At 39.3% G+C, this 72,089-nt stretch overlaps 1 long non-coding RNA gene across 1 annotated transcript; it reads left to right on the top strand.

The window, feature by feature from the left end:
* The first annotated feature begins 51,911 nt into the window (after positions 1-51,911).
* On the top strand, positions 51,912-67,361 carry LOC110484406 (uncharacterized). Its single transcript, XR_014957885.1, has 3 exons — positions 51,912-53,589; positions 58,785-58,874; positions 66,411-67,361. It is a non-coding gene; the product is annotated as an uncharacterized LOC110484406 (long non-coding RNA).
* The last annotated feature ends 4,728 nt before the right edge of the window (positions 67,362-72,089 follow it).

Below are 72,089 nucleotides of genomic sequence, written 5' to 3'. Positions count from 1 at the left end.
GGTGGTTTAAGTGTGGTGCTCTGGTTTAGATTCCAGAGCAAATAGGTTACCTATGATATTATCATTCCCAGGAATATATTGCAAACCAGTGCCTTTCTCAAGAAATGTGGGTAAAGGGTTCACTCTGTCCCCTTTGGTCCTCTGCTTGAATGCTTTTCCCAAGCTCCAGATCAATCTTTAACTCCTCACTTTTAAATTGAGATGAAATACCATGGAGAAGAAAGGGAACATAAATACTTCCAAAATTCTAGGAAATAGGTTTTCTCACTCTTCCCTCTCCTAAGCAAGATGCTTAAAATGATGAAGCTCATGAGGTTTTCTCTCTGCTGAACCAGGTATTTCCAAATTTTTGGAACCAAACTCGATTTTTTTTTATCAGAATATATTTTTTTTCAAGAAATCCCCTAATTTTGTTGCAGAGTCTTCATCTGAGTACCAGAAACATTTTGCTATGGGCCTGAGAAGTCTGCCAAAGCAGAACATTTAAAAAAAACAAATCAGTACCATCAGAGGAATGTTCCTTTTATAGGTGCCTGCCCTGCTCTTTGTATGGTGTCTTGCACAAACAAGGCTCTGAATCTGAGCTGGGCCCTCTGTGCCTCGAACCACCCAGCCCTGCAGAGCTGCTGTCCTGCTCTTCTCTCTCTGCTGTTCTCTGTCAGAGGCTGTTCCTGTAGCACAGATAGAAGGTGACTTTATATCCAAAAGTTACAAGGTGGAAAGAGTTTGGCTTTTGGGGGGACTTGAACTTATTTACATCTTCAGCATATTTGAAATTGCTGTTGAAATATCTACCAGTGTGTTCATGAAACACCAAAGTTGAAAGAATGCATTTCAAGCAAATGCCCTCTCCCAGGTTAAAGATTAACACTGTGAGAATTCAGTTGGTATTTACTGTATCATGACACAAGTAAATTGAACTTCAAGCAATTATATATATATTTTTAAGTATGCAATGCCAAATTATTAACTTTTGTGGTAGAGGGGTAGTAAAAACAAGGGTCAGGCAGTACCCACAGAGTCTTGTGAGACTCATTTGTTCACACGCACTGTAGTATATGAAAAATAATGTTCTTATAGAGGGCTTCCTGTTTCCAATGCAATATCTTTTTTAAATACATTTTTATCTTCATTATTGCATTAAAAAAATAATCCTTGCATTCTCAATGTATTTCTCACTCTTCATCATAGCAAACTGTACCTTCTGTTCATGTTTCAATGGACCAATCAATTAATCTATTTTCCTGCCAGATTTCAGTGTGATCACAAACAAGACAAGCTCTGTGCCTATTACAAAATCAGAATTTTTAGTCTTCTTAATTCTGTAGGAATGGGACTTTACTGTAAAAGTACTTATTTTTCTTGAATTGTAATTATTACTTTTCAGGAAAGATGTTGCCTGGAATATTTTGTCTGAAACATGAATGCTTCATAAAATTAAAACCATCTAAAATTTTGGGGAATTTTATTTAGGAGAAATATATTTGGACATTATCAACTATTCCATTGTTAAGCCTGAATCTAGACCTCCCAGTCTGCAAAGACTTTATGGTTCTAATCACATTTTGCAATTCCCAATTTTTTTCATGGTAAGCTAGCACTGTTGAAAGGCTCAAAGGTGCTTCACCTAATTTTCCTTGTATCTCCAGACAGTATATGGCCAAGTTATTTAGATATAAATAAGCCTTGAGAATATCACCAAATCCATTCTAATTTCATTCATGCCTTGGAGATAATAATTTAAAGAGCTAGTCACTGCTTGCAATTAGGCATGGAGAAAATAGATCTGTCCCATAATTTATGTCTGCAAAGGTTGGGCTGGATTTGTAATTAATGTTTGCTCCTTTTAATGAAATACTCCAAAGGTCTGCACTTCTGTCATTCATGGAGGTAATTTTTCAATTGATTAGTAAAATAATACTTGAAAAGTAAATGCACCTGCTTTAGCACAGAAATGTCTTAGTCAAGTAGAGACAATGATTGGAGTGCTAAAAAAATATCATTTCAATACAGTAGAGACTGGAGTTTTACTCCTCCAGAATTCAGAACTCCCACTAAAGAGAAAAAAAAAGAAAAGGTAATTAAACCTCCAACAACTTCCTCAGCATGCTTTCATCTAGTTTAATTCCTGGGTGGCTTTCAGCATAGCTAAATACTTTTAGCAGCACATGCCTGAGCTGCAAGTGAAATATGTCTGGAAAGCATATGGTACAAGATATAATTTTTATATTTGTATGCCTTAGTATTTTTGGAGGGCATGATCAAATAATTTCATTTTGGAAATTTGTTTTAATTTTGGATAAGCACTTAAAAGTTGACAGTTCAGTTGGATTCTATTCTTATTTTCTTTTCAGGATCAAAAATCTTCAAACTATAAAGTGGCAAGACTTAAGAGTTAAATTCCAGCAGCCACTGGTTTAAAATGATTGGAAATGTCCTTTCTACAGAGCACCTGCTATCAAACCAAATAAAATAAAATTATAAATAAGCCATTTCTGCCTGTTTTCAGGAAATTGATAAGGGTTTTCTTTGAATTAATCACTCCAAAAAGCATGTTTGATGACTTCTGCTGCTTTATTAATTTAGTCATTGTGACACAAAGGTTTACTAATCCTCTGCTCCAGATCTCTCATTTTGTAGGAGTGATATTAAGGGAATGGACTGTAAGTTGACCAGACAGGATGCAGAGCAGAAGCCACAGTCTGTGCCAGACTCCTTGAGGGCCACAAACAGGGTGACCCGAGAGGTTTTGGACCTTGTGTCATCTGGGAGAAGGATTTTGCTTTCAGAGAAAGAAGCAGGAGAAGGAATAGGTGTGCTGAAAGAAACCCTCCAGAGCTCAGCCTAGTGCAGCAGAGGCATCCAGACAGCGGAGCCAGGCGATGAGAGCCATTAGAACACTTCACTTTAAAGATAAAACTTTATCGTTTTAATGCTGCACTCTCAAGTGTTTGGGTCATCTGAAGGATCCAGCTCTTATGAAAGCATGAGCAAAGCAGCACCCAAGGACTTATAAAAACCTGCACCTTGAACTTAGTATAACTCCCATTAAAGTCGATGGATGCTGAGTCAGACCTTAATTCTTTTTGCATCTTAGAGATTCAAAAGGTGAAAATCCTGACACTACTGATGTTTTGCCGTTGACCTCACAGGGTCAGGATTTCATGCTAAAAGCCATAAAATGGCACTGACATTTCATCATTGCTGTCTTGGATCAGATTCATAACAGTGACCCAGGAGACAAAAATCTCCATAATCCATTACTACTGTGCATCTACCCAACACTGTCTCACCACCTTCTACCTTTTTTTAAAAGAGAGAATAATCTATAATTTGAGCTGCCTTTATTTTAACTCAAATGAAGAGAAATGGAAAAATCTTACCGTTTATTTTTCAATCACACGATTTTAACCTTCTAAGTAAATTCTTCATTATTTTATATTAATTTAATTGGGAAATTCTCTTCTGGAAATGAAGGAGGTTTTGTTGGATGATTTGTTTTTAATTTTGTTTTCAAAAAGGCTTTGTAGTAAAACTGGAAGGCAAATTTCAGATTTATAACACGGTTGAATGAAATGGTTATTATTAACAGTGAGAACTATGAGGAGTTTATTTAATTCCTTAATGATCCTTAACAAAATATTTAATTAAAGACCAGCTGGAAAGATAATCTTGATAAATAAAAGGAAATCAGGAATGAACTGATTTCTGTAATGTAAGACTACTTGCAATGTGTGATAGCTGCCGCATATCGTTAGCAGTTAGATACAACAAACTGATAAAATACAAAATTATTCTGCCCCCCCCATTAAATTTTCAAGATTGCAATTGCAAAATATTGGCTGTGCATTACAGATGATAAAAGTAATAGATCCCAAGTTCACAGATACAAATGTACTGAAAAATAAAATTTAAATTTGTGTAGAAATAATATATGTAACATGGCTGCTTTGGCATAGGTCATTGCATTACTTTTTGGCAGTCCCTTTGTCCAATGCTTTAAATTATAATTCTGGTTCTTCCCTTTGGAAAAGCTTGGTCCCTTGTTAGCTTTGTTTTTATAACTTTCATTTAGTAATAGTAGTGCTACTCAACTGGAATCAACGGGTTTGATGTCTTTAAGTACAGACATAGCTTGAACTGGGGGTTATCTACTTATTAAAGCAGTAGATGTTTACATTTGGAAATAAAAAAAAAGCCTGCTTGTGAGTTTTGTGCAAAATTTCCTTCCTTCAAACTTCCTTTGGTTAAATAACTGCAGATCTTGAGACACTTAGGGGTGCTCCCATTACTTAACTTGGCTTCTCTGACATCTTTCTGGGGAAGTCTATGGAGACCGAGGTAAAAATCTGCCCTGTATTCCTAGAGGAAAGTGGTGTGATCATTCCTGCACTCTGATCATATTCTGATTTTACTGGAGTAGTTTGGGCTCTCCACCCTCAGTGAGGCCTTGGTGTCTCTGAGTTTTATGCAGTTGAAGGTCCAAGTCAGGAGTGGTATATTATTTCTAAGAAATGCGTATTTAAACACAGGTTAATAATAAGATTTTAACTGTTTGCTTTCCGGTTAACATTAATGAAAGCATATATGCTGTGCCTTTGAAAATTAATTTCCTGGACTTCTCTAGGGATATAGGGGTTGTGTACAATGCATAGTTTTTCCTTGTTATTTATTAATTGGGGGGGGGGGGGGTTTAATTTAGCAGCAACTCCCTTTGTGCACAATAATTTAAGCCTTTTAAGTCACTTTATTTGTGCTGAACTTTGAGATGAGAATGAAACCCTCTTTGTTGGGGGTTTTTCTTAGAGTGTGAAATATGTTTACTTCCAGAACACCATGTAAATATCTCTTAAAGAGGTGCTTTGCAAATAAGCTATTGTGGTACTAAAGAAAACATTGATTAGTTTCAAATGGCAGTAACAATTCAAGTGTATGTAAAGACAAGTGCATTTTCTTTTGAGGTTAAGCCTCTGAATTTAATAATTGAAGGAAAAAATACAATAAAATGCAATAGAAGAAGCTTCTGTGAAGTGCATTATGCAATTATGACTGGCATAACTACAATTGCCTTACCAGAGCATAGCATGTTTTCTCCTCAAAGAAAACAAAACTATTTTTAGTACTTTTTAATTTTTTTTATTTTATTTAATGTACTGTTTGGAAAAGGTTGTATGCTCTGTGATGATTCTGTTGATTCAGAAAACTGGTCTGTTAGTTCAGGAGACCTGAAAATTCAGGACACCATTCAAGTGAATTTATTTTTAACTTTGTCAAACTTTCACGTATGAAAATTGTTTTTAGGGGATATTTTTGCGAGTTCCCTCAATTAAGTCATGTTACATTTTACTTAGGATACACAAGACCAGAATTATTAGAAGAGAGATTTTGGCTGTGTGTTGTGCAGTTTAACTTGGTGAATTGCATAAGTCATTCACTGTCTAGATCAGAGCCTGACTGCACTGCTCACAGAACCCATGTGCTGGAAAGATACTGTGTGATGATTGTGCCTACATAGTCAAATTTCTTATAAAAGAGAATACTATAACCTCTTCTTCATCACATAAAATAGACCAAGAAGTAGGATCACAATTATAGTAGCAGAGACTCAGATTAGACTCAAAATAGTAGGCATATTAACTAAGAGGTTGTGCTGTATTGGACTCAAAACTGTGATGAGGAAGTGTGGTGGGAAGGTGTTTGGCTTATGGAACAATTTGTCTGTTGGTGAAACCACAGTCTGATCCATGGTTCAGAGAGCTGGGTGTGGTTCCAATCAGAGTCACATTGTAGTTGTGGTGGAGTAAAAATTTCCTCATACGAAATAAATGTCATGGTTAAAGTATAAATATGAAGTGTAAGGGTTAAGAATGACTTTCCACAAAGAAAGAATTCCAAGAGTCCCTTGTTCCTTGTGGGATGTAGGTTAGGAAAGAGTGCTACAGTTGGATACAACCATTTAATTAATGTGCATCTTGTTTGCTCAAATCATGGCTATAACTCCTCTGTGTGTTGCAACTCTTTGTATTTCATATCAAATTTTCTGGTTGCTCTGTTTTCCATGGATGCTGGTGTGTTCACACACACGTGTACTTTCATTTGCAGTGATTTCTGATCTAGCATAGTTTTGTAAAGATCCCCAGCTCAGTATTATTAAAGATGATAAATTAATATATAAATCTAAGGGGAAAGTACTAAAGTTAATAGTGAGGAGTGGTTTTTTGCATGAAATAACCATGGTTTCCAACATTTGACAAAGTTCCTTCTCAGCTTAATATGTGTTGATAAAGATCCATTCTATACAACAATTTCCTCTCATTTTGTGACCCCATATCTGCAGTTTTTCCTTATGTCTATTCCTCTTAAAATCCAATTTTCTAGTTATACTAGTATTTATTAAAAGCTTGACTGTAAGGTCTTTGTTTACCCAAAGATCTATTTCTATCATAACTGTTTATAATGATTAAACCTCAACAACTTAAACACTTTACACAAAATAATGTATTTTCAATAAATTGAAATATTAACCAATCATATGTAATGGTTCAGTTCTAGCAAATGGATTGCTAGAAATCCTTAGGGTTTCATATAAATTGAAAACTGTATTGACTGACCAGGCTGCACTCGAATTGCATTGCATTTGGATCAAAAAGCATAGAAAAAGTTCTCATTATAGTTCCCTGACATTAATTTGAGCATTTTTATATGTGTGTCCTATTAAGTACCTTAAGTGCTTTTTGATAATTGTGCTTTGTAGTTTTTACAGCACTTCAGCCTATTCCCAGTTCAATTTCCTCTTTTATCCGATGTTTGAAATATTGATTTCTGACAGATAAAAGCAAACCTTATAATCTCAGCAGCATGCAATAAGTGAGTAAGAGGGGGCTACAGAATGCATCAGGGAATGGTCATATTTGAAACCGTCTTTGTTTTATTACATTTCGTCAACAGAATTTACTTACCGCTTGCTGATATTTATGTAAAAGCAGGACTCCTGATAGTCCAGTGATATTAGCAGCTCCTGGTACACTTTTGCATTTAGTAAGATAAAAGAAGAAACTCCCTTGGTGGTTGATGATTGCAGCTGCTTAAACTGCTGTCAACTGGCTTGGAGTAACTGTGATTTATCTTCCTCAGATTGTGCAGCGTTGTGTCCGTGAACTTCCAGAGTTTGCATTAAAAAGTGACAGAACATCAGAGTGCCAGAAGCTTCTCATATTGTGGTCCTGAAGGTAAAATCAAAAGAAAATATCTTGGTCTGTGTTTGGGAACACTGTCCAGAATCTCTGCAAAGCTCTTGTGACATGAAAGAGTTCTTTAAGAAATGGGTTGGGATTTTGAGCATGGACTAAACACGATTAAGAGATGCTAAGGAGTAGCACTGCATGTTTTGCATGTTCTCAGGATGTTTCTCCTGCAATTTCTAAAAATTAGAAAGAGGAATCCAGTCCAATGCCATTGGAATAGTTAATGATATGCTAAGAGTTCAGTTTGCATTTATTTCCTTTTCACTAGCCAGTGTAATCCAGTGTCGCACAAGTAACATTGCATTAAACATCTCTACTCAGCTCCATCAGCACCCACAGCAAATGATCAGAAACACAGGGAATTAGCTGCAGCGTTTTGTCTAAAGTTGTGAAAATTCAGAATGCTGTTTTGGAATGTGAGGGAAGTTCCTCAGGTTACACAGTATCTTTGGCAATTAATAGTAAATTCTATCAAAGTGACAATGGAAGAGTCTCCATCCTGAGCACCAGGTTAGGAGGAAGCTGAACATCTTTGTCTCGAGGAATACATTTATGTACCTGACAACACAAACACGTGAAATAAAGGAAGGAGAAATATGATTTTGAATAACTTAGACCTTTTTAAGATGAACACAGAGATTTTATTCAACCCCAAATTAGCAATTGTTAACTCAGAAACATTTTTTTGGGCTCAATCCTAGAAACACTTAAAATTACTATCTTGCATAGAGATCTTCACACACCTGGGTATAGAATGGTTTTCAAACAAAAGACAACAAAAGACATTTAAAAATGCTATTTTAGTGAATTTTGATTATTATGGACTGGAACTGGAATTCTGCCAGGTACTTAGCAGAAGTTTACTCTCCAATCAATTCAAGTTTTCATTACTAAGCAATTAGTGTTTAAAGTTTTAAGTGATAAGCACTTAACTGTGTTCTGGAAATAGTGGGTTGGTGGTAGCAAAGCCTGACAGAGTTCTGAAGAATGGCAAGCCTGGAAAAGTGATTTGCTTTAGGCTGTCAGAGAGAAAAGATCTTCTGAGCTCCACAGGCGCTGACCGTAGGGCTGGTGGAGCAGAGATTGCTTGGAGGCAGAATGTGCCAGGGATGGTGCCTGTAGGGGAGAGAGAACAGAGGAGTAATTAGGAAGGTTTGGTAGCCCAGGGCTTGGGTTTCATATGGTCAGAACCAGAGCTCCAAACAAGGATTAAGGATTATGGTGCACAGCCCAGCCAGTCCTCGCTCCACCCTGATCCTGACATCAAGGTGTGCCACAACATCCACATGCCAGTGTGGAAGCACAGGCAGAAAATGCTGTTACTGACAGAAAAGGAGGGCTGTCTGGATTTAAGCTTTGCAGAAAGGTTTCTTCAGTGATGATTTGACAGTTGGGAAGCTTGGGCCAGCTGAAACACAGAACTGAAATAATTAAAGAAAAAGGACAGAAAATGTTGGTTGAATTGTAGCTAGCAGCAATGTTATGCCATTGAATATTCTGTAAGACACAAATGCAGCAAAAAAATCTCTCTATCTGTTTTGGAATATGCTAGCTACACCCTGTCCAAAATTTGTGTCTCAAGAGACCCACACAGAAATGTGTATATGTGCAGGTTACACTCCTGTATGTTCCTATACATGCAGGTAAAGTATTAATACAAGGATTCTGTAGTGGGTGATGTAACTGAAGACAATGACCATTAGAATTTCAATGGAGCCTACTTAGCATTTTTCATATTGGTAAGTTATTTACAGTTCACTATTTAAAGGAAAAAGCATTGGAAAAGGTTTATCTTCTAATAAATCAAGACCATTACAGTGTCAAGTCACAAAGCCTGAAGGTATAAAGGCACTTGCAGAAGCTGTGTCTTGCAAAATATTATGTATACTCTATTATATTGTGTGGCTGAATTGATAGGGCTTCTATGAAGAATTAGAAACAATTAGAAATGGAAAAGTACAATGTGGAAAAAATAGCACTGATAATTTTTGGTTGGGGTTCTTGTGGGACTCAGGTTGGGAAACAAGCCATTGAATACATCAACAATATTTTCTAGTGGCCTCTTTGAATCTGACACTGTAAATAATGCTGCAGGCATGCACATTCCAGTATTATAACTGATAGAACTATCTTATTGATTTTATCTCTGAAATTTCATTTTAAAATTTGAAACTCAGTGTTGCAACTGATGGCACTGAACACACCAAACTAATGCTGCTAAAACTCTGAGGTGTTGAACAGCTTCAGAAGACTAAACTGTATCCCTAATCTTGTATACAGGAAGGATTGTGTTGGCCTCAAACATCTATTTAGTTGCTTTGTTTGATGGGAGACAATGTCTTTGTGTAAAACAAAGAAAATTAATCAGAGATAATTCATCAGACAAGCTCAGAGCTAGTTCAAGTGTGCAAGTGCAGTGCCTGTGATTAAATAGACATGCAGATATCTATTTAACCTAAAATATCTGTAAAGGAAATCTGTCTAGATTTTCTAGGACTTTTTAAAAAATAAAGTTGTTTCCAGTAATGAACAGGAGTGACAGTGCTTCACCAGGTTCTGTTTTGTTGCGAAATAAATTTTTAAAAAGTGATCTCCCCTGCTGAAATAAAAAAGGATTTAGTTAAAAGCAATGAGATCAAAAGTCTGAGTTCAGCTAGTTTTGTTGTTCCCACCTTTTTGTTTCTGAAATTTTTTGAAGTGCTGCTGAAAATTTTGGAATGACATTTTGGAGAGTTTCAACACAAATTATTGGAATTTCTTGGTGTGATGCATACAGTCCGTTCAAGAGACCAGTTTTGGCCTTTTGCACATATGTTTGAAAGTGTAATGATACAAACCATTTTTCATTGCTTACCCATTTTTTGACCATTTGAAACAGAATTCCAACATAAATCACCGTAGTCATTAAATCTGTCCATAAAAGCGCTTATTACAAAATTACTAATAACTTGTGTTCTCTGTTACACAGTCAAAAGAAAGTACTGCATTTTGTGCCCCTCTGAAACATACACAGTGTGTACACGGCAGGCATTTACTGCAATCTTTATCACTGTGTTTTCTATTTTGGCTCAGTCCTGTAAAGCGTCACAGATAAAAATTAAGTTACCTCCATAGGTGTCTTCTCTCACCTTGGGCACTCTGACCAGCTGTGATTTATATTTTCATGTACATTTTCATATAAGTAAATGAAGACATTTTAATTACAGTAAATATTATTTAGGGTAAGTTTACTTGCTCTGATGATTTTTACTTACCCGAGGAAGACAGCTTTAAAATTTTACCTGAGATTTTTGGAACATTTTTTCAGTACATCTAATGTATTTTAGTAGGACTGGTTTTAACAGTACTAAGCCTCTGGACCTCCAGTGGGGTGCTTGAGGAATCAGTGCTCTATGTGCTTATTTGCAAGGATTTTTAATATTTCTTTGTAAAAGGCAAACCAATAATATTAGTACGTGTTTAGATAATTAAGAAAATAATTTATCTACTTCACAAAAGCCCTGCAGCATGGGGACACACAGCCTGCAGCCCAGCTCTCACTCTGCCAGACCCTGAGCTCCTCTGCAGCTCCCCTGTTCCGGCTGATTTCTGTGTTAAAGTTTAACAGAAGGATGACATCACTACACTGCATAACCAAATGACAATGTTTCTCTCATTTTAGCTCCTTAATACCATCTTTAGCTGAGTGGGAAAGAATACAGATTGCATGACCTTGGGGATACTTGTTTCTGCATTTATTATTGGAAAAATATGGCTTTTGAAAGATGAAATGTATTTCAAATATCAATCTCCCCCTATTCTGAACTAAATGCTGCTTTTATGCATGCCCTGTATGCTCTAAGTTGACAGATGTGAAGTACAAGTAAGAGCAGAATTTAACATAATAGGATTATGAATACTACAAGGGCAAAGGATTTTCTAAGCACTGAATGCTACAGCATGCCTGAATTCTGCTGTCAGATTTAGTCCTACATAGTCTGGCTGTAGGGCTAGGCAGTAACATACAGGCAAAGGAAGATCTTTATTCTGTGGTAGGGATCTTAAATGTACAGTGTTTAGGGAACTACTCAATGATGTACTGGGAGGATTCTATATAAGTTTGCCCTTCTATTTTAACCTTATTTTCCCCTTCCTTTCTCAAATATTTAGAAAACATTGTTATCTCTGGATACATCCAGGAAAGGGTTCAATTTGCTTAAATTATTTAAAGTTATAATGGGAGTTTTCTGTCATATTTTGGGGAGGTTTATTGACATTAGTGAAACCTGTTTTTAACAGCGTTTGCAAGTGCAGAGCACACTGTTCTGCTGAAATATTTGCCAGCAACTGTGGCAAAGGCTTTTCATAGTGACCACTGCCATGGCCTGCTCTTTATTGCTCTTTACTGTAGGACAGTCACAGAAGCAATTGCCACACGAGATTTTGTACACCCACATTTTTCAGCAGCTGCATGTAAAAAAAAATTCTTTTATTTTTTTTGTTTTGCAAAACAGCCAGAAGCAGATAGGGAATCTTCCAGTGAAACAGCTCTTAACAAGCTTTTCTCAGTTTCACCAGTGGTGGGATTTCCAGCAAAAAGTGATAGCAAAAGACTTCCTTTGCAACAAAATAGATGTAACTTGGTATTAGTGCTTATATGAAAATGTTATTAGTGCTTATTAATTAGTGAAATCTGAGGATCCAATGAGATAACAGTTTTTCTTAGAAAGGTTCAGTGTTTTTTGGCTGTCAGCACTGATTAACAGAGTACATCTCAGATCATGCATCTTTCATTCTTAACTTTTGGATTTTCCTTCTCATGCAAATGATTTATGAGGAAAAATGGATATTTTCATCACATATTTTGTGAAAGGTCTAAAAAAGAACATTGGCACTGATATGCCCAAAGTCAGCAGCTCTTAGGTGGTCCAGGCAGTCACCTGGAATATGAGCAATGCAGACTCTGAGATTGTTTTACCAGAGTAAGAAATGTTACTCTGGTTTCTTTCATTACCAGTCAAATGAGAAAATTATTCAGTTCGTGGATCCTCTGAGAAGTTAGACAGTCATCTGCCATAGTCTTTTCCAAGCATTCCATTTTCATTTAAATCAAAACCTTTTGCTTTCCAAAAGCCATCTTTCCCAGTGACTCTTCCTCCAGCCCTAGAGTCCTAATCTCTTGGGAAAATTTCTTTAGGGCAATTTTGGCTAAAAGTGTCTAGGTCTTTATTTATATATTTTTGTTGTAGATGAGCATGTTTCTGGATTTTTCCCTTTGTCTCTTTAGGAATGGATGGATATTGGAATCATGCTAGTCATCCCTTACCATCAGGTTTCTTGGCTGGGAACTTAGAAAAGCCTATTTATGCAACCCAAGTCAGTCAGAAATGTATTCCCTGAGCCCCAAAGAAGATTATTGTCAAAATCAAAAGGCTTCACAAAATCAGTTACCTTCCCTAGAGCACTTTCTTCATACAGAAGAAAAAACTGCTTTTTTCAATATATGCAGAATAAAATGTTTTCAGTTTTCCTTCTTAGATGGCTTCTTTTTAGAAGCACTGTTTCCCACGATATAGCTGTCTAAGATAAGCTCACCCTGCCTTTTCAGGGGGGTCCATTATCTGTGCTTTAGGCCTCTGTTACGTTAGTATTTGGATTTTTGCACAGATAGCATAAAAAATACCCGTGTGGTAAAGGATTGTACAGTCCTGGCTTGTGCTTTGTGGTGATACTGAAATATGAGTAAGAATCACTGGTGCAACTCATATAAAAATATGAGTCTTGTTGGAGGACAGGTATTCCTGACAACAAAAAATATATTTGGTTATTAATGATCCTAATTTGAAGAGGAAAAAAAAAAATAATTAGAGATATGGAGAAAATAAAATTCTAAAATAAGGTTGTCCATGTAGTAAAAGCAGACATTCAGCTGTTACAAATTGGCAATGATCCACTGGTTTCCACAGAGCTCTGCTGATCATGCCAGCTGAAGAGCTGACCCTGAATATTATCAAAGTTTTCTTGGAGGTGGCAGGAAAATAAATCCTTTACAATTTCCTCTTTAAGAACTCAGGATTTCCGTTTTTATAACTGCAAACTCTCAGAATGAAATGTGGAGCACAGAGACAGGCAACACCACACTGACTGTGTTTGATTAGGGTAATCCTTTTTTTCCTTCTATGTGGTTACTACAGCCAAGCAATTATTTATCATACTTTCAATTGCTTGAAGCATTGTAGACTACAGGTTAAATATTCTTATGTCATTGTGAGACTTCTGCTCCAAGTTCTCATTGAAATCTAATTACTTTCATCTTCAAAAGAAATTTTAATGAGCTCAAAGTATCTACCCTTCTGTTTTAATTGTTACACTTCACATTCTGCAGATCAAAACCTCCTATTTTTCTTTTTTTTTTTTCACCTTAAAATGCTGTTGACAAGTTCTTTCCGGAGCTCTTAACTTCTGTCCACCTTTTATTGGTCATATTCATGTAAGATATAAATCCAGAAATATGCAACACATGCAGATTCAAACCTGTAACAGATCTACTCTTTACCCCTGAAGAATGGAACATGTGCCAGGCACTGTTACTTTGATTGGCCTGGTATCAGGGATGTCTCATATGTGGGTGCCTGTAGCAGTCGAATAAATCCATTAAATCAGTGGTAATAAATGTATTTAGTACGAGTACCAAGACTTATCCTGGATTACTTGTGGAAACAAAGCACAGAAAAAAGTTTTTATGTGCTTATGTGTGTAGGCAGCTACACATATACTGTTGTCCTCTCCTTTTCTCACTTCATGCCTTGCTGCATGTGTCTTGGGTGCCATTTGTCCAGTCCCATCGTTATCCTCATACATTCTTGTGTTTTCATAATCCCCTTTTGCTTTGAGCATCCTTCTTTCACTCATCCTCATAAATATTAATTACTGTGGTGTGGTTGAGATAAATACAGTTAGACAGATTTTCAAGTGGAAAGTTCTTGGCTTGTTTCTATAAAGCTGCAGTCTTGAATTCCAAGTTGTGGTCAATATTTAGTGTCAACAAAGTGGGTGTGACCTGGGACTGCCTGCCAGCATTTGTAGGGATTGGAGTGCTCTGAAGTATCTGGCCTTAATAGTTGAGTTTCCAGTATTCTCAGCAAGCATTTGATTTGTTCTGATCCTCCAACCCTTTAGAGAGAATTATTTCCCCTTTGGTTTCTTATAAAATTCTATAATCTACAGCATTTTGGCCCCTTGTATCAAAGTGTGAAACATTGCTGTGCCAGAGAGTGACACTGGCACTGCATGTACTGAATGGAGAGAGACTGAGGATTCTCTGGTCAGGTCTACAGATCTGGAATTTATTTTCTGCTGTGCCCTTCTGGTTGTGCAGTAGATGAGACTCTGAAGAGCTGTGCAGTGCTGTTCCAATGTCAATGACTAGCAGGCTGCTAAAATGTTGGTCTCTGCTAATTACTAAAGATGGGCCGCTGTTAAATTTAGATAAAAACTGTTAATATATATATTACTGTATATGTCTATATGTTAGTGTAATATATATATTATATATATATATTATATATATATATTATATATATATTAACAAAACGTTCAACATTAATGTTCTCACTCAGATTTTGTTACTGCATGAAACCTTCTTGGGAGAATGCAGGGGAAGAGTTTTGTGCTTGATTACGGGAAATGAGGAATGCAGAACAAAAATGTTCTACCTGCGTTTTAAAGAGGTATAAAGTGCATCCATGCTGCAAGATTCAATTGGATGTATATTGCACTCAGACCCCTGAAAATCTGCAAAATCTCTGAGGTGTTTAGAATAAGTGTTAAATCAGTTTTCAAGAATCCTGAAGTAAAGCAGTGAGACACAGACCTAGGTCAGATCTGAGTCTTAGAGTAATTCTTAAAATTATTTTTTAGAAAAGAAATTACAAGCTGATACTTGTGCTCATCTCCCTATATGATGCTATAGGTTTAGAACTCACTTATTAGTTATTAGGGAATTTTCAAAATTGTTCTTTTTTAGCTACTTAATTTACCATCAGCTATTCAAAGACAGATTGGTAGGATAGAAATGAAATGCTATAATTATACAAGGGAGTGGGTCACTGACCTTTGGATTGCAATATCTTGTCTCTTTTGTCCTTTCCTTATACCACCCAGTCTACAGGATGAAATTGCATCTTTTTCTTTGGTTGTCTCAAGAATGAGGTGGTATTGGAAACTAGTGAGGCATGGCACAATGTAGGTGTTCATAGCTTGCAATAATTTACCCATTTTCATTTTGTTTGATTTTATTAACACCTGTGTCTCCAGGGAGCACAGGGAGCAGGAGAGGAAAGGAGAGAATACTTCAACAATAATCTAATGATCAGCACTTACACTCCCCCCAGCCCTGCTGTTATGTCAAATGTCAAGATGCATCACAGCCGAGCAATTTATAATACAAAATGCGTGGATATATAAAGGAAGAAGTGCAGATGGTGGGAAGCTGTGTGTCATGACATACACACAGACATGGAGGACAGCAAGGGAGTCATTAAAAATATGGATTTTTTTTGTAATGCAGTGGCTGTTTGTCAGCTGGTGTAATTGGCATACATCAATGGAACCACTCAGAAATACACCTTCTGAGGAATTAGGCACTTAATGGAACTTAATCAAAATTCCTTACAGAATACTAAAAAAACATTTTGAACAGAATTTGGGCACAAAGGAAAAAGCACATAAGGAAATATGGGACTGGAGTCTGCTGAAGTTTCATCTGGGTATTAGTTTCTGGAGTATTTCTGTAGATATTGACATTCTAGGCAGTAGAATGCAAAGATTTGCTATCAAGTTAACCAAAGTATTCTAAAATTTGAGAAATTATAGTACTGTTTAGAGAGATGATTTCAACATAATTAAATAAATTCATCAGCAAACTTTTAAAGTCGGAATCAGAAGAGTTTTATTAGTGTCATTTCCTTTTCTTTTCCTTTTAAGTTGTTAGATGACTTTTTCAGTACTGTGTAAATTTAGCATTACTAAGACTGGCATAGAAAACAACCTGAAAAATGTCTGCAAGATTATAAATAAAATTTTAAAAAGGCATAAAATAGCTCAGTTGTCTAGTCACTTTTCACAAGGACTTAACATCTTCAATATCTGACTGAAGTAATATCATTTTTGTGGTCATATGCTCTAATCTTTCAGACATGAATTCTTTGTTCACAGTCTCGGTGGGAGGGTTTGTTCTTTACTTTGTTTTCTTGTGATTCATAAATATGGGAATCTGGTGAGAAGGAGGGATTGAGAGAAAAGGGAAGGGTGAAGTCCAAAAAAACCACATAGGCAGTTAGTTCTTCCTTATCACCTGTTTTGTCCTAGGAAATATTGAAAGTAACACAATTTTTAAGACAACGATTACATGAGTTTAAAATGGGGAGGGAACAGTTCAAGCCTACTGCCTAGTTCTCCTGTCTGACTATGAACATCCTCATTGATTTTTTTCTTTTCTCTTTAGGTACTAGAGTAGAACAGGTGACAGTGACAAGTTTGATATTTAGCAAAACATAAAGTTGCTGTAGTGCCTTATTGTGCAGGTACCATTTCCTAATAAAAGCCCTCGAGACATGAATTACAACATCAATAAAAGCATATTGAAATGGGAGGTACAGAGTGGGTTATACACTAAGAGAGAGCTGAATTTAAAAGATAGGTAAATTAAAAATCCAGTATTATCTTTTTAATTACTTGGGGTTTGAAGTCTTAGGACTTTGAGTCTTCAGCAAAGCACATAAGGAAGTGTTGCACTGCAAAGGACAATGAAGTCTGGGCTAATGTTAATGATAACCCAGCTCTGCATTCAGGACCAGGGCAGCAAGGTGGTATTGAATTTTTATTGCATCCACTTGGAGGAGTTTGTGTTCCTGAGCTGCTGTTTGTGCTCACACACCTGCACCATAGAGGTGGCAGCTCATTTAGAGTTACCACAAGCATTTATACCCATGGCAATACATCAGAGTAATCAACCTTATCGGATCTGTGATTTAACATGCCTGTAAATCATTGGTTTCGCTTAGTTGATTTTTTTTAATAATTGGGCTTTTTAGTTATAATTGAACATGACTAAGGTTTCAAACAAAACATTATTTAAAATTTTAAAGATCAAATGGGTTTCCCCTTGAAAATATTGCCTGGTCAAAAGCAACAACAAAAAAATAAAACCAGCTGCAGTTATTTGTGGTATTGAATTCGAAGTTGTGAATTTTCTCATTTGAGTGAGGGAGAACATGAGTAGAGAGAGGACAAAAGGTTGTGCAGCAGCAAAAAGAAAGCCAGAGAACAGCAGAGAGTGCAAATTGAAGGCACCTGAGATGGCTGCAGGACCTGCCATGAATGTCAGTGCTCCTAAGCACAGGTTTGTTTGTAGGTTACTGCTTTTGTAGATCACTGGTTTTGTAGCAGGCAGTGAGAACTAAAGGCTTTGACAGTCCTGAACTGCTTTAGTGCTGTAGGGCCAAACTTGGGGAAGAATGAAAGGTGGCCAGCAGCTGGGCAAACTCTGACGTTATCTTCCTCTGCTTGATCTCAGCCCATCATCTGTCACATGCTGCTGCTCTGTGGATGTGTGAGAGTGAAACGAAGCCAGGGGAGGGAGCACAGCCCCTGCTCCCCAGAGAGCCACATGGTGTGCAGGTGGGCAGAGAGCTGGCCTGGCAGCATGGGAGGGAGAGCAGTGCATTAACAGAGGCAAGAATTTTCATCCTCGTGTGCATGTGCCCATGCTGTTAACTTTCTGCACGTTGAGAACTCTGGTTTTCCTAATTCCATCACCTCTACAGAGGGGGAAGCTGTCACCTCTTGCTGCAGGTGAAATGAGTAACACCACAGGTTGTGACTGTCCAGGGATACTCATTTCAAAAGTGTTTCATACACAGTATTTCAGCCATCTGAGTGCTGAAATTTGGTTGCAGGGCAGTTTAAACTCTCATGCTAATTCCAATTGAACAGTTAACTTCTTGCAAGACTTTAGGCCTGGTTCTCATTGGTATGTTACAAGACACATCACTAAAATGTTGTAGATAAACTGTACAATTTCAGCTCCAGAAAGAACAGGTGTCTTGTTAACCTGTTTCTCAGAAACTGATAGAGAACATATTCCAAGGAGTTTAATTGGGTGTTGTTTATAAACTAACTGCACTGAATCTGGACTGATTCCAAGATTGCAATTATTATGCTGAACTGAACAATGAGAACTCAGATTCAGAGGCAATTATGATGCTAATGTATGTGATGCATAGATAGTTCTCATGTCTAAATTTCTGATCTGATGCACCCCATGAGAGCCACAGCAGTGAGGATACCCTAAGTCACTCCTTGTTCTACTCTAGTGCTGTAGAAATGTTCTTTGGTAGCTGATTATAATATATAATATATATATAATATATTGCTCTGCAATACCAGTGAGAACCCCTGCTTCACTCACTCTGGTTAACTTACCCTCTTGCTGCCCTAGGAGTGCTGTGAGCTCTGTGCTGCCCATAAAACTGCTACAGTGGCAGCTGCTCATAGGGATGAGCAGAAAGTTTCTCTGTCCTCTCTCCAGCAGGAGCAAGACTCAGGTGACTCTGAATATCCTGAACATGGTGTTCATCCAGCACCCTTCATCAGAGGCATTCCATGCACCATGTGCTTTATTCAGAGGCTGTAAAAAAGGTTATCTTTTGAATTCCCTTTAGAAAATGTCTCCAGGTGCTTCTTTGCCTTTCTTACCACCTTGTTGTCTAGATTTTCAGTCTGGCTTGGCCACTCTCATGGGTAACTATTGCTCTGCTTCTTTCAATATGCACTAACAATCCATTCTATCCAATTTTTTCCCCACCATCTTGGAAATGCAGAAAAATCTGTTTGAAAACCTGAAACATACCTTTTGAACTTCCAAGTCTGAAAGCTGACATTCAAATTAGTTTTAATTTTGAGTTAATAAAATACATAAATGGTTTCTCCAGTACATACTGTAAATGTTCTCATATGACAGACATTTGATTTATGAAAATTAGTAGTGGTCTGCTAGGTTAAAATGTATCTTCTTACTACAAAATAATCTCTTAAATGTCTTTCTCCTTAAATAGGCCTTCACATAAAGCTACAGGTTTCTGCTCTAAAGGGACTGTGTAATAAAACTTCTTGATTTTCCCTTTCCATTAGAATGTTACCAAAAAACTGTTCAAGTGTATACATGGTAACAAAGAGTAAAGAAACTCATTACTGATGGAAAGTGAGCTTTCTTTGTGTAATCTTAAATCGTAAGCACCAGAAATAAAAACATTGAGGATATTAACAGCATAACTTGATTTTTCAGTCAGATTTCAGAAGCCCTTTGTCCTGAATCTCAACAAATTGACAAGCACAGATAAGTATCAAAGTCTTCTTGAGAAATTATTAGTGGTTTTTTGAAAATGTAGGTCATATCTGTGTAGCAAATTTAAATAATCTTCCCAAAAATAGGCTTATCATAAAAATCCATTTATTCTGTGATTCTATCTGAATACATAAACCTACACAAATCCAAATTCTTTCAATAATTTCTTCTGAAGGAGATTTAACAAACAATTTTATTTTTCAATCCATACAGAGTCAAGGAAAGAGACTTGAAAGGCCTTGAAGGTTCCAATATGAGTGATGGTCTCATGACTGGACAAAATTCTGAAGAGACAAACCAAGAATACATTAGCTCCTGTCACTTACTCTGAGGGCCTAGGGCTGATAACTGTTTCATAATGATCACTATATTATATTTTTTAAAGTTTCTTTTCTTAACTTTGCTTACCAGAAGTAAATGCAAAAACACATAAACTTCCTCACACCTTTTAGCATATTTGCTAATTTGGAGACAACAAAGGAACCTTCTAAATCTCACAGAGTGAATCAATGAGCTGGCAAGGGTGTAAAGGGTGAATATAGACATGCTTGAGACTTCAATATGTGAAGCTGGTTTTTTCTGTAGTTGTAGGAACTTATGCCCCTCTATTACCTACTTGCATGTAATAGCTGAATATGTTTGAGATGCCCTCAGCAGCTTTTTTTGAAGGTTTGGGCTTTGAAAGGATGGGGGAAAAACAACCAAAAAAAAAATTGTTATGAGCTGAATAATGCTTAAAGAACATCTTCCATGCCAAGAGCAGCCTTTAAACAGATGAAGTTAGTTGTCCTCTTCTCTCTTTCAAGGAGAAAGTTCAACAAAATATTTATAGCAATATCATCTCCAGATGATATTAACAAAAAAAAAATATCCTAAACTGTCATTCATCTGTCTGCTGAGGTACTAAGATTCCCTGGAATCAGATTTGTTCTGATTGCAACGTTGGCTTTTTATTGTGGTAGAAACCTTTCAGAGCATGAAAATAAAAGAGTCAGAAAAAAAGACAACATCATAGTCAACTCTGGGAGTCTATTTGCAGAAAAGTGCTTTCTGCCAGATTAAACATTGTAATTTTCAATGCTTCATGTAGTGATAAACCTTCCTTCTCCTGGAAACATCTCTTTCTAGGCACAATGACAGTACATCAGTGTTAGCATGTTCTAATGAAGTGTGGTGCTCACCCTGAGCCTCCCAGTGCAGAGCTGAGGCACAGAGTGAGGCTCACTTGCCTGGGAAGCACCTGCATTGGTGTGCCAGGTACGCAGAGAACTGGCAAATGTATAGAAAGTTTGAGAAAAAAATCTCCCAAGTGTAGCTTCCCAACACTGTGTGCCAGACTTCCTCCTCGAGGGGAGCCTCTTGGGATGTGCAGAAAAGCAAACGAGTTCTAGTTACCTGAATGAACTGTGAGTGTCATCAGCATGACTGATAGCACTGGGGCTGGATTTTCAAATGAGCTAGCAAAGGAGGTATTTTCACATGAGGTGCTGCATCCCAATCTTTTAAGAGCTCAGTGGCAGAGCCACGAAATCCTCCCCAGCGGGCCCTGACCCGCTGCCGTGGCACAAAGCTTTTCAGCAGCCTGTGTGCACAGCAGGCATCTCCAGCTCTGCCAGCTGCACTGCTGTGTGCCTGTCCCAGCCCTGCTTTGGCCTGCTGAGCTCCTGATGGCTCCATTCTTTCACAGCAAAGCAGCTTCTCCTCCTCACCTCACACTGGAGCCTCTGCTCTGCCCGAGCCTGACCAAATCTGCCCCAGAGCCTGGGCCCAGGCTGCCTCTCTGGGGGCTTGAACACAGGATGAGCACCAGCACCCAGCCTGTATTACACAAATAATCTCTCTTGCTTTAGAGAAGTTTGATGCACTGAGCTGTGGTCTGTTCTGAAAGGCCCTTCTCTGACATGCTGAGCTGCTTCTTTCAGTGTAAGCACCACCTCCTTCCCAGCAGCCAGAGGAATCAATAAACTGGATTCAGATTACTGAGAGTGCTGATTTGAGTGGGTTTAGTCCATAGCATTCATGGTTTGTGGGTGCATTTTGTATTTACAAACACAGATAACCTTTGTAATTTTTAATGATACTTTTGTTCTATCTGAATAGTCAATTTGCTGTCTGCTAATCAAACCCATCACTTGGGGTATATTCTGGTTTGCTCTGCAGGTCAGTCACAAGCACATTAACACCAGTTCAGCTTCCCTTGTTCACCTTCACAATGCTATTGAACTCACACGGATGTAAAAAGAAATGGGGTTTGGCATCTTTCACAGGCTCTTTTATTCACTGAGTGAAGAGTCACTTTGACCTCCCCTGTATTCTTGTTGCCAGAGTCTAACAGGTACACCAGGTCTGCTGGCCATGCATATCGAGAACTCCTGTTAAAGCCAATGGAAAATGAAGTTTGGTTCTTGTTTTTGTTTTAAATGAGGAAAATGTCATTTTCTGTATCAAAACTATTGGTTCAGTGAAAAAAAAAGGAGGTTTAAATAGTTCAAATGCATTTTGTTAGAGTTCTCTTAAAATATACACAAAAGCCTGCTGGATGTTCCTTTAATGCTGTTAGACTGTTTTTTAAGGCATGAAATTTGCCTAAGAAAAATGGGTTAAGAGAACTTGAGATAAATTTTGGATAGATAAAAAACTCAAGTAGAGTACTTAACTTCACACATAGCATTACCAACAAAGTAGTCTTCAGAGACTGAGCCTGAAATACATATGGAAGTTCTTCACATCAACTGGGTATTGAAGGTTGTGTTTTATGAATACAGTACATTAATTGATAGATATGAGGCAGCAATCAAAATGTAAATAGAACTTGGTTTGCATTAGTGCCCAAGTTTGCTGTATAGATATGTAATATATGCTTTTAGGATGCCGAACTCAATTTCAAAGCATATCTTTAATTCATGAATTGTGAAAATTAATTCCATTTGTGGCTTACAGAATACTGTGATTAAAAATTATGTTTTTTTCTGGGCTGAACCAACTTACCAACTTCATAATTTCATATTATTATTATTGAAAGCTCTTTTTTTGTTCCAAAAGCGTTGGTACCTTTTTTTAATACCATGAAATAATATTCCATTGGCCAATTGCTTTTACTGTGACAGCTGCAATTTTGGTAGATTCTGATAAACCCAACTTAGGTCAAAGGCAGTATTTCATTATTATTATTATTATTGATAAGATGCTTTACATATTTAAAGGACCATATTCAGAGGCACATGTTGTGCTGATCCTGGTTATGCATTTATGGTTTGTGTATGAAGTTACACTGGGGGATATAACTCAGGTGCTCTGCTTTCCACTAACTGAATAGAGGAAAGGGTACATCAGCAGGGATGGTTTTTACCTTGACCCTTCTGTTCAGCTGTCCTAGAGATCTGGTTCTTCTGGGTGTACAAGATTAGGTCATCTGCAGAACCTTACATGAACCTTCTCCCCAGGTGCCCTGTCAGTAAGTGCCAAGCAGGTGCTCTTTGAGTCGTTGAAGAAACCCCTTGGGGAGAAAGCACTGCAGGACTCCTGCAGGCAGAAGCAAATGAGGTATTCAGGAAAGTCTGGAATCAGGCAGAAAGTTGTCAAATTTGGTAATTAGACAAACAGTTAATTTGCATTGGAAGTAGAAGTTTTCTTTAGTAGCATGTTACCAAATCCTGGCTGCACTGATGGATGTATCTAGAACAGGAGTGAACTTGGGCTTGGGAAGATAAAATTGTGCTGAAAGAGGGTAGATGTGGATTAGATAAAGAAGAAATTCTGTACTGCAGGAGTGGTGAGGCACTGGCACAGGTTGCCCAGGGAAGGTGTGGGTGCCCCATCACTGGAAGTGTTCAAGGAGTGCTTGGGTGGAGGAACCAGGTCTAGTGGGAAGTGCCCCTGCCCATGGCAGGGGGTTGGGACAAGATGATCTGTAAGGTCCTTCCAACCCAAACCCCGCTGTGATCCTACAGTGCCAAGGTTTGGTGTGAGAGAGAGGTGTCAAACGTGCTGGTTCTCCTGGCAGGGAGAGCCTAAGGAGAGCAGTCTCAGCACAGAGGTGGCTGAGGGAGTGGCCAGCCCTTGCCTCTGAAGGAAAATTCTCTTGGGGAGAGCTTTTACACAGCCTTTTACACACCTCCAGTTCAGGAGGCAATAGGTCACTGCCTGGATTATGCCCTGCTATTCCAGGGGAGAAATCAGCTAATAACCCATCTACTAACGTGTGGGAGATGCACTCTTTCCCCTCATTTGCAGCAGCTAATATGGGTGTTGTTCAAAAAACAAATATTTACAGTCAGATCAATGTATGAGCCTTAAATACATTACTGGAATATTTACCCCAGCCTGGTGTTTATATTTTTTTTTTTTTCTTTTGGTGGTTTTTTTTGTTTGTTTGGTTGGTTTTTTTCGTTTTTTGGTTTAGGTTTGTTTATTTTTTTGAGTTGGTCGGTTTGTTTGTTTTATGGAAGCTAACTGACCACTACCAAAACAATTTATAAATGCTAAAATTATCTCAAAAATCATGTGGGAAAACTTTAAATAACAAATGCTTATTTTGTAGCTAGGCATGCTGTTACTAATGGCTACATTTAGTGATGGAGCCTATAAACTGTAAATCATACCAGTGTTTCCCATGGCAGAGCAAGCTGCAATCCTGATCTGACAGTGTCCTTTGACCTCTCTGAGGAAGGCATAGTGGGAAGTATGTGAGGACATTATGCTTGATTAGTCTCTCCCTAGTTTGCCTGGGTGGGAAGATAATTGAAAGCACAATGGACTTTGGAAATTGAAGGTTCTGAAATGCACTTTGCAAACACATGCAATTTTAAATCTTTAATGTGTCATCTATATCAGCAGTGGACATTGTCTTCATTACATAAATACAATTCTTCTGCTAATACAGTGCAAATAGGGGTTAGGCAGCATCTGCAGCTATTGTAATTCACACTTCAAATAGCAGTATCCATTTTATATTCTTAAATTCTGAGAATTAAAAAAAAAGCTTGGAACAGAAAAACTGAATGGCTGATTGATTTCATATTTTCTGATTTATTGCATTAAGTTGAATTTTGCCCAGTAAGTGATCTTACTAAAAAAACAGACAAACAACCCCAGTGTAACTTACACTTGAGAGAAAGGATTTGGGAACAGAAGGAATTTGGTTTGGCTATTTTAATACACTGCATCTATAAGCTAGTACCAAGACTATTATTCTGGATGTTTTCTGGTCTGTTGAGTCCTAATGTAGCTAATCTCCAACAGATAGTGCTGCCCAGGGTTCCTGTAAAACAATCATCTGCAAACATATTTATTAACCTTTGTTATTTAGTTTTCTGCAAAGTGCAGGCCACCCTGCTGAACAGTCTACAGCATTTATTTACAATGCTGACTCCTATTAGATATCATTAGGTACCTAATAATTATAATAATTATGTGCATTGCTTAGGCTACCCTGCTAAATAACAACCACTTTTATTCAGAAGTCATAATTGCAGCAGCTAGACTTAAAATGAAATCTAATTAGATTTCAGTTCACCCCTTTTCACATACAATCTATATCCACTGTATAGTGACAAAATCTGTCCAGCAAACACTAATTCATTTAGCCTGAAAAACTATTGTCTCTATGGCCTGTCAGGTAAAAGTTACCAGTGTATGTTTTGTAAAATCTAAGAGAATTGTCGCAGTCAGAGATTTTGTATAATTTGTTGAAGAAGGCATAATGCTTTTCACAGAAGTATTTCCATGGTAAACACGTTGAGGTTGTGCAGCCATAGCTGCTTTAATGAACATAGTAATTCTGTAACTTGATAGGGGGATATAACCTTGAATTTAACTGTTTCCTGGGGTTTGCAAATTTGAGCTGATCTTAAGTGAAGTTATAGTCTTCTTTGTGGGAAATTAAGAAATTCTGCGTTCTTTTGAGCAAGGAAAGTTGGAAACAAACTTACAAGATGAAGAAAGTATGGAAGGGATCTTTAAAACTACTTGATAAATCACTTTCTAAACCTATGTTGTTTCCAAGATTGGAGCCAGGAATTAGCTGATACCTTCTCACTATCAGCCATTTCCCTAGTACCTGGCTCCACCTGCACATACACAGAATCTTTTTGCAGAGCAATAGCTGGCACTGGCCTTATTTAAGCTATCACCACTGACAATTTATTATATAAGAAGTCTCATTAAATGATTGCAGTGAAAGTTTCAAAACCTTGGATGCAGCTAGAAAGGGAAGAAAAGTGAGTGGAGTGGTCAAGGGTTAATAGAAAACAGATTAGGTTCTGAACAAGTAACAGGTTAGGATTTCCCACGTTAGAATTTTCTATGAATTATATTTTTCACCAAGTTTTGGAAAAGGGGGCAGGTTCTTTAAGGAAGGCTATAAGTGAACCAGTTGTTCAGTAGCAGATTTTTGCCAAATGCAACTGGAAATGGTCATTAGTGCAGTAAAACCTGTGCTTGCACAGGTGGGAACTGCAGATTCTGCTACTTAGTAGAAGTTATGCCAATTGTGGGCATTAAGTCATCAGTCTTGTAACAGGGGTAGGTGTATTTATACAGTCCTGAGGGTGTTTTCAGTCTGAAATCTATTTAGGGTGTTCTAGGCAGGAGGCTGGTCCATGGCAAACTCGGCCTCTCCTGGAGCTCCTCAATCCTCACTCCAAGGCAGTCTGATAATTCCCAAACACCGAGCTGATTTCACACAGCCACATCCCACCAGAGCATCCATGCTCCCAGCAGTTCTGCCTACCTTTCTGCCAGGGATTGCCACACATTTTTATAGCTATAACTTTTTAGAATTTGAAATCCTCTCTGGAGACTGCCTGAATGTAGCATCTTCCAGCCTCTACAGGTGCTGTGGTGATGTTTTGCAAGTGCCAGCATTTTGACAGCCACCTTTGATTGTGGGAGTGCATTGTGTGCCTTGGGGAGCATCTTTACTGAGCTTCTGCCCAGCAGAGGGAAGTTGTAATTTTCCACTGCAAAACTGTTGAGGCTCATAGTTTCCTTAGTTGCCCAACCCAGTGCTGACATCTGTGTCATAGCAGTTAGAGTGTTCCTGCTTCAATTCTAGCTTGTAACTGTTAATTCTAGGCTGTGATGTCTGTGCAACCCTTGTCTGGGGGTAATAACTTCTCCTTCATCCCCCCTTCAAAGAGAGATGCTGAAAACATTGCAGCTGGACAATCTGTGGGCAGAGTTGAGTACACACCTCCGGGGAAAATGCTGCAGTCTGTCTTTTCACTCTGTGCTCTAATGACACAAGTTCTGACTTGAAACGACATCCTTTACTTCCTGATAAGAGTTCTTCTGCAGGGATAGTGAGGTTACTGTGATCTGAAAGAAAATTATTTCTGTAGATACAAGGAAGACAAAGGGCTGTATGAAGACACATATATGTATAACAACATATATATGTGTGTGTCTGTGTGTGTGTGTGTTCTCTGAGAGATCAGTGTTGAAAGCTAGAATTCTTCAACTAGAATTTTAGCAGCTTTCCCCCTGAAATATCACTGAAACAATGGCATCAACCCTCCATGTAAGATTTCCATTTTTGTGCTTTATCTGGTTGGCCAATCCTCTCATCCCTTAGTGATTCTGAGCATGTATAGCTATTTAATGCATGTGAATATCCACAGGCATTTCATTTGTCTTGGTTGTACTGATGGAGAAGTATTCATCCAGAAAAAGGTGGGTGACAGGTATTGACAGGCACAAAACATTAGGAAGGGGACAAAAGTAAATATGCTTCAGGAGTTTTGGAATAATAATCACCAGACTTTTGAGTACCTTGAATGTTCACCTTATTATTGCTCAGCAGAGCACTGCTGTGCACTGCTATGGATGCTGTAAGCTGACGTGATCACATTCTTGTGATGCCTGTACCCAGGATCTGCCCATCCACATCTAAATAAGGTGAACATTCAGCTTTCAGTGATCTTTTCAGACCACTGAAATATGTTCTGAATCCTGAGCTATTTTTACCATGAACAATGGCATTCCAGGTTGCCCAGACACGTGCAGGGTTCCAAGAGTCAGCTGCAGAAAGATTTGGCTGTTCAGGGCTGCCAGCAGCCCTGGCCTGAGCGGGAGCTTGGAGTGACTGACCTTCCTTCCAGCTAACACTCCAATGGATCCATGATTGTCTGGAAAATAATGCTAGTTATTTTTTGTGGAGTATAATTCCTACAACTTGACTAAAAACTTCGAATCTGTGTACAATTGTTTTGGTGTTTGTCGTGAGTTTTATGAGATAATACCCAGACAGATCTGAATTTTGGCCTTGAAAAATCAAACTGAGAGTTTCTGAATGATAAGAGCTTCAGCAAATCTGCACTAATTACTTAATCTTAGTTGGCTTTAAATTTTAGCACTGGTTGTACTTGTTTGTTTGCTTGGTTTGGGAACTCCCACCAAGAAAAGATCCAGACTATATTGATTTTAGTAGCACAGAGTATCCTGGACACAAGGGAATTGACTTCGGTAGAAATATACTTGAAATGAGGAACATGGTGTTCTGTGATCATCGTTAATTTACATTCAAATTAGCAAACTCCTTAACAGGGACACTCAGCAAGTATCACACACAAATTATTATGCAATTTTGAATACACAAATAAGGAACAATTCTGAATTTCTAGCAAACAAGGATTAGAGATACTTGTTAATAATAAATTTGACCAAATTTGTTATCAGACCCCACTGGGCAGACTTGCAGGACTGGGAAATTAGAATAGCAGATAATAATTTATTAGGAAAGTCTGAATGGATGGAAAGTAAAAGGATTGAAGTTTAATTTAGTGGCTTTAATTGTTTTGCTCTCATTCATGACATGCAAATCTATGGTCTCACATAGGAAAGGATCACTGCTATGGGAGAGAAATCTTGTGAGAGGTGACTTCTATAATAGGAGAGCCAAGCAGATAATCAACCCCCTGGTTAGAATATCTAGTCAAAAATAAACCAATTTTCAAGATTACAAACCAGAATGGTTAATAATAATAATAATAATAATAATAATAATAATAATAATAATAGAAATTTATATTAGGTTTCAGGTTTTCTGGCTTTAATGGAAACATTCACAGTTTGAGACTGCTTGAATTATTTTGCTAAATTTTAAGAAATCAAGGGTAATAGGATCTTGGGTGTAGTTTGCTGATGTTGTTTGGACAGAGAGTGAAAATAATTACTAGAAGATATATAAAGATATGTAACAAGGGCATTGTACAGGAATAAAACTGAAGAAAGGATAGATTTCAGTTGATGACTATAAATTAGGAACTGTAGGAATAGTTTTGATTTTTAAAATGCCATGAACAAAAGATCTTCAGCACGTTGTTTTTCTGTCCTATCTGTATTTAATAAAACCAGATGTAATTAAAAATAGTGGTACAAATTTTCAGTAATTTTCTGTCATTGGGAAAAGCTGTTCCATGCTTTTGTCTCATACAATACCTATAATAAATTATTGTTATTATAGCTTTCATAACCGATATCTAGAGGATTATTTTATATATCTGCATTAATTAAGGAATCTTCAGTCTAAAAATAACTAAAAATCAAAGTCAGTAACTGGACTATGAGGTTAGACAAGCTCAGGTGACACAGAAGGGCACAGGTTGGTGCTGTGGGGAGTTGCTCCTGCAGGAGTGGTTTCCAAGTGCCTCAGCCCCACTTTCCCTGGCGTGGTTGTGCTGTGACCTCGCTGAGGGCAAGGAGCAGGTTTGAGATTTCAGCACAAGCCTCTGCAAACTCAGGGAGGCACCTGGACATGCCAAGGAGCAGCACCTGCCTTTGCAGAGGCCAGCATTCGGTCACCAGTGGTACAAAGGGAGATCAAACCCCTTTCCATGGTCAAATCCATACACTCCCACAAACCTGAGCTGGTTTTACTCTTGTTTGCTGTTGGGGGGTTTCTGGGTGAAGATAATACCCCCTCCTTCAACTGTCTCAAATTTTCCAGGTCTCTTGCCATTTTGGTGGCTAATCTTCTGCAGTGGCAGGGCTTTTTGGGCTGGTCCGAGACTCACAGGTGGTGTCACAGAACAGGGTGACCCCGGTGTGGCTGGCATTGGGAAATTCAGGAGGAGAGGCTGCTGACTCAGCAGAGACAGTTGCAAAAGCATGTCTGAGGGAAACCAAAGCGTTGGGCAATGATGTCAAAAACAAAAAAAAAAAAAAAAAAAAAAAGGAAGGATGGAAACAATCTCTTAAGTGCCTGACACGAGTCTTGTTTGAAACAGTCAGGCTGCTGAAATGAGCAGTGGTGATGGTGTAAATAAGGGGAGAAGCAGCAGAAGGTGGCACTTTCTGGAAGGAGCACAGAACAAACAGCCCTGTGTAGTTCCACTGAAAAATGTTGGGAAGGGAAAAAATTGCAAGACTGAATGTGTTTTGGTACTGTTTGATATGCTGTTTCTGTAATAGGAAGCTCTCACCATGATTGGTATATATCTCAAAATGATTCAATTTTAATAAAGGAAAGTTGGGGCATACTATCTCAGTAATGCAAAATGTCACAAACAGGATGTGGATAAATACATGATAAGCCTTGGAGCACAGAGGAGCACCCCTCTCTCTTTCTTTTTGTTTCTGTCTCATTATTGACACAAAAGCATCAGGACTTCTTCCAATGAGAATGTTTTTAGAAATATATTAAACTTGTTTTTCTGCTATTTTTTTTTCAATCAGCCTAGGTTTTGTAGTTCACTTGCCTATAGAGGTAACATAAATGTAGGAACAGACCCTGTCACAAAGACCTTTATTTGATTTTAGCAGCAGCAGAATCAGCTTGGAGTGAGCAGCTTGCAGTTCTATATGTTACATTGCCCCAGGAATGCATCAATCCAGAGAACTTATTTGGAACTATGTCTAAAAGTTATTGAGTACATTTTTAAATGATCCTCTAATGAATTCTATGTTTTTCCTATGAAAAGTCACAAGATACATCCCTATATTTTTATACTAAATGAGTGGGGATACTTGATGGCTTACAGAAAGTTTTTCCACAAATATGTTTAAAGTAGTTCTGTCAAATATTAAAAAGGTAGAGGCAAAGCATAAGTCAAACTGGGTTAAAAAGTAGATTTAATATCATCAGCACAACATACTCCTATACAGAAATTAGTGAAATGTGTTCAGAAAGGAGAACTAATATTGTTTTTTTTAGAAATTAGTCAGTGACATCTGGCACCTCTGTATTTCACATCTGTGAAGCACATATCTCGCTCATCATATTCATAAGATCTCTGATAAGGTAATTTTCCTTTATCAGAAACTGTGGAACAATATTTTGGTCACTGGATAAATATTGGGGATTGTGATTTTTCAGACTAAAATGCTACCAAAACAAATAAAATATTCTTTTAATTTCTGTTTACCTCTGTACATGTTAAGACAAAAATAAAAGCAACTTGTATGACGTGTAGTACTTGCTCAGATACTTATAGGGTACAGTGAACCTAATAAGAAATATTGACAAAAAAATTATATTTTTTATGCTTGCTCTGTGGCAATTCTGGTCCTCCTCACATTATTGATTACAGCAGCCTGAAATTCTTATTTCTTTTCTTTAGTGTGATGTAGCAATCGCTGAGGAATGATGCCTGCAGGAACACAAGCATCCTGGAAATCCATTTATTTTTACAAGTGTAGGTAGAGAAGACCTTATCTACTTAAGTTTACAAACATTTTCTGAAGTTGATATAGATCATTCCACTTCAGACATTCTGAGATATATCTCTCACTTAAAACCCTTAGTGTTCCACGATCCCCACAGATTTTAAAACCAAACAATTATAGCAGTAGAGAAATAAGATGCTTTTCCCCTTTTGAAGGTATGTACTTGATCAGTATCATTGTTTCCCACAAAAGTGACCCAGGGAGATGAAATATATCCCTCTTCTTTCCTCTTTTATACACAGAGTGTATCAAGCCTCAAGATATAATATTTACAAGCTCCTGCTCCTGTTAACTGGACCATGCTGCCACATAGTGGAGGACTGATACACGCTGTCTTCACCCATTTTATTAAGTTGCATGAATATAAAGATGAAATAATGGAGCTTGTTCATTTATGTAATAATTAACGGCACATTTACACTCCCAGCATATCACTGTTGATGTTTACTATTTGATCAAGTATGATGGATGCCTTGTGGTTGCAGATTCAGATTAGCATAATTTCATCACCAAGGGACCCATGAAAAGGTTCAATTATAGAGCAATCTCATTAATACCAGGGCTTGTTAAACTAATAGAAATAGACATCCCAACAGCTCTGATATGTATACATGTGCATGGAATATAATTAATGGAAGAGCAGCCCATACCTGAAACAAGCTTGAATGATACAATTACATGATATACTAGGCTGACTGAGACAAATGCTGTTTTGTTAGCTCTGCTCAGAGAAAAATATGTCAGCAAAAATACAGGCAGCCTTTCTTCCAAAATGTTAATACAAGATTTCTCCTCTTTCAGTGATACACACTCCTTTCTTTTTTCCTTTGCCTTTTTATGAAAAACTATTTAACTCATGCTGTCGTCTCATAGGGTAGCATGATAAACAGTAGCTCCCAGCTATCCTTTCTCTTTAGCCTCTTCATTGTTAAGCAGCCATTTTTCTAGAACTTGAGAGAATTAACCTCCAAACAAGAGCTGTGGTAAGGAAGTTTGTAGAAGTTCTACTTATTGTAGCTGTGAATGTGAGTGGGCAGCCAGCTCTTTCTTTGGAGGAGCACACTTCAAATTTCTCAGAAAGGAGAATAGAGAACTACTGCAAGTGGCACCTGTCATTCATGCATGACAGGAAGCAGTTTGAAGTCCAAGCAACAATTTAGTCTTGCAGATTCTATAGTGACAGACAAAACCTTTCCCTCAGTTTTTTCATCAGTTAAATGCTGAAGCTGTTTGCAGAAACTATTTTCCCAAAGCTAATTTTCCTGTATCAAGATGATTGGAGCTCTTAAATGGTTTTTCATTTAAAAAATCAGTTTGCATAATGATTGTCATGTTACTTTTTACTTACAAATACACCTCATTTGCACTCCCTGTTATTCCCACCATATGAGTCCAAGAATAATGGGCATGCATTCTACTTTGAGTGGTTCAGTGCTTTATTTCTATGTCCAGATGAGAACTTACCCATTGAGAGGAAGGCCTGCTTCCTCTCAAGTCAACAGAGGACCTATTATACATATTTTATATGAAATCTTTCTTTTGCTTTCATCGACCATAGCATTCTGATCAAATATTTTTTCTGGAGGGCCATGCTAGTACTAATAATATCTATTAATAATACCTAATACTCTATTATTAATACCTAGTACCCTCCTGCTTTAGGAGAGTCATGAAGAGGCAGATGAATGGCCAGAGCTCTGGGCTCTCCACTCTTTGGTCTGCATGCAGCAGATGATGAGGTCCTTTCCTTGCATGGCACTCATCAGCAGCACATTGGGAGTTATGCACTAGGAAAGGCTGTTAAAGTTATTTGGGACAGACTGGATGTGACTTTTTCATAGCATCACTCTAGAAAATGCAGATGCCTCTCCCCATAATTGCTCAGAGGCTTGGGAGCAGTGAAGGACATTGGGAACCAGCTCCACAGTTACCTCTTGCTCCCTTTGCAGGAGGCAGTATGGCATGACCATCCATTTGATGTCCCATTGACAACAAATATTTGAGAAATGGTGAATTTCTCACTGGCTGACATCTCGTGTATTCTGGGAAGGTTTGTTCAGAATTCACTAAAGTGTAAATTCGTTAGTTCCATCCAAAGAAACCCCATGAGCCCATTCTTATTTGACTTATACTGCTTAGTAAGGAGTTTCAAAAAAAACCATGAAAAGCCACTCTCAAGCAAGAATAAGAGTGTCAACACAGTCATGCATCCAAGAAAACTTTCTCTTTCAGGCAGTCTTGTGACACAAGAACTTTGGCTCTCAATGAGGAAAAACTTTCAGATTTTGACACAATCCTTCCCATTATTTCTGCAAATGGCTTTAATTCAGCCTTGCTAGAAAGCCAAAACTGATCTCTGTACAGGAGAACCATGACTAAACGTCATTTAGTTTGAACCTGTGTGAAAAGTGGTGCTGGATGGTCCCCACAAACACAAGGTTGTGAGCCCAGGGCTCTGCCACTGCTCTTCATGTGCTTTGTGTAAAACTTGATTTATTTTTCCCGTCTCCCAGTGATTCTGGTGATCCAGGTCCTTACACTGGAGTCACTCCTTACAGTATACAGCGTGTTTAGGCTCTATTTGAAATGAGCAAACCAAAAAACCACCCATACATACAAAAAAAACCCCACACCAGGAAAAACAGCAAAATCCCTGTGTAAATGTAGGAATACTCTTTCAAACTAGGAGTGGTGTGAATAGTCTGTGTCAGACAGTAGTAGGACTGAGTTTTCAATTGGATTTATTTCTTCACTGACCTCACCAATGGAACCTGGCCTTGGCCATGTCCTTTCAAAAGTGTTCCATATCCCTGTGATCAAGCTCTTTAATCATTTAGTGCTCATGAAAACCTTGCATGTCTGCAGAATACTGCAGAAATGGTAAACTGCAGCAGAGTATGGAAATAAGTATTGTAAGCACGGACAGCATCTGAGGCAAGAACTTTTTGGCAACCGTGAACAGCTCCAGTAAAATGGGTCCTGTTCAGAATACAATAACTCTCTAACAATTCATTGTTGAATCCCTCATTTCCTTTGTAGACCTAATTTTTGCTTAAATTAATTTTTATGCTGATGTGTATATGCTCTGATTCCACCACGTGATCTTATTAAATCTATAGTGGTACATTTTCTATCACTTCTGCTAGTCGATTTTTCTGCAATTTTAAGCAAAATAACTATTCCAAAAATACTTGAAAGCTCATGAATGACTCATACTGTAGTTCATTGAATACCATAAAATATTCAGTGACTCAGAATCCTAGCACAAACCAAAGGTCCAAAAAAGACTCTATTGTTCTCAATACAGAGGTACAAAATCTGAAGATTTATAAATCAGGCATTAGCAGCTATTCCTGCTTTTGGGGTTGACACTTGTCAAAATTCTAGCTAATCCCTGTGTGGCTTTTTAAAGCAGTGTAATGGAACCTAATATTTTTTAAATGAGAAACAGTGTGTTTGCTAGATTAATTTCAATTTGTAATGTTGATTAGTTTCATGTGAGAGTGTAATGATCTGGAGGAATATATGACACTGGAAAACTGGAAACAGTTTTCAAAGCATAAAGCAGCTGTGTTACATGGTTCCTCTACTCAGAATTACAATAGCAGTGTAGCTCACTTTCTGAATGATTCAGCTTTCATGTTTTGAACACCAAAAGCTTTTATTCTCTAGGGCAAACTGATCCTTACATAGCCCAATGATCATGTCTCTGGCTGAGTGGATTAAGTAGGAAATTGCTTAGAATACCCTGATCCAGAACTGAGAATATTTGAGGAATGAGGTTCACTCAAGCTTGTTTCCCATCTGAAAACAACAATTCTCTATGGATTATGCACCCTGTCAGTTACATATATGGGTATCTATATTCAATTTCATCATTCCTGATCTTTTAATCCAATATCACTTTGCACTAGCATACATCTACTGTAGAGACCAGACCAACAGCCATACAAGGGTGCCATAAAGGAGAGGATAGCCAATCTGTCATCTTTATAAATGGTATATTTACTTCTGGACACAACGGCATTTTGAGGAGTGGCCATTGAGACACACAGCTTTAAAGGGTAATACACTTTCTGAAATAACAGTAACATGCTGCTTAGTGAGTCTAGAGAAGATTCAGCTAGTGTTTAGGTGGTGGTAACATTTGGGTTGTGCTGAGGTTTTGATAATGAAACAAAAAATGGCATTGGGAATCAAGTGACTTCCTTGGAAGTACCTTTGGAGAAGAACAGGTGCATCAGAGTATCTTTTTAACAGGACTGAGCATAACTGGAATTTGAGGATTTCATTGGAAGACTCAGGCTCTGTTTAAATGGACTCTCTGGGGCAGATAGAAAATGGTAGATATGAGACTAAGTGGGTATCACAGGAAATAGTAGAACTGTAATACTGAGTTACTGCAGCCACTAGAGTTAGAAATTCAGTCTGATAGAACAGTTGTATTTCTTTTGCCAAGATTTTTAAAATAAAAAAGCGGCAGCCTTGAGCAGATGACTTTTAAATGAATCCATACACATTGATACATTCCCTTGCCAAGGTGCAATAGCATTGATCACAACTGGGACTCATTGTTATTAGGGTTTCAACAACATTTGTATTAACAAGTCACCTTTGTATTGTAAAGAGGGAGAGGGTTGATAGGCATTAAGAAAACAGCTGCATCATAGCGAGCAGCCAAGAGCACAATGGGTGTCAATAGGAGGTAAAACTACTCCCGCTGAGACAAGTGAAGAAGAAAAATGAAACAGGAGGATTTGTTCCAGCAGCCCTGTCTAATTGTTTATTCCTTTCTCATTCCGTCCTAGTCACTTAAGGGCTGTGGCTTCTGTCATGTAAAAGGAAAAATCAAACCTTGGGCTGCTTGGGGTTTCTCTCACTGTAAATGAGTGGAATTTGGGTGCTGGGAAGCCGTGGGCAGGGTGATGGCATGTTACCTTTTCCTGATTAGCTACAAGGCATTTACTTCAGATAAGTGCTGTGTGAGCGTATGACCTCATAAGTGGCCCCAACCAAACACTAATAGTCTACTTTAGAGGGGAGATTAGGTTCCACTAATGGTGTCACAGCATGAAATAAGATGCAACATATTAACTGGGGGAGAAGGAGCAGGAGAGGAAGGGGGAAGCTTGGAATAGAAAACGATAGTTTAAAGGCAGGAAGAACTCAGGAATAGCAGAGAATATCTGTAATTCCTGAATGAAAGCAGATTTTGCAGGCTTCTTGTGTGGGAAAAGATAATTTAAAACAACAGAGCTACTGGCTCCACTGTAGCTGGCACCCAAAGGCTTGGCTCTCCTGAGTGCAGGGAGCCCAGTGCACAGCTCTGCCTAGCTGGCTCCAGTGGGGCAGAATTTGCCCCAGCAGCAGGACCCTGACAGCTGCACGCTGTCCATGTCCCTCAGGGTGCTGAGGGCAGCAGTCCCTTCCTGGAGTCATCATATTGGTTCATCATATTCTTTCTAGACTAAAAGCAGGAACCCAAAGCATTGTTACTGGGGGGTTCATCCACTGCAAGCTGACTTAGTCCTACTCCCCTCAGAGGCCTCCATCTCTCCTTTTATGGTTATACCACAAGCTGTAAAAATGAATTTTTTTCATCACTGGTATCCTTGAAGCTGCTGCTCCTCCCATGAAGAGCAAGTCAGGCATTTCTCATGATCTGCAGAGAAATGTCTTATAACTGTGAGAAGAATTTCATAAATAGGGAAAACAAAGCAGTTGTATTCAAAAGCTTGCTGTCAGATGAAAAATACCTGGCAAATTGTATTATCACTGTTATTTTATCCCCCTAAGCTGAAGGAGAGGTGGCAACTTTTAACAAATCATCCAAACATTTTTTGTTCAAAGTGTCTTTCTTGGTTCTAAACCAGTAAAATTTGGCAGAAGAATTTCTGCTCTAATTTATGGGCTTTCTAAATTTTCCAAGCTTGTCACATTTGTGATGACCATATTCCCTACTAGGCTGAAGATGAATGGTTGACTCATGCATGTGAAAAATGTTTTGGTCCTAGTCATTTCTTGGATTTTGCTATTTTTATGAAATGGGTTTACCAAATGAGCACAGTGAAACAGTAGTGCTCCAGTACCTATCTGTACTATCCAGTACCATAGGTATCTCTGCTCACTTTTAAGTCCATGATGCTCCCATTAGAATCTCCTTTTACCTGCTAGGAATCAGGCAATAAACTCTATACTGCATTTTCTATGTGCCAGCTGTCTTAACCTTACATGCAAATCCAGTGGGAAATAAACACTTGAATTAGAACCTGATTTATTATAAATAAATATTAAAACATTGTAAGGAAGTTTTCAAGTTATGCAATGTATAAATGATTTTGCAGTCCAAGCACAATTTAAAGTTCAGGCATAGTTTAAGAGGCTAGAATGAAAGAATATTTTTCTGAAGGCTGTCTACAGATTTCACTGTTGTTTACAAGCTGAGAGCATGTGATTAACAACACTCTGGCTTTGAATAACAGGACAGGACTTCTCACTAGGAGACATGTTCATCTATTGAAGCACTGAGGTGTAACGGTGCAGGGTTGCTGCTGGTGTGGAGAAAGATCCAAGAGGGATCTGCTCCTGCAGGAAAAAACTTGCATTTTCAGGGAGGCAAAAGCAAAGGTGCTGAGCTAAAGCACAGATGTTAATTTCTGTTCTCTTCTCACACACACACATAGGTATGTATGTATGCATATAGACATTTATAAGAATGCACATGTGTTTACAGACACATGTACAAAACTGTAAAGTTACAATCACATAACAGATTTTTTTTGAAAGAGCACCTTAAAAGCAGACTAAGTTCAGGGTTGGGTTTGAGGCAGAGCAGACGACCTAAGTGAATCCCATGCCAACATGCAGGTGATGAAAATATTAATCTCTGGAAAGATGAATAGTTGAATTGTGGTTCTTTGCATGGTGACAATATTAATTTGGAAGAGCCCTCCCTGGAGATGTTACCAGCCACCCAGACTTGTTATCCCAGAGAATTCATTGTCAGTTGAAGCTATCAAACTATTTTCATTAGATAAATGCCTCCTTCTGCAGGATTACACATCCATTCATTTCCATCTCAGTTAAAGCATCTTTGCTTCACAGTAGCTAATGCTATTGAGAAGTTGGATATTTTTAAAGCTGTGCATAATTGCTGCTAGTGGGACACTGGGCAGTTTCATGTGCCTACAGCTGCCAGCTTGGCAAAGCTTTGTGTTTAATGCATCTCATACCTACACCTGGTAGGGTTCATGGACCAGGCATCCACAGGCTCAAATTCCCTGAGGAGCATGTGTTGGTAGCTGTCCTCAGAGGGCAGAAATAAATGCAGGGCTTCAGTTTCTTCTGTCCTGTCACACAGCTCATAATGACCAAGGAGAATGATCCAGTCCTTGTGACACAAGTCCTGTTGGGAGACAGGCAGCTCTGGATTTGCATGGTCTGGTCCTGCTGCCTGGGGACTTGATACACTGCCTCTGAGTGGGAAGAGAAAGGGAAAGAAAAGGAGCCCAGTGGCTCCTGCAGTCATCCTCCACAGGACACTGAACACCCTCAGGCCAAGCTGGGAAACAGATTTTGCCACTCCAAATGCTCCAGTAAGTGGATACAGCACAAGCAGAGTCAGGAGCAGCAGGCAGTCGTGAGCTGTCATTGCAGAGTTGTCCCACTCTGCTCATAATACTGAGAGACACAGAGACACAGAGAGGGCCTTCAGACATGTCCTCCTCATGTCCCTGAGGGGCTTGGTGTTCTGCAGCTCAGGCACGCAGGAGTGGCAGAGCAGTTGGGCTCTTGGGGCAGTTTTAGAGGGGATCTGCTACTCAGCACTCTTTTCTCCTCAGAGATTTTTAATGGTGGTTCTGGAAGGAAAGGATGCTTGTCAGGTTCTCTGCTCCCTTGTATTGCAGTCTAGGTCCCAAAGAGAGCTGTCTCCTCTGGTGCAGTACCACTGGTCCTGTACCAGCCTTTTTAACATGGTAGTAGAGGATAGCTAAAGCAGAGACTGGGGCTGGGGATGAAAAAAACAACTCGTATTTTATTTTATAAGTCACAGCATAGACAGTGCATTTTGCACATAATTTTCACCCTCAGAAAGATGATGCAAGAGCCTTGTGTAGAAACCCACAGCCCACTGCTATAGATGTTTCTCACTTTCGCCTTTCTTTGAGCAACTTGAAAACTGTCTTGCTATTTTTAAAATAGTGATTTGATTGTTTTCTAATTTTCTCCTCAGCAATATTGCTAAACAAATAAATAAACCAGAGGCATGAGATCTGCTGTTCTAACTTCTCTGCCAGATGAACACAGAAAGCTCTCCATGCATTTTTTAAGGTTCATTTATTTCTAGGATTGCACCCAATTTTCATAAAGCAACAGGTTTAGAGCACCATTGCTGCAGGGCACAGCACCATTCCCCTCTGGAACTCCATTCAATATATCTGCTGCAGGTTAAGAGCCCATCACTGCTCCCAGGGCTGTGTGAAACACTCTGGCCACTGACCTCAGCTGTGCCCAGCCTCATGTCCCAATATGCCACAGATTTGTACTCACACCCTCCCTGGGAGCTGCTGAGGCTGCAGGGGGCTGGACATGACATTGGCTCTGATCCCAGTGCCCTCACACATGACCCCAATCAGCTTGGCTACAATTCTCATGATACCCACAGGGTTTCCAGATGGAAAGAGAAAAATAAATGTTATCAGCACGCTCCAAATGGAAATGGGTTATTTTTTTTTCCATAGACAATCTCTAATGGTGGTACACAGGAGTTATTAATTCATCTTTTTGTATAAGAATGGTTTCATTTGTTAGAACAAGGGAAATATAACAGGCTTACTTGGATTGTCATGGTCCTTTTTTTCCATTTAAAATGGGAAATAATGCTAAAAGGAATTTAGCATTATTTTAATGCCTTTTGTATTTCTCAACAAATCCCACAGTCTAGGATATGGAATTAACTGGTCATTAAATCTATAGCTAACTCGCACCTAATAATGAATATTAGTAGCAGCTGCATTAAAATGAGAGTTGCATTTAGAATTCAGAAGTCACAAGTCAGGTAATAACCAGCAATACTTTCTCTCTGAAAACAGCTAGATGAGGATATAGAGGCACCCTTCAACAACACAGGAAAAGACATTTCTAAGTGGTTTTGACTATTTTGCAATGTATTTTTGTGTACCTTAGAAAAATAACTCTGCAGCAACCAAATGGATATATTATGCATTTGCATTGGTGTTCATGAGTTTTCATCCTGGCTTCAGGCTGTAAATGTGCCTGGATTTATCCTGCAATCTCCCATGACTAAAAGAAAGTTTTGGATAAGTCTATAAAAGAAAATTTGACTGTTTACTCATAAAATGGAACAGTAATTTTTAGAGCTTCTGAGGAATTTTGATTTTTCATTTTTTCCATCAGAACAAAAAGAAAACATAATTATATTTATTTCTCATAATTCAATTTTTCTCTCTTTTCACAAGGAAATACTTATCACTGCCATTGACATTATTTTAAAATAGGCATTTGAAGAAATAATTTCATGTGATGTGTCACAGATATGGTTATATGCAATTATTAGCTTTTTCAAATGTCTTCATCTCATGGAAAAGTAGAATAAAGTAATTTATGTGCAGAAAAAAAGTCATTTTACCCAACCTCTTTTCCCCTGTGAAAGACCTAAATATTGGGATATCAGATTAAAAGATCAACAGTTTTTTGTCAAACAGGTTGGGAAAAACAAAACCAGTATAGCCTCATATTGCTGGTAGGAATAAGTGAAGAGAGTTGAACTTTACAGCTTCACTCTGCAAAATTGTGTCACGATAGGCTGAAATATTTGGCTAGTGGTGTGTGTTGCACTGGTAGCTTTGACATTTACATACATCAGGCTGGCCCTCAGCAGGACAGATTTCCCACCTGCACAGGTCCCACTCCTGATGTGCTGGGGCTCATTTGGGGGCTTGGTAAGGATGTCTTTTCTCCATGCCAATTCAATATATGCTGGGATTACCAAGAATGTCTTGAATTAGTAAAATCTGTAATAAAAAGGAGCAGAGCTTCTGGACACTCACTCAGGTTGTTGTGTCCATCTTGGTGGGATAAACAAATAAGGGAAAAGCTGCTGTATCTCTTCCTTGGCACAACCCAGCATCCTTACTTGCAATTTATTCCTTGTTATACAAGTCCCTTTGTGCCAGATCTTGATGTTTTGGTTGTTTCTTCATTCAAATAATACCTGCTAAGGAAGCTTTATTGATTGTAGGAATTTCCAGTGCAGTTTAGAGGTGCAGCTATGCTATACTGAGTCAAAGCTGTTTTCCAGCTAGGCAGTTTACTGAGTAAATATCTAGTTCCAGAGGTCACACATAGTGTGCACATCTGTAATTCAGACATACAAGTCCTTTTGTTAAGACTAAGTCTTGAAAGTTTTTAGAATCAGAGCCTGAAATCGATGTTCCTGCCCTGCTCCTCCTTCTCCAGCCCCAAACCAGTGATCCCAACAATAAGCAACATGCTGAACTGAGGAAAACTCTCATCACCTCACTTTTCATTTAATAGCAACCAGATATTTTTACTGCCAGATATGTGCTGAGGTTTAGATGACATGTATATGATATACAATGGCCAGTAAGGTTAATCTCAGATCTATATTTTTTAAAGATCCCCATGGGGATGGATTTCTGCACCTGCTGTCAGTGTAAAGATGGCTTTTTCCAACTGCAACTCACCTCCCTGCATGTTCTTGAAAACCTCTCACTTTTAACGTATCTGCTTAAAAAAAATGCTTTCACTGACAGTGAAAAATGGAACCTATCAATGTGTTACCAGCCCACATTTCCACTGCTACCATCTAAACTTCAGAGAGCCCCTGCCCTCAGTGAGAGGCAGTGATGCTATTACAGCCTGACAAGGGCATATTGAGAGACTTGGGCATAGATTGCACAAATGCTGTTATAATTTTATATTTTAGAATGGACCTTGCAATAAAGATAATTAGAACGTGCTGGCTCAAAGGGCATAAGAGGGGTCAGTCTGAGAGCTCAGAGCAAACAGAAATTATGAGCGATCCAAAGGTAAAGGTGAATGTTTCCATTAAGGATAAAACAAGCAACAAGTAAATCCACTACCCAAACCAAACAGGTTACAGTTCAGGCTGTGTTTCTAAAAGATGAAAAAAGGTAAATCGATCTTGCCCTCAGATGCAGCAACTTCTAATTGCTCTGCCAGTGATGTCAGCAGCACTTCTGTCTGCCTGCATTGTAGGTACATGTCTCATTTCAAACACTGCAAGCTGTGAACAGTCCTAGTACAAACCTCAACAACTGCAATTAGGCAATTTAAAAGTCCTAAGTCATAAAGAAGAGACAAATAGTTTTCTTCACAGTGTCCTGCTTAATTGGGAGCTGTCTGGTCACTCCTACAGAAGCAGTGTTCTTACAAGCACACCTTTGGACACTTTTCCTAGGAAGCACCCCAGGCTCCTTCGTGCTTGCTCATTAGAGTAGAGCTTGAATGGGTTAAGGTGTCATGTGGGAGGGGACTTGGGAAACTGTCCCCCCGAATTACCCTGGGAGGTGACAGGTGTGTAGTTCCCCGCCTCCCCTGTTATCAATCAGTATGTCTGTCATCCCTTGGTTCTAGAAAATTCTTTGTTCTTTATACCTCCATTGGTTCCTTCCCTGAAGCCGCTCTTTCCCCTTACCCTCATTGGTTATAACCCTGCCACTCGACCCTGACTCTGCCCCCGAAGCCTTCCTTCACTGAACGCTTCATGCCTGGACCCTCCCTCTCTTGTCCCAGTTATAATCCCGATTCCGCCCCCTGTTCAGGGCTCTCAGAGCGAGCTCCCTCCCGGAGAGGTTGTTTTCCCTTCGCTCCCTGAATTGCTGTTCCTCAATAAACCCTCCTGGAAATAAAGCCGCCTGTGAGCCGTCCCGCCTTCATAGAGGAAGATTTCATTACGCTATCCGGCTTTCGAGGACTCGGCTCTCTGACAAGCAGAGTGGTCAGAGACCCAGAAGCCCTCAGTGTCACTAATGACACTTGCATGGAATGCTGGATGAAAACACTGGATATAGTCCCAGGGCACCAGCAGAAGTCCTAGGAAGACAATGGCATCTTCTTGTACCCTTCCCTCAAAAGGGACATTACTTTCTCCCAGTCTAAATTTCAAACATTCTGTTTTGGGAAATGGTTTGGAGGAAAGATGCTTTTATTTTAGTGAATACTGGGACAGGAGTAAGGAAGTCAGAACAGTGTTAAGTCTTGAGGACTTACCACTGATAGTGACCCTCTGAAATGCCAGTGGTTTGATTATATGCTAGGCATGCAGAAATGCAAATTCAAAATTGAGCAATACAGGGAACTACAACTGAATCTCCAAATCCATGAACATTTTTTTAAATCACAAGTTTTGGCTGTTGTAGTATAGCCTGACTGTCGTTGTGCCCCAGGAATCAGAATTCCCATCCTTGGCCAGCAGCAGCTTAGAGCCTTGGCCTTGGGGATTGATGTGCATGGTCCCAGCCACAGGATTCAAATGCTCCATGGCTTGAAGCACCTGGCCCCAGCACAAAATAACCTCTGCTCTCACTGCAAAGTCTAATTATCCAACCCACAGTAAGTTATAATATACCAGTGTTATATTGAAAGTTGGCCTGGCCTTTTGAAATGCAAATTAACAGTCGAGTAATAGCTGGGTGCTTTTGACCCTGAGAAAAGCCCAATGTTGAGCCTGTTTTTGCAGAGCTGAAGATGTGCTGTGTACACTAGAGCACAGTTTAACAGCACACACTCAGAGCCATCCAGCCCAGCCAGGCACCAGCTCCCAGTCCCCATGCCACCAGGCTGCGCTTCCTTTCTCATGACTCTCTTGCTTTGAAGTTGAGCTGCAGCATGCTCAGCTGTGCTCAGCAGGAGGGCTGAAGGCCTGAATATTCAGATTTCCTCTCTGTTTATAGAGTGGGCTTTTGAGATGTAAGAATTCTGTTGCATTGCTCAGTGTCTGGGGAAGGGCTGCTGAGTTGCTAATGGGTCCCATGGAGCTCCATCCCTTACACAAACCACTGCAGGCCCCTTCTGCTGGTGACAGACCTTAATGGTTGCATGGACCTAGTGCATAATATCAGGTACCTTTAACAGAGCTTTTTAATTGCATCTCTGCTTTTATTTCATACTGGCTGCATGCTGCAGCAGGCAATATTTAGTCTATTCCACTTCACTAGTGCTGTTTTAAAGTTGATTTTGATTCATTATTGCTTTCTGCAGTGGCTGACTCATGAAACACATGAAGTTTCCTTGGTTTCCATAAAGAAAGAAAGTATGAAATTTGATAATATAACATGGAAGCTATTGGTTTTCTAAAGCCCCATGTGCTGCTTCAGGGTCTGCAATATTCTCATGTAGACACGCACGTAACAGCCCAATTAATGAGTGGGTGCCCAGGAAGGGAAAGCAGAAGATTATTTACCTGCTCTGTCCTTTCATTCCAAATCCAGACAAGCAGAGAAGCATTATGATATTCCTACCCAACAATTTGGGAAGAACATGTTGAAGCCTCATAAAGCAGAACTCTGGAAACTCCCCTGTTTTCCAGGCAGCTCCTGCACCACACCACGAGATGTGCAGCACTAAGACAGGATTGAGGCTGCTGCTTCTGGTAGAAATGTGATGGAGCTGCACTACAACAAAGTATGCTGGGATAAAAATCCCTGCCCTGTTTGCTTCATGGGGGACCTTTTCTCCCATGGCAGAAAAATTGGCAGCTTCCAGTTGTGCAGAGCTCATGCACAGCCAGGGAAGGGGCAAGCTTGCCAAGGAGTTTGCTGCCTGTGAAAAGAGAATGGCACTTTGTGGAGTGTGGCTGGGGTGGACCTGTGACTCCTCTCTGCTGCCAGTCCTTATTACAGGCCATCATCCTCTCCAAAGTTATTCCTGCCCTTTGTCTTTCTCTTGTGGGCAGATGTTCCCTATTCTTTATCAAGCATTGATAAATGAGTGAGTAGGAACAGAAATATTGAACCGGATGAACTGTTTTAGCACAGTGTAATTCTATGGTCCATGCAGCATAATTAAAGGTCAATGTGCTCCTTCCTAGTTAAGATCACTTTGTGTAGTTGAAGCTGTACCTTAGACTTAAGACTTCCCCTGCACAGAAGGAAGTGATATAAATGAATTAGCTAAGCTATTCTACCTCTTCCTACACTCTGGAAACCACTTTTTTCTGTAAATTGTGGACACTACCCATTAGGAAGTGCTGCAAAGGGCTGCATACAGTTTCTGTGCTATATATGGAGCAATTTCATAGGGTATGTGCTGGTCTCTGTGCCTTTTTTTACCTTTTCTGGTTTATCCTATTCAAAATAATTAAACAGCCTAATGGAGAAGGCACAAGACAGGTGCCATTTGCTGAACTTTGCAGTGATGTAGCTCCAGTGTCTGGCAGAGGGTCTCATATTGAGCCAAGTGTGAATCAAGCACCTGTTACTAAAAGTAACACACTAAAGTAGAATTCCATCAATTTGCTCTTTGGGTTTTTTAATATTCATAAAAATATATTTCTTGAGGCAGCGGGGATAGCAATGAAAGGAAGGACAACTAACATCCGCATCTTCTCCATGTGATTAGAGTATTTGCATCAAATACTTTATTATGAAGGCTGGGGGACAAGAAAAGCACATTCAGCATCATATGTTATGGCACAATCCCTCTCTGGTAGAGCAAACAATGGGACCATTATACAAGCTGACATATTTTTTGTTTCTAATATATTCTGCTTCTTTGTGTCTGTGTGTGCTTAAATAGCAGGCACAGATGTACTGTTTCCAAAGGTCTTTGACTTGTCATGAGAATACTGTCTTTACCAGTAAAATAAATTGATTACTAGTGACAATGTTAACTATTATACAAAGAACACAGCTCTGGTGGGCTTTGTTAGATTTTAAAGAAAAGGTGATTATTTCTTCTTTATGACAGTTTGAAAGGTTTGCCATGTGGATATGGAAAGATTTTGCTCATGAATATGCAGAGCAATGGCAACAGGCCGGGGAGCCAGATCTTCACAGTGACCGTTGGCTGTGATTGAGATAGAAGAAATAAAACACAAGACAAACACAAAATGTACAAAACCAGCATGGGAGGTGGCTGTTAGAATATCCAATTGTGAGGATATTGTGCAATATTTTATTTGGGGTAAAATATCAAATTGATGACATAGTTACAGGGAAAGCAGTGCCGGTGGGATGATGCACAGGGCATCAGGGTCACTGTAAGGCCACCAAATTCTTGAATATGGCTAGGGATTGTTATTTGATGCTATGCTCTGAGCAGTGACCTCAGGAAACTGGCTTATGACACAAGGCAATATACCTTCCTTATCAAAATGTGTTTGAATGTTTCTGGGAAGCATTCTGTTTTGCTGAAGAGAAAAACTATTCATGCAGGTACTGCAGTGTGCTGTTGAGCAGAGAAATGAATGAAGGAACAGAGTAAAAAAACAGCAACAAAATACCTACTTGGTATATTACAAGAGCTTTTCAGAGGTTTTTCCTTTTATAATATGAAAAATTATAAAAGGCATACTTAGAGTAAATATTTTCCTAGAACATTCACACTTTTGCAGGTTTTTGCTTTAAAACATATTCAAAAAGTTCTCCTACAGATCTCACGTTAAACTAATTTGGAATCTTTTCCAATCTAATTTAAGATGCTACAAATATTTTGTGTAATGAGATTGGAAATTATCCATTTGCTCCCCCTAGAAAAGGCTATAAGTTCTCTCTTGATTTCAGTTCAGATCATGCTGCTAAACACCAATTTAAAACACAAATCAGGCTCCTTGTTGATTGCAGTTCAATTCATGCTGCTGAATACCAGTTCTCTGATCAGCAAGATGCTGCTCTGTGGGCTGTGAGCTGGGCCTCCCGAAGCAATGGATGCCAAATTTTTACATAGGTTGCATTACTAAAATTAGGTCTGTCCTATCAAATCATAATTAAGGATACAGTTCTTACGTGATCCTGCAGCAAGCCTTCCCTTTTATATTCAAACTTTTTAGTCATTCATCTAGAATTAGTGACACATGTAACCTGCCTTTCCTTTAAATCATTTGAACTCTTGGTCAAATATCTATGACATCCTTAATGCATTTAATCTTCCTCCTGTTTAGAAGAATTTTTCTTAGATTATCTACATCTTTCTCAGGTTGCTAAACATTTTTTTGATTTTCCTTACTGATCAAAATGCTAAAGGTTTTCACAACTGGTCTTCAGGTCAGAGTGAAGGAATGAACAAGACTTTCCTAAAATCTAGACCTCATGTCAAGGTCTTGCTGATTAAGCATCTTTTTTCTATTCTTGACTGTTAAATCCTCCCTGGTATTGCACAGCCATTGTTACCCCATTTCACATCATTTGGTTCCAGGCACTGCCTCAAGGCTGCCTCGTGTCCTGTTCAACACCTCCAGCCCCAGCACTCTGCAAACTGGAAGCAGTGTTCTGTGGGAGTGCTCTGTAACCCCTCTTTATGGCAGACTCACTTCTCAAAACAAGCTCCTCAGTGAAATCAGCCCCTTTTCCACCATGGAAATCTCTAGGACAGAACGTGAAATGTTCCTCTGTTCATTCTTTGATCCATGGTGAAAGGTGGTACACGACAGATGCTGCTATTTGTGGTGGGCTTCTTCTTGTCAGGTGGGCTTTGTACATCTTCACACTTCCCCAGCCCCCACTTCCACATTGCTTTTAAAATTTCAGATTAATTCTATTGCATTTTTGTGGCCCATAGAGACACCTTGATATGTTTAGGAAGACTTGGCCTTTGTACTTCTTCCTGTTCTCTGCTCCCTCATCCTGTTCTTATTGTACCTGTCCAGCTTTCCTTCGGTATTCCTCAGACTGGTTCTTTCTGATCTTCACACTTAAAGCAGCTAAACTCCATCCCATGCTCCTACCTTATTCCTAATCTTACTTTATGTCCATTCTGCCTCTGTTCATTAATGTTCTTAAAAATGCAGAATGTGTAATAAAAAACAGCATTTTAAAAGGAATCGGTATCCAGGCAAAGCAAGGAAATACAAAAAATATCTGATCCTTTTTGGAACCTTTCTGCCCTACTCTTCTGATTAATAAACCTGCTTTACTCTGTGTTTTCAAATTGCTGAGAACTTATTATACAGCATATAAGAAAAAAAAAAAAAACTTACTGAAATCCTGCAGAGATTTGGATGGGATAAGACCCTAAATTGAATGAAAGATGGAATATGATAATAAAGGAGACTGAAACCAAGTTTGCTTTGTCACAGCAAATTCTAATCAATTCTTGTGCATCATGTGGTCATATTTGTAATGAAAATATTCTCACAAAATAAGAAAAAGTATAAAGTGTTCATTCAAAAGCACCTACCAGCTGCACATACCGTATTAATAGAAAAACTGATACACCTAATCAGGGGTTCACATTTCAAACCAGGAGGCCTAACAGCTTCTGAGATATAAGTAAATGAAAATTCATGATTCTGTATTGTGCCCAAGAGCCAACTTTACTGCTATTGCCATATAATTATTTATAGCTGCAAACTATCAAATGGGATTGCTTACCACCACCTTACTACATGTGGTAATTGATGTGAAGTGAGGCATTGCGTCCCCAGCTGACCCCAGCATCCTGAAAGTCAGATGGATTTTATCTAACTCAATTATGATTGATATTATCAAAATCCGTGGAGCACAACATGGTATAAGCAGCTTTCTAAATGTATCTATTGATTGTTTCTCTGTGTCTCTGTGTGTGTGTGCATGTGTTTCTCAAGGCTGTGGAAATGGAGTTGTCTCTGGGGAAAAGAAGAGCAGTATTACTAACAATTTCCACGTGTAAATATATATTTCTGATGGCTTAACTTGCCCTCATTGCCTCATAGGGATTGCTGGAACCTGTACTAGAAAACCCTAGGTTCACTGGCAAAGAATTTTGCTACAGTAAGGAAATTTGCCAGTATGGTTGTTGGGGTTGAAAAGCAAAATGTTCTGTGCTCTGCTTCACTGAGATTAGAGCGGGACAAGAATTCAAGAATTCTGTGTTCCAGCTCTGGGCCATTCCTTCACTGCAGCCCTGCAGCCCAGCAGTGCTCTGTGCCAGCAGCTCCCCTCCAGACCTCCTGCAGATGTCTGCAACACAGGCATCAGTCTGCAGCAATGGAATGGAGCTCTCCCCATGGAGTTTTACTATTTCCAGCAATCTGGAGTTCAGGGACTGCTCTTTAGCTCTGCATCATTGTGTTTAATAATCTCTGATGGACATTTCTTATCTGAATTTTATCCAGTCACCTTCTGAACCCACGCACAGTTTTAACGTCCAAATATAGTACAGAAGTCTGTTTTGATAAAATAGGACACATGTAAAGTGATATGCATTTCTACATACCTGCTGTTTTGGAATTTCCCAGATTGCTCCCTAATTGATGTGGTATTATGAGAAATGCTGATCATTCATTGCCAAATCACCTTTTCCATATTAAGGAGGGTTTTTGTAGACTCCTCACAAAACCTTCCTCAAGCTTTCCTGTCCTAATCAAAGGAATATTATCCAATTAATTTTTTTTAGTAACCTTTCCAAAATGATGTTGTCATTATTATTTTTCTCTATGTTATTCTGCAATACCACCTTTGTGATCAAACATAGAAAAGTATTCACCAATCAGGGATGCTGTGTATAAATAATGTTTTTTCCATTCCTCACCTAAGCATTGAGTTAATGTCTACTGTCCATAATTACTCTCCCACTTTGCTAAGTGATAATAAATTATTCAGGGTGCCATACTGTGTTTCTGGTTTGGGGTATTATTTTCTCTTCCCTTCCCCCTCCTGATAAATGTTTGCTTTTGGTCAGCATCTTGTCTATTTGGCCATTTTATCACCAAGTTGCTCAGAGATTCTTTGCCAAGCCTGGGTCAGTTTATGTTTTTACTGTCCTGGTAATATTCTACTAGATATTAAATTGCCACCAGGATATGCACTACTCCATTTTTCTTAAATCAGTTGTAAATATGTTACAGCACATGTCCCACTACAGAGATCTATAGGATGGTACATACCCTTCACAATGAAAAATCAATTATTTAGTCATCACTTAGTTACCAACATGTAGGATGGATGAGTTCATATTCTGGAGAAGATGTTTCAATGCTCTGCTTGCCCTTTTTTTAAATTAGTTTTTAAGCCTTGTGGTGGCCTGGATGCAGCATAGCTCACTCAATAACAATTTTGGGAATTCAACAAGGCATGTTCCTGGCCTGTTCTGTGGACTCATTTTGTGAGAAGCATCCAAAGAATCAATTCCTGCACCATTATAAAGTTGCAACAAATGAATGTTCAATCACTGTGCAGCTGGAACAGGCTGGAACAGGTTGTCCTCCAGGGATTTGTCAGCTGATAGGAATAGCTATAAAAAAGTTTTTGTGAGGTTGTAATGGGAAGTCTGGATGGCTTCTTAGGAAATAAGTTATAATGCCAGGTATTGACATTTTAGAGCTTTTCATTCACTTAAGTAAAAGTTCTTGGTACTCTTATTAGCAAAGTACACATTTACTTTCTTTACAACGTTTCTATAGTGGTCCTTCTCTTTTTCACAGCCTCCTGGGACTTTCCCAGTCCTGCACACAGCAGCCATTGGGCTGACCTAACTGCCCTGTTCTTTGCCTAAAGACAACATTTGGACTCCAGGAAGTTAGTTTAGGAATGCTATCCTCTTCCCTGTAGGAATAAGTTAGGGTACTCCAAATGCATCCACACTCCAGCTATTGCCAGCTGTCAGACATCTCCTTTGAGTCCTGAGCTCCCTGGAGCTGTTACAGGATTAAAGGGAAGGCACATTTGCTCTTCCATCCCCCCAGTCACACACCAGACCTCCTGAACAGAAGGGTCACACCAGCCTTTAACGAATGCTTATGTGGGAAAACAAAAAACATTTGAAGGTGGTGCACTGTAAGCAAAGCTTCCTCTTTTTATAGCTATCAACTTCTAGTGAGCTAAAGAAACAAGCGTTGTTATTAGAAGATTCAATATCCATTCAACAATAAGAAACTCAGAGCTGAGAAGTTTCTTGCTAACTGTTCATTCTTAGAGATGAAATGTAAAAGAATACTCACAAGAATACCTATAATACATTACCCAAGACATGTTGACAGCATGCTTATTTTATATTTCTCTCCTTAGAAAAGTGATATAATGCCAATTCTATTGCTAACTGTTATTTAAACCCAAGTGGATATATTTTTTGGGGCTGTATTCTCAGTATCATCCAAGTTTGCTTATCTACTCAATTAAAATTTGTATATTTTCCTTTTGCAAAACTTGTATCTCTATGAAAGATCTCTTGCTTATTTTTTGTTTGGTTTCTTTTTTTTTTTTTTTTTTAATGTTAAAGAATACTGCCTAACATAGGAAATGGATGAAGTTGGATTTCCTGATTTTGGTCATCTAGAGGAAACCAGCCTGTCTTTGAGTGAGCCTCCAAAGGCAAGATTCTTTTATCCCACCTTAATTTTGGCTCCGAGTGTCAGCAGACAAGTAGGCACCTGGCCATGGGATTCTCCAGCACTTCAGCCCAGGTAACTTTCATGCTTCTACAGCATCTGACATGGAGTTCACCTGCTAGTGACTGACCCAGTGTTTAACAGTGATTCACCACTGGAAATAGTCTTTGAAATTCATAAATTCAAGGCAAGCCTGGTTTATGGGGACTGATAATGCTGTATTAGTTGCTGGAAGTTAATGAGGTCCTGTGTTTGAGTACAACCAGATTAAAATGAAAAACGAACCACATTACATTCTGTTTCGACAATTATTATCAGTTGGTTGTAATATAAATATGCAAATTTCTCAGCTTGAACTTTAACATCCTCTGTAGAGACCATTCATCTCTTTAAAGTATTAATTTAAGTTGTAAAAGGATCCATACATCATTGCATGTCATTTTGAAAACAAATATTAATCAATTTTACACTCTGAATTGCCACTGTGCAAGTGTAATGTCCATTATTTTGGAGCAAGTCAGTGGCAAGAAATTTACATATTCATTCTTGGCTTAAGAAATCATATGATAATACAAGTACAACACAAGAAATTCAAAAGACTTAAGACCTTATCATCATCTATTCAATGGCAAAAAGCCTGCCTTTGCATTCTCAATGCATTGGTATGCAGATTAGGAATATGTTTCTCATTCCTATCAGTATAACCTTGAAAGCTGGTGACAGCTGAAGTGTAGTCATAAGTTTTCTCTTCCAACAGAAAAAACAGAAAGAAAAAGAGGCAATGAGTGTAAAGGATACAGCAATTTCAAGTTTTATGATAAGCTTTTTGATAGTGTATCTGACTACTTAGACTGTACTATGTGGGTACGTAGCTTGAAAGTGTGTTATGTCTAGATTTAGCTAGAATTGTAATTGCCAGTACATCTCTGCTGCTAAACTAAAGTTGGTATTTCTGATACAAGAGTTAAACCTGTGTTTTTATTAGTTAACACTATAGAAAATAGTTGCAGATGTTTGCATGTTAAATGTTGTCAAGGACACTAATTTTGATCGCAGCTGTCTCCCAGAGAAAGAGGCAGTTTCCAGTGGGAAAGCAAGCAGTACCAGGCAAACCCTGTGCTGACAGCCTTGTCCTGCTGATAAAAACAAGCCAGGTCTGCTGTCCAGGTAGTTTGCTGGTTTCTTCTGCGGGAATCCGCTGAATTCTTGTTTTGCAGTCAGAATTGAAACAAGCAAGAACAGAGGATAGGTTAGGTGAAGCTTTGCTCTTGCTTTAAGTGTAAGTCCCATTCAGTAGTGGCTGTTCTTTCTCAGGTTTGAGTGTGTCAGGGATGAAGGTGAATCCCATTTGATTCCACTTGAGAAAAGAAAATTGCTCTTCTGGATAGAGCTGGAGACTCCTAAAGTGCCATTCCTGAGCTCCAGGATGACACATCAAGGAAAGAACAGCAGTGCTCCTAAGTACCTCATCTTTGTTAATTATGCAGTAGCAGGTTCTGAGCTAATTGGCCTGGCAGAGGTTATACGTAAGCTCCCTCTAGTGGATTCCGAAGCAGGAATTTCTAAAATCATCTTTTCTTGTCACCCCACGCGCACGTGAGACTGCCACCGGCACCACGCCGCTCCATGCAGAGAGCTGCTGCTGCCTGGCCCTGCCTGCTGCCTCAGGAAAGTCTGTGGAAAAGTGCTGCCTGCACACCTGCAGCTATAACACGAGACAACTGCAACACTTTTTGGCTGGGCTTGCTGTTCCTCACTCCCTTGGCAGGGTAAGTTTGATTGCTGTTTCAGAATACTGATGTTTCTTAATCATGTGCCTTTGTTTTCTGGTTAAGTGGATGGGTTTCCAACACATTGTGAGATGAGAGCTGGAGAAGAGCACACACTCTTTCACAAATTTGTCATTATAGTATAATCAGATCATTAGTACCTACCCTGCTCTTGCACATTCTACATTCCTGAAAAAAAGTACACTTGGTTACAGGGTCTGTGTCTCTGGCCCCTGGGTGTTTACTCAGACCAAAACTGCAAAGGCAATATGCAAGACACTCATGTTCCTTGTTTACACAGTTCACGCAGGTCAGAGGAAAATCATAAAGAGCACACGTGCAAATGGCCAGATTAAAATGCAACAGTACATCAGATATGTCAACTGGATTTAGGATTGTAACAGACATGTAAGCAATTAGGGTATTTGCTAGTTCAAAATACTCACATGAATGAACCCACATTATCTTCTGAAAAGCATAATAATATGTAATTGCAGTAACAATTCCTCTTCCATTATGTCCTAGACATCAACATTCTATAATATCCTGCACAACTGATTGCAGGCAAACCCTCGGTAAGAGAAATAGTCCCAGATGTGGTTATGTCCCACCACTGTGGCTGCTACCTAATATTAAAGAATTACAGTAGAAATGTTTCAATAAGAAAGTAGAAGCATTTCAGTTTTTATGTGGCATAGATTGCCACAGACACTGCCAAGCAGCTTTATAGAGTTCTAAATCTTCATTCAATGCCCCTTTACATCATTTGAATGAAGATTTAAGCCTCAATAAAACTTTCTGAGTGCTTGTGGCCATCTTTGCTGTATAGTAATCAAAGAGGGGTACAAGCAGACGAATGCACTGTAGTGCTTCTAATGATCAACACTATATCTAGTGACATTTTCCTTTGTAAGATGAGTTGTCTTAAAGGCTGTTTTCATGCATGGTGCAGTAGTACACATGGAAGCAGGCATTTATATGCAGTTTTTATGCAATCCTTTAAAAGATTGCTTTGAGGGTTGTGAGGATTTTTGTTGCTTTTTCCCCCCTGTGTAATGTTAATTTGCTCTATAGCTATTTTGAATTAATTTATTATATGAAAGATATTTGGGAAAAAATAGTAAAAAATAAATGGAAGATAATAATTAAAGGGTAGCTTTGCACAACACTACAGCTGCATTTCCTTGTTTACTTATCAATTTCCTACTGTAATTAAGATATTGCAGTGCAATGAGTTGTGGCATTGAATTAGAAGCTCAAATGAAAATCAGCTTCTAGGTAAGATATCAGCTGGGAAATTCAACACATGCTGGTGCATAAACTCACACACAAGATATGACTGAGTGGAAACTGAAAGAAACTTTACTGTGATAAGACGCCATTGATGGAGTACATATTTTGTTTCAAACATACAGACACTCATTAAAGAAAACTTTGTAAAATAAATAGCTAGTCAGTGAATTGTGAAGAGGCTTTGGTGTTTGAATCCTCCTGCAGAGGAAGGTTTGGGACAATTCTGTGGATCTGAGCATCCACAAACTTCCAGAAATGGAGCTGAAAGTACAACTTCCCTCTTGAAGTTTAGACTCCCACCACAAGGTGTTTATATTTCATTATGTTTACTTTACATTAAAGATTTTTGTTAATGATTAAAGTCTCTGAAATTGCTCCCCTTAAGCAGTTACCTTCAAAGAGGGATCTCTCTGGACTCAAATAGCTCTGTATTAGAAATTTGGTGTAGAACTGTCTCTGGTACATGCATTTTCTGGACACTTTGGCAACATCATTCTTCCCATTGAAAAATAGTGAAATGCAAATTTTTACTGGTAGGGATACTAAGAACATAATGTGGCAACTACTTACTGTGAAGCATACAGTTGTTTCTGTGTAATCCTTAAAAGATACAAAATAAAAAATATTAGAAGTATATCTTATTTAAAGAAACTGAAACTGCCAGCACTTTGTAAAAGCAGTAGTACCAGTGTGAAAATCAATCTCTGATTTTTTCCCTTAATTTTCAATAAGAATTTTAAAGAAAACCAAATGTGGAAATTGCCCAGTCCATCTTCTCTGGGCAGCCAAGCTGTTTCTGGTTCTGAAAAAGGCAGCAGCTGACCTGCAAGGGGAATGCACTGCTTACCAAGGCGCTCAAAAATGCGCTTCTCACATGCTCATGATGGAGTTCTTCCAGGTTTTGTAAAAAGATTTCAGGTTTTACTACATCAAATGGAGAAAAGCTGATTCTTTGGCCTTGTTTTGGAGGAAATTGTCTCATTTCCAGTTCCTTTGTCAAGAGATGCAAAACTGGAGGAGCTCCATAGAAGAGACCCTCCTCAGAGCACCAGGGTGGGTGCCCCCTTGGGCAAGAAGGGGCAGCAGTAGCCCATCCTTGCCCTTGCTGTTTTCTGGCTCAAAAGGTTAACACATTGACCTGAAGTCAAACCTACTGTTTCAAGTTAAATTGAACTATAGTTTTCAGCACATAAAATATGCAAGATCTGAACCAAGGGCAAATGAAGGCCTTGTTCTCCCAAACACCATAGCCTTATAAAAATTTGCAGTTATCTCAGCTTTCCCCAGCAGAAAATCTCTAGGCTCAGTCTAGAGATTTGCAGCTGAAGGATCAGAGTAAAACTCAGAAAAAGAGTTATATTTCCCTTTTGGGTTCAAAATCAGAACTGAGTTTAACATAATTTCCAAATGATTGATCCCAAGCAGTAGGTAAAGAGGGGGATGTTTTGAGCAATATTGTCCCTTGTTTTCCCTTGTATTTCTTTGTAAATAACATATTATCTATATTAAGGTAAACTGAATCTATTAGACAATTACCTAAGGGGATTGTGAAACTGGGCTCTGCATTATAAAGCACCTGAAGTTATGACAGCTGTGACCCCAGAGGAATCAAGGCTGAATAAAGACTGTCTCCATTGCAGACAAATGATGATAAAGTGATCCTTTTAGCTAGCAGTCAATGGAACCTGACAAGGCCAAACCTCCAACTAATGAACAGCCCAACCTTTGCTACCAGGGAGATGTACTGAAAGTTTAATCTCAATAAGCATCAAAATGCATTTGGCCAAACATTTTTAACAAAAGAGTGGCACATATCATTAAACGGCCGTGAAGTTAGATGAGTGAGGAGGAAAATAGGAGCATGGGGGTGTATGTTCTTACTGTATCACAGGTGCACAAAATTGCCTTGATAGAACAATATCTTATTTTTCTTCTGAAATTGAATTTCAGATGGTACCTACGTCACACAGACCTAATAATACAGAAAGCAATTGTCTCAATGATTCCTATTAAATCTGTGCATTTCCAGATCCTTATAGAGTAATGTCAGTTACAGAACAATGTCAGGCTGACGGACGCAGCACAGCGTTAAAGAAAAAAAATCATGCACACAATAGGCCAGCTGCACATTAATAAATATGTAATGTTTGATTAAAAATATGGATCGTATTTTTCCCCCCAATTGCTGACTACCCCTAAGGCAGAAGATGTGATCTGGCTCCCACTGATGGGTTTATTTCTTGCTTGCTTTGAAAATACAAACTAAAATGTTTTCCTGTCCCAGCTGTTTCCCATTGTTCATGTTTATCAGCTCAAAGGGTGAACGGAGGAATAAAAAATACGCTCGCATTTCAAATGTGCCAGTCAGTCAATCTATTGTTAAAAGAAGAAAGCCTAATTGTCTGTGCTGGCAAACTTCTTTTTGGTGAATGTCCAGTTTTTAAGAAAAGCTATTCAGCTGTGCCATTTGTTTAATACATGCATAAAAAAGCACATAAAATCACAAGTTTTCTCTGGGATGGGATGGGGGTGGGGGAAATCACATTTCTAAGTTATATCCTTGAAACACTCAAGTGGTGGCCTAAGTAGTAGTCCATGGATTACTTTTCTGGTTATTTATTGATCTGAATTAGTGGTTTAAAGGAATTTTCATGGAATAATAGCTAATGCCCTAAGACTGAATTTGACCTCCTTCTCCAAATCTTACATTTTACTTCTTTAAGAAGCAGCACTTCTTCCAGATTGCATCACCACTGCAGGGGTGAAAGTCTTCCCCAGTTACATTCACAAGAGTTTTATGTTTTAATTTAAGCTCCTACTCTTCTTCATTTCTTTAGACACTCATACTAACACAAAATGGGAAATAGAATGGAGAAAGAGCAAGAACTCCTTTCCTGCATCTTCTGTTTGTCTCCAACTCTAGTGATAATTACAGAGCTCTACCCTGCCTTTGACTTGCTCTCCAGCTTGTCCTGGCAGTGCTACTCTTCCACCTTTCTAACCAAGCCCAGTTAATCAGAACTTACACTCATGCCATGCAAATGAGCAAATATTTAACTCACAGACTACTATATTGACCAGGACTGTGTTAGTCCATCTTTCTGTGGCTAGTGCAGTTTTTCTTTGAAAGCTTTTTGAAGAAAGGGTCATGTTTATTTCCTCAGTTGTACAGCACCAAGTGCAAAACATTCTTACAATCTGAAAAATATTTTAAAAACCATTAGTATAACAAATTAAATTTTCTAGTTTTTTCTTCTTTTAGATGAAGAAGAAACAAGTAAGTGGCATTATCATCCAGCTATCACCCCCTTGTGACACTGAGATGTCACTCACAGCAAATTGTACAGATCTTTCTTACATGAGGAGTTCAATAACTCCTCGTGACATCTAAATTACCATTCCTGGGTGTCTGGGTTAACACCTCACAGGAATGAATAAGGCAATAAGGTAATTGTCCCAAGTGCTCTGCACATCCAAGTATCTGCTTTGGTCATCCTGGACCCATATTTGCCTGGAAGTTTGAGAGTCACATACTTCCTAAAATTGGAAATTGGGCATCTGGGGATGAGCTACCTCACTCACTAAGGTGAAGACTGGGGATTTTTCTAAATCTGCCTTTATTAAAAGTTATTGGCACATAGGAATGTATTTCATACTGGAAAGCACAGTGAGCCCCACCCTCACCTGCCCCCCATGACCAGCCATTTCAGAAACTTCACTGACTATTCATTCATTGATTTGGTAGAATAAAAATTACACAGAACTATTCCAGAGAGGGTAAAACCAAAGGAGAATTACTAAAACAAACTGTTGATGTGCAGGTGGAAGGGAAGCAGTCAGGGAGAAATGACATGTGGCTGAATTTTAGCAATTTATTTGGAACATTTTTGTCTTTGTCTTAGGGATTTGTTAAGTGAAACACCAGGACACAGCCATGGATGGACAGTGCACCTGTGACAGCAGACATCGGGTGAAAGCCCCTCAGGGGACAGGTTGGTGACCAGAGAAGCAAACACAGGGGGAGGGAGGGGTACAAGAGGGGCCTGCAAACTCTCCTGGGAAAGCACCAGCCCTCTTCTCCAGGAACTCCAGTGCTGGAGCTGCTGTAAACAGATTCAGCCTCTTTCTGTTTGTAAAAATTATGGACAACAGTGTTCTATTCTGTAAACCATTCATACTGCCACAGCTGGACAACAAACAGGGAATTCTGGAGATACACAGGGCAATTTCTTTAAACCCACTATTAATATCCTGTAGCCCCACTATTAAATTGTAGCTAAATTCTCCTTTAAGGGTGAAGAAATATTTTTATTTAAATTTAATAATCAATTATCTACTTAGAAAGCTTCAGTTAGCAGATAGGAACTGTTCATCACATGAAATCTACTGATCTGGGCAGATTTTGCTTTTTTTTTTTTTTTTTCCCTAGAAAAGAAACTGAATTCACAATTCTTCTTCCTTTAATTCTTTTTTCTTTTTTCTTTTTTTTTCCCCAAAAAGAGGTAATTTTCTCCGTATGAAGCTTTTCTGTATTCTTTTTCCTTTGGGAGACAAAATAATTGGAAAGACTTGGCAGAATTAGTAATATTCTTCAACTTGTAATTGTCTAACATCTTAGTGTTCTAGATGGAAAATCAATACATTATGATGTGCCCTAAGCTAAATTAATATAATGTTAATATGGTGGCTTGAAATTGGTTGAAATGCCTGTTTGAAATCCTGCATATCTACATCTAGTCATTCAGAAGCTTGCAGCAGAGGGTGGTTGGGTGCTCTGTCTCCCTGGATAAATCTGTCTCTTCCTGGCTCTTTGCTGTTTTCACTCTGTCAGCCAGGGAAAAACTTCTGCTGGGACTCATTTTCCTTCAGTGGCCCAGAGCTTTTCAAAGAATTCTGAAGGAGACAAGAAAACACCATACATTGATTAACAGACCACATTTACAATACATTTTTAAAATAATATTTAGGAGTTTCTCCTGTAATATAAACTTCTTTCAAAAATAATGCTCAGTACAGGATGTGGCATTGGGCCAGACAGTTCAGGCACTATTTTATTACCATAACAATTCCCTGCATCTGACATGCTCTCCATGGCAGCATCCATGTTATCCACTGTACAACAATTTTGCACAACAGAATTTACACCCTAGACCAAAACTTTGAATTGGACTGTAAGGTACTATAAATAAAACACTGTCACATCATTTTCAATTTAAAATATGAATTGCAGCACAGCAATGTAATTAGCACTAATGCAGGTCTCTTTGAAATCAAGAAATCTGTTTTCTTACAGTTCTGTTTCATCCCTGGTTGTGTTCTTAGACTTTTATAGAATGCAGCAAATGAAGCCCATGTCATGCTTTATATCATTCTCCCACTGCCATCAGGAAGTACAGTTTTTGTATAGGCTTGTGGACCATCTGTTAGATATGAAATGCTCTGAGGGCCAAAAAAAAAAATCACTGTTTTTCTAGGCTTCCATGCAGCTTTCCCTGTAGACAGCAGGCACTGTTTGGTTTTGTGCAATATGCTATAGTATCTTGCAGTAAGAAGAACAATTAATTTCCTCAGAAATCATGGCCATACACCCAAAGTGAACACTTTTGACATTCCATAATAGGTGTTATGTATAGTGGGTGTCAAGAGTTGCCTAGATATGCTGATAATGAGCTGTACTTTTGAGGAGTCATAATCAATTTATTTATTTCTTCATTTAGAAAGTCAGATCCATCAGCCTGTCATCAAAATGTCATAACCCATTGACCTCACATTGCAATCAAAGAATCTTGACTCTTATTGATGGCATTCAGTTATGCCAGGAACATCAGCAATCATTTTATCTTTTATGATAATTTTATCATTTTAGTGGTATCATTTAAAACACTGAAGTTAGTGACTAAATCCATTCATCCTTTCCTTAATCCCCCTTAATAGTTACCACCAACCCCAATAGTTACTACCCACATAGCTATTTTAAAACTTCAAATTATTTTTGATCTAATATTATCTGTGTATGGAAATAAATAAGAAACAACATCTGGGAGTCAGAAAGACCTGAGCAGATTGGATTCCCTTCTGGGGGTCATTCTACCTCTGCTCTCATAGTTGGTGATGTCAACACAATCTTTTAAAGAAGTTACTTCCTGTTATCTCAGTGCTGCCCATCTGTTATTCCCGTATCTCCCGATGACATGTCACCAGTGGTAGTGACAATTTCTTATCCACTGCTGTCAGAAAAAGAATAGCTTAGGAGCTTGGAAACAAATTTCAAACTAAAAGTTGCTTTGAAGTTTGATCTGCTATTCAGTGAAGCACAGTGTAGAAGAAATAGTAAACATGTCAAGATAAAGGAAGGAAAAAAGGGAGTGAGAGCAGTGGAGCAGGATAGAGATGAGCTGCATTTGCATACATTTCCAATGTGCCTTTCAGGCACAGATACTTAAGGGATGCATAGCCTTGTTGCCATGTGGGATTTTAATCTATGGTTTAGGAGCAGGGAACATACATTGTCTGGTTGAAGTAATTGTTGAAGACAGAGACTAATCTTTTTATTAGTGGGACATTTTCTATGATACAGGATTTTACAGCAAAACTCTTCCAATACATGGGAATAGGACTCCTCTTAATGCTAAAAGGATTTGTTCCCATTTTCACTTCAAATTTTACAAATCTAAAATTACTATATGATTCAGAGGAAAAAGTGGTAACAACAGAACACTATACAGCATGTGATTATATTCAAACATATTACTTTTAATAAAATCAAACAACCTCATGGGAAGTTTCATGTTTGATAAACAGTTATTTCCTAGCAGGAAAGTATCCAAATGGGAATTTTTACCTGGTCTAATAATTGCAAATTAACTGGGATCAGGTTTGCACAGTCCTAGGAGCCCACTCTTGGCAGCCAGCTCCCTGCAAGACTCTCCCTCACAGCAACAAGTTTGTGGAATCAAGCCCTTTGTTTGGATCAGTGCTCATCCCTTCAGGCAGAGCTAATTGGCTAATTCAATCACACTGGCTATTTAATTAATAAGGAAGCCCAAAATTCCACATGAGATGAAAGGATGGAGAGCCCAGGAATGACCCTTGATAATAATAAAAGATAATTACAACCAAGAATGGCATTATTCAGACTTTGTTATTGACATGATAAGCACTGCCATATGCCATGCAAGCTGTGATATTGCACCCCACTGCTCAGAGGTGCAGCAAAGCTCTGAGGTGCCACTGCTCACTGCATTTCCATGAAAATGTGCCTTCAGGTGAAGAACTGAACACTGTGAGACCAGAAAAAAATCAGAACTTCCCAGCAGTAATGAGGGGAAAGCAGCCTGGCTACTTGGTTACCTGTGTTCAGGTAGCACATGTAAGATTAATTTTTCTGTTTAGAAAAACCAGGGATCTGAAATACCAGATGCATCTTGAGGGCATCGGGGTGCTGCGTGGGGAAAAAAACCCAATCTGTTCTATTATTTGTATTATTATGTTTATTAGGAAAACTGGGTTCCCTATAGAAAAATGGCAGGTGTTTTTGCTGGATCTACTGGGAAAGGGATGGGGAACTACACTGAGGAGCAGATTCCCAAAATATACCACAGAAGTTTCTGCCAAAATGAAAAATTTCCACAGAAATTAGGTCCTGTTTTCTTTACAAAATGCAAAGAAGTGTCTGCTGATCCCAGCAAAGCAAAATGCACAGGGTGCCCAAGAGACTCTGGGCAGAAAGGAAAATAACAAGACTACATCACCTGCAGCACCACTTTCCTCCCAAATAATTTTTTTGTGTGCTAGTTCCTAAAGACAACCAAGTTCTTAGGAACTAGAATTAAAAAATGGAGCTAAGACATGGGCTTGTTTTCTGGCTTCACTTTTCAATCCTTGAGGACCTGGGGCACACAGGATGTTGCAGTGGGTCCAGTTCTGTCTCCTGTGATTTATCTCCTCAGACTGTGCATTCCTAATGTGGGGACCACATCCTCATCTGGGTATAGCCTAAAAGGTCCCCGATTCGATTAGGGTTTCTCAGTTAAATTTAAAAGTTTTAGAAAATCTTCCCCTATCCTTAGAGTTCCAGAGTTTTATTGCTCATTAAAAGTCTGTATCTGAAAAGCAAAACGCATTTGATTTGTAATGAATGTAACCCTTCAGTAAGATCACAGCTGTAATGTTACAGAATCAGTCAAGTAAAGAACAGCCACTGGAAGAAAACCTGCCTTCTTTTTTTTTCTCTTTAACCTCAATAGAGCAGTTCTTTTGTTAATTACAGTTACTGCACACTGTGATATTGAAGTGCTCTGTTCTCAAACATATTCTTATTTATTTTAGTCCTTTTTTTCCCAGGTAATGAAATGTCAGAACCCTACTTTTTCTGGTTTTGTAGTATGTTGATCAAAGTGACCTTTGCTTTGCGGCAGACACAAATCAATATAGCGCTCTGCGGTATTTGACAGATAAAGGTGCAACATATAATAAATGGCAATCACTGACGAGGAGAGCAAGAAAATACCTGCCAACTTCAGTTCATACCAGCAATTTTCAGACAATGCCACATGTTATGTTCAAAGTCAAATTCATTCGTCCATCTAATAACAGAGGTGGGGGATATTAAAGGACTCAGTTTTGTTAAAGAAATGTTTCAACTCACAGTAATAATTCAGAGTCCAGTCCAGGTCTGCAGTGGTTGGTTGCAAGTAAAGTTATTACATTTTGAAGACAGGTTAGAAGAGCAATTTTCCTTGCCATAAAGGAAAAGACATACACACACAGAGTTTTTGCCCAAGAAATGAAATAGTAATTATATACACTCATACAAACACAGTCTCTTATTCTTTCTCACATGAACACACACACACACACACACACACACACACATTGTCTTAATATCCTACAGCAGCTCTCCAGTGCAGTGCTTCACAGCTGAGTGTTTGATTTTCTTGTATTCTTTGTAACATGCTGATAATTTTTACACAAATGGAACCAATTTCTATTTAGATGCTTAATTACAAGTAGTGTCAGCAAAGTATCTGCCAGAGATTTGAAATCAGGAAAGCATCTGTATTTTCTCTGCTCACAGGTAACTAATTTTATATTGTAACTGAAAGGCCCTTTTATTTATCTGTTGTTCATAATATATGTAACTTTACAACTTGCATTTAATGTTTATTTTCACAAGTGCTTTGCATAAAGCTGTTGATACACTTAAGGCAGAAAAAGGCCAATTCACAACATACTTGTGGCTGTTCAGAGCCATTTGATGTGGTTCAGTAAAGACAGCTAATTTATGAAGCCCAAGTGTTGATCATGTGTGTCCGTGAGTGCACCACACCTTACCTGTGCAAAACCTAACATTGAGATGCTGTGTTAACTTTTGATTAATATTGGCAGAATGTGACCATTTATTAGTGCTAATGGTCAAATTCAGTGTTGAAGCTTACAGCTGAGCCTGAGATGCAACAAGGAAAGGCCAGTTCCAGGGAATAAGTAAAGCAGCCCAAAACATTGTAGGAATCTTTTTTTATCTGATCCAGATTATGTTTAATTTAGTGAACCTTTCCTCACTTATCCTGGTCTTTTTCAATATAAATACTATATTAATTATGTATATTCTGCTCTGATAAAATTGAGAATTTCCATCCTTCTAATTACTACTGTGCCATTTTTTTTTTCTATTTTCTCATCCTTTCTTTATGAAAATTGAGTTTATCTTTCCTTTTTTTTTTTTTTTTTACAAGATATTGAACAGGAAGCAGATGTTTTTTGTCATCTGTCTGCAATAATGCCAGACCTTTTCCTAAGCTGCTGAATGCATGATTAACTTTAAACTGATCTTACTTCTGTGTATAATTTTTCCTATATCCTGTTGAGTTAAACTGTACCCATCATTACCTTCATCTTGTACCCCAGTTCATGTTAATCTATTCTGAATTTCTCACACTCTCAAACTTGTGCAAAACAGATATCTCTATTTATCATTATACATTTTGCCATACAATATATTTACTGAAATCAGTCACACAGTGCTGGTCTATAAGGAACTATTAATAACTGACCTCTCCAGCCTGGAAAATGCAGTTATATAATGCAGTAAAACTTTTTCCTCATAGAACATCCTTGTTACTTCAAATGATGATTCCATACTAAGTTATCACAGTCTGGCATGTTGTTAGGTAATTTACAACTATGAAAAGACCACATTCATTCCCCCAAAGTTGCATGCAGTTGTTTTCCTGCTGTAAAGTAGGGGTTTAGTAAGGAGGGAGTCTCTAAACATCATAACTTTGCTGAGGGGGTTGTTACCCCTACTGGCAAATGCTCAACTGTGAGCAACAGATTTATTACCTGACATAATTAATGGCCTAGATAGTGACATTTCCCATATTATAGACAATCATGAATTATGAGCCCAGCTGCTAGCCTTCTCATTCACTGAAATCGGTTGATAAATATGTTTATTCGAGGTCAGCTTGGCCTCATCCATTAGAAATATTGTTTTTCTAAACATTACATTGATTTAATTTAACTCTAATCAATTTAAAATGGTTCTGACAATTAACAAAAGCTTCAAATATGACCTTAAAGTAATAGGATTCATTAGCTATGTTTAGGATTAAACTTATCCTAATAGGGCTATTTTTCTTCTGAGGGCATGTAGTAGGCCGACTGGTGGTCAGTCAAAATGAAATCAATTATTATAAATTATACAGTTTGGGTTGATTATGTCATGCCTGCTAATTTGTATAAATAAGGATCTCAAACAATAGAAGCCATTTATTAATAACTATCTGTGTCCCAACCTGTATCATGCTTTATACTACAGCTGCAGGATCATCTGTTACCCATGAAGTATTATATTCTCTACTGCTAGGCATATATGCTAATTAAACCCATAATTAATTGTAACAGTTATAGTTAAAGTCAAAATGCTGACAGCCTTTTTGGCCTATTATTCATGGTAATCAACTGATTCAAAAGGCAACGTAATCAACGACTCCTGCACTAGCCAGGGGATCACAATGGCAACACCAGTGACAGCTGGCACCCACGGGTCTTCGGCTACAATAGGAAATATAAACCTCTAGAGCTGAAATGCCTCAGTGTGAACAGTGCCCATTGTTCTTCTGAGGGAAAATAGGAGTGCAAGTCCCGTTCAAGAATTGCCTCCCCAGTGCAGTGGCTAACAGAAGGGCACAGAGCCCCAGAGAGCCCACCCAGCCTTCCTGGGGCACTCAGGGCTGGTGCCATCCCTCAGGGCCCTCACCAAACCCTTCCCCTGCAGCAGAGACAGCTTAGATTAAGGATAAGAATTATGGAGAGCGTTTTGGAATATCAAGAAGAGATTTTTCTGGCCCTGTTCTTATTGAACTCATGCCTGGACAGTGGGCAGTGCCCAAAAGGTGTGTGCTGTCCCTGGGTGTGTTACCTACAGAAAGAGAGAATGTTCACTCAGCCTGAACAGGGACCTTTCCTGCTCACATCTGTGTAGCAGCCTTTGAACCTGTGTGAAATGTCTTTTCCTTTGTTCCCAGGCACAGTGGTGAATCCAGCAGCTCTGAGAGGACAAGGTGGAGAGAGAAGGACAAGGGGACAGTCTGAATATTGTCAGCAGAGATCCACAAACACTGTTCTAAGACTTGCTCAGGAGCAAGTGTTCTGTGTGGGCACAGCTTGGGGTGCCCCCAGAGTGACCCGAGCTCTTCAGGAGGCCACCAAGGGTGGAAGAGGGAGTAAAGGCCAAATTAGTGGCCACTTTCAGCAGTGACACTTTGCAGCCCAGATGAAGAGCAGTGCCAGATGGGCCACCTGAACCTGTTGCAGCCACAAGGTACCTGTCTCTCTGGAGGTCTTGCCTCACTTTCCTCCTCAATTTAAAGGCAGTCTGGTTATCTATCCCTGCCTGGGGCCTCAGATAACTATCTCTTCCCTAGCTGCTCCTTCCATGGTCAGGCCTGCTCATGGCCCAAAGCATTGCCAGGCCAGCAAGTTTACACATACACATCTTGAGATGTGCTGCTGCTTAAACAAGGTTAGCCAGAGCCTCATTACTAAGATTTACACTGTCACTTACAGAGATGCCCATCCAATCCTATAACACATAAATTTATGGGCATCGCAGCGAATTTTTTATTGTTAGAGCTCATATACAATGTGTGCCCTTAGTGACACATTTTTAAATAAAATATATTGTACTAGTGATTTCTAATGCTTAAAATAAAATAAAATAATAATCAACTTTTAGCTACAGTTTCCCCCTGGTTATTGAGCTGAACTTAACGACTGGCTGAAAAGTATTTGTCAACACAACAGCTGGAGAGCAACACTTTCTTGTGGCTTTATGTCACAGCATATGCCAGCCACTCAGAACATGTGATAATTCAACTGGAGCTGGTACTACAATAGCAGATGGGTTGAAGCATTGTTATTCTCACTCTAGCTCCCAGCCCTTGAGGGATCACTAAATAAAATCAAAGCAGATGGACCATTACAAGCTCATTTATGTTCACTACAAGCACCTCAACCTCCAGTTGTGATATACTGCACCTTTGTATAAAATGACATGTATGGTAACATGGCCTAATGAAAATAGCATCAGACTTGGCAAGTGAGGAATGAGACTGGGAAATATGCACAGATCTATTTATCACTGAGTTCTTTCCTTGCAGAAAGGGTTCATTCCCACCCCTCTCTCCCTGCCCCCCCCCACCCCCATGTTTATCATAGTATTTTTCTCCATGTTTATAATTTAATTTCCTCACACTTGTCACAAAAACTGAGATGTGGCTATAGGAGCCAAGCAGGGCTCCTAGCCTGTGCAAAGACGGGACAAGTGCTACTAACCAGGACTGTAAAACTCATTCCTATACATCCTTGATGAATGTGCTAATCCAGGTGACCCACAGGGGTCAAGGATTTAGCACCTACTTGCACCAATCCCTGCCGAGATCCAGGACACTGTATCCATTTCTCAGCCTGCTCTTGCCATGAGGTGTTCCACGACTCTGCACTTTTGAGCTTATGGGGACTTGCTGTAAAGAATCAACTGCTCCACTAAATTCCAGCACTTCTGTCTGTGAGGTTCCATTCAGCATCTGAGCAAACTCCCATGGCATGGAAGGCACCTGCTTCCCAAGGACGAAAGATACTAAAACTGTCCGTTTCCAGAGGATGATCTTTAGGGTCTAAGTCAGTTTGAACTGAAAAATTATTCTTGCCATCCTCAGTAGCCCAACATAAAATCAAAGGCACATCCAGGGCCTGCTTAAAGAAATATCTTCTGAGCACCTTGTACAGCAATGCACTAACCATGTCACCTAAAGGCTTTGTCCTACAGTTCCCACCTTCACCATCCTGCTCCAGGGAGCTCCAGCAAGATGAAATATGGCAGAAAAGGTCTTGCTTCCCTTTATGACAACTGTGCTTCTCAACCACACAGACACAAACACACAGCATACGTGTGTGCAATTAGTGACAGTTCCCAAACTGAACTCCTCTCAAATGTGAGCTTTTTAGATCTGTGTGTTTATTTTTTTTTTCTGCCCAGTTTTAAACAGCTTCTGTGCCCTACTGCAGACACAGCTGCATTCAGTGCTAAAGAGAATATACTGTGAACTTAAGGCTTTGAGCATTCTGTTTTTTCCTGTATAAACAGGAAAAGTGGGAGTAGACAGTGTTCAGGGAGAGTTAAATGCATTTTGTCTGCATTAAAGAGTCATATAAGACTATGAAACTTTAGCAAAAGCTCTGTAGGTCACCTGGCTGCCATAGGTCTCCTCATCCAGCTGTTGCTGGGCTTTAAAGGGCCAGAGAGATGCAGCAGTGGAAACCAAAGAAATCACTTCACTGGGGTTGGTAAATACAGTTGAACTTCAGTGACTGCAGTGTGCAGTTGAAAGACTTGTCCAGCTTTTTCTGTGAAACAGCCTCTTCCTCAGTGTCTGAGTTGTATAAAATGATGAATGGATCAGATAATTGTCACCTGACCCAGAAAGGTCAGGGCAGCTGGGCACTGTCAAGGACAGTGGTTCCAGGACCATAGCCACTTTGTTTGTTCTTCCTGAGCACTTCCTGCTCAGTGCACTGACTCATCCTAAACTGAATTGGTGAAACTGTGCCAGAGGTATGTGCAGGTCAGGTCAGGCATCGGCACTGCCCCTTATCTGCTGGCCAGCTTTCCTATCAGCCAAACTAATTTGCTAAGATAATTCTGCTTCCTGCCACCTATACAATAAATCAACCACTGTAGCTTCATTGAATTCTCTGCCAACTGCTGCCCTTGAAATTCTCAACCCGTGGGGGGCTGAGAGGGAAAGCTGTACTCTTCTAAATATAAGCAAGCTTTGGATGCACAGCTTGGTATCCTGGACAATGCTGTATCTCCTCAGCCCCACATTAATGGTGTGCCAGAGCCAGCTCAGACTGAGGCAAATCCCAATGCATCAATCATTCCTTTGAAAGCAAGTTTTTGGAATTATGTGATCTCGGGTGGTAAAGCACATGTGGGTAAACACAAACAAGTTGACACAGAGAGATAGAGAACATGAGCACATGCTCAGGAAAGAGCCAGAGTAAAATGACAAGGGATTCACTGTGGTGGCTGTTGAAGAAAGAAATAAAGATGTTCCAATGAAATGGTAATTCCCTGACAATTAATTTTGAAGAGGAAAAGGATATTGAGGATGGGTGTGAACTAAGAAACATGAAGCATCCCCAGGCATGCATACTACAGGAGCAAGACTTCAGCAGGGAGACTGTGTTCTGCTTTTCCTTATAGCAATACCAAATACTGAAAGTAGCAGTGATATTACAATTCACAGCCATATTTAAAATTAGAAGATGCACTAGTATAAACTAGTGCACCCTACTTGTATAGTTTTGTTTAGATTAGATATTTAATAATGCCAATTTGTTGCTTTGTTTTGTTTTGTTTTTTTTTTAAAGGGACCTCTATTCCTCATGAAATTTCATCATTTTCTTTTGAACTATCCAGAAGATCAACACTGGCTTTGTAGCAGCTCTGCTAGGATAAAACTCAGCCTGTACCAGTCAGGTTGCTGAAGGGAGCCAACTCCTTCCTCAGCAACATGGTTGGGTTCATTCAGTCAATCACTTGGCAGAAGGATATTTAAGCATAATTGCATATCCCCTCCCTGTCTTTAAATATGCACAGAAAAGTCACAGAACAACTGATAATGTAACAATAATAATGGGGCTGAAGAACAGTATTATAGTGTGAACTCTTCTATCCCTTGGTTTCATTTACATGTTTAACAGCTGCTTGTTTCTCCATTATAGAAAGATCATTACCTGACTTGTAAGAAGAGAGGGGGAGTCTGTTCACCTCTGGGCAACTAGCTCTGCATTTATTAATAGTTGTTGCCCATCTCATTATACATTTAATTGCTGCATTATAATTTATTTATTCATTGATTTATTGTAATAGATGAGTAGCAACAAAATTACCTTTGCAAATTACTTTGGTAGGTGGAAAGTTTGCATGGTTAAAAACACCCCAATATGCAATGTGGAATGTGAGATGTAACCCAGTGAATAAACATCTTCACACCTAAGCACTAGCAGAGTCAAACTGGGCTCATTACAAAGTGAAGGTAAATGCAGCCAACTTACATACTGTTTAAATATATATATAATTGTAAGTTCTATACAATTATCCTTGCCTTCCCAGAGATCTCTGCTTCATGGAACAGGGAATCAGCTGAAAAATTAAGGACAAAGAGGATGGAAAGCAAAGACTCATCAAAAATTAGAAAGCTAAAGGTGTATGAAGTCTGCAGAGCACATGGTGGGGCCAGGCCTGCCTTGCTGTCAGTGTGGGTGGGCAGCCCCTGCTGGGCAGCTCAGCCCACAGCCCCAGCACAGCACCAGCAATTGAAATGGGGCCATGGGAGTCAGGCACAGCCAGAGACAGAAAATATACACATGGAATTACTTCCATTTTCAGTTATTAATACATATAGGGAACAGTTAGACCCACAAAAACTCCATATTTTTTGTCAATTAATTAAAATTAATGATTTAATAAAAATTATTAGTAAATAACAATATCCACTATTGAATTTCTGCATACGCAGATCAACCGGCTGCAAAACTTGTCAGTTAGGGCCACAAAACGCAGGTTAATTTTTGGTGGGGGTGGTGGATTTTTTCTGCCCTTAACACCTGGGTTTTTTCTGCCCTTAACACCGTGCAGGGCCTGGCTCCTGAGCTGCCTGGGAGCAGCAGGAGAAGCCCGGAGAGAGCCTGGAGGGAAGCAGGGGCTGCGGGAGGCTGAGCCGCGGCCGCACCACCAGGCTCAGCTCCTCATGGAGCGCCTGGCTCTCCTCTGACACTTGGGACACTTCATTTCGCATGGACGTTTTGGTGTGAAAAATTATTACTACATTCGTGCTGTTGATAGCGTTTTTCGTCAGCTTTCATCAGAGTGCTGCAATTACCCTACGATTTCCTTGGCATTTTGCATCTGCCAGCAGTACCTGCTGTCCCCACCCGGACGAGGGCACCGTCCGGATCGAGTTTTCCCTGCCGGGCTCCCAGGCAGTGAGGCTGGCCAGCGGGCTGGCGGGGGCTGTGGGGCACTGCCCGCCTGCCGCGGGCACAAAGCCGGGGGGACACAGCGGGGACACAGGGGGACACAGGGGGATAGAAGGGGACGCAGCCGGACACGGGGGGACAGAAGGGGACACAGGGGGATAGAAGGGGACACAGCCGGACACGGGGGGACAGGAGGGGACACAGGGGGATAGAAGGGGACACAGCCGGACACGGGGGGACAGAAGGGGACACGGGGGGATAGAAGGGGACACAGCCGGACACGGGGGGACAGAAGGGGACACAGGGGGATAGAAGGGGACACAGCCGGACACGGGGGGACAGAAGGGGACACAGGGGGATAGAAGGGGACACAGCCGGACACGGGGGGACAGAAGGGGACACAGGGGGATAGAAGGGGACACAGCCGGACACGGGGGGACAGAAGGGGACACAGGGGGATAGAAGGGGACACAGCCGGACACGGGGGGACAGAAGGGGACACAGGGGGATAGAAGGGGACACAGCCGGACACGGGGGGACAGAAGGGGACACAGGGGGATAGAAGGGGACACAGCCGGACACGGGGGGACAGAAGGGGACACAGGGGGATAGAAGGGGACACAGCCGGACACGGGGGGACAGAAGGGGACACAGGGGGA

This window comes from Lonchura striata, chromosome 11, assembly GCF_050655825.1.
Source record: "Lonchura striata isolate lonStrDom1 chromosome 11, ASM5065582v1, whole genome shotgun sequence".
NCBI lineage: Eukaryota > Metazoa > Chordata > Aves > Passeriformes > Estrildidae > Lonchura > Lonchura striata.
This window is presented reverse-complemented; position numbering and strand designations above follow the sequence as displayed.